Here is a 72089-nt window from a genome sequence, read left to right on the forward strand (position 1 = left end):
TCAGGGGCACACTCAAGTGGAGAGATGCTTGGTGAGAGGCGGGTGTCACAAACCACGCCCTAACGCATTTCGTCAGAGACTTCCTCAGCGGGCGTGGCTTTGTGATCACCCGGGTTGTTTAAAAAGGAGCCTCAACCAATAGGCTGTGGTTTCCAACGGAGCAACTCCGTTAATGAGAAAAAGCAAAGCCCAACATATAGTATTCAATATAGCCAGTTGCTTACACACTTTGGTGCAAAAAAGAACAAAAATGATAATGATCATACACAAAAATAATATCCATAAAAAATCACAAAATATACAATACAAAATACTGCATCCAGCCGCCCCTTTGTCAAGGCAAATTTGTGTACAATGGAAACAATCAAGTGAGGTACAGTGTGGCTTACCCTTATATATATATATATTCCTCAAGGATTGCAGCTCCAGTCTTTAAAATAAATCTTTCATTATTTAATACAAGCAATGTTTCAATACAACAGCAGTATTTTTATCAGGCTAATTAAGTGAACAAACAGACCAAACTTATACAGATGTGGCACATACATCTTGGCTTTTTTTCTCAATTTGTCACAACATGTAAAACAGGGCTTAGCTATTTTTCCAAATTTAGCAAGTAGATGGATTCTAAAAAATTTTTTGCAGCAGTAGAATTTGTATAAAGTAATAGATTAGAGAAACAAATTTTTTGAAAAATAACAAAGCGTGACTTTTGCAGAGTCCAAGGTGTGCCAAATTGTGCCATACATAGCGCAATAAAACCAAGATGTATGTGGACACATCTGAGCAACCAGCGTTCAACTCCTGCCGCGTGCACGCTCAGTTCATTGATGCTTACAAGTGATGTCATTACAAGGTGCCATTGGCTGGCACATTGCAAGACAAAATCACTGTGTTAATATAAAAACTAAACACACATGTGAACAATTAGACATAAATTATAATTTAGAATTAATTTTAGAATTAAAATAATTTAACAGCACTTCCACTCCTGATGCGTCATTCAATCCCCGTGGAGCTATTTTGTCTAAACGCAGCATCTATCTGGCTTCAGAAGAACAGAAATGCACAAGCCAGTCACACTGTGGAGTTGAAGGTTAAGTACAGGTATGTTGCTGCGACACCCTCTTATAGAGTCTACTGAATGTTTATACATCTCGAGGGGTGTGCTACCATGGGACATTGATTAGATACACAAGAAGAGGATACAGATTTCTGTATCCTCTTCTTATCTACCTGGCTTCACAATGCAATAAACATAAACTTCTACCTCCCTCACGTATTGAGGGTGCAACATAATCTATCATTCGATATTTAATACTTAGCAAACTACTATATGACCAGCAACTGCAAAAGTGGTGATCCACTGGTTGTGGACTAGTACCCGCCACTAGCGCTGCCTTAATGGCCAAGCAGTGAGCTGTTAAAACATGATTATATAATAAAATAAAAACAAAGTGACACCCTTAGGTTCCCAGAGCGTCCAGTCTGGTAGAATTCTCCTGAAGAGATAAGGATGGATTCACAAGGTTTTGTATTTGTAATCCGTTAAGGGGCTGGGTTTGGGTAGTTCCACGGATGGTACTGAATTTCCTGGGGGGTCTCCAGGGGGGGTGTCAGGACAAAAAGTGAGAGGCCAATTCACTTGGTCTGAGGGGAGATTTTGTTCTCCGTAAGAAGTTGGATGTGCCACCTTGGTGATGCAAATAGGGATCCACAAGTGGGGAGCACATTGAGTTACCTTCACTGATGTTACCGGGCTTTTAGGAGGTGGAGTGCCTCCAGATGACTCTTGTGCCTCGGATTGGAGTGGAAGGACCAGAATGCTTCTCCTAGAGGTGGAGTTGGCTTCCCTGAAGAATAGAGTGCCCCGCTGGATAAAAGATGTTTTTCTTGTGTGGTCTTTAGTGGAGTCCACAAAGGAACTGGGTACCATTGTTGGATATCTGTAGGGTGGTCTAAGGTCACTTGGAAATGTACCTACGCGTTTCGCTGCCCCCTCAGCAGCTTTTTCAAGGTTTTCATTGAGCATATACCTGTATGTGTTATGTATATCTGTACTGGCACTGTTTTAACTGTTACCTTAATGGCTGTTGCACAGCAATCCAAATCAAATTCCTAGTATATGTAAGTATACCTGGCCAATAAAGCTGATTCTGATGTACTCACCCAAGGTAAAAATGACTGATGACAGGAGCGCTTCTCTGTCTAATAGAGCTACTTGTTCTTTGGTTTGTATTAAATGATTTCTATTATACCCTTGTTTTTTAAATGTATCAATTATTGTCATCATTTGTTTATCTGCTTCATGATTATAAGAATTAATTTGTTTTACCCGCATTAATTGTGAATGGGGCAGACCATAGATGGTACCTTTATGATGGCAACTAGAAGCATGCAATAGATTAGTTCTATCTGGTTCAAGTAACAGCCAATAGCCCCCCAGCCTTGAAAATAACAATAGCTTGTTGAGTAAGGATGTTGTATCCAACAAATATTTTGGGTGATTGCAAATACAAGGCTGTAGTACACTATCCACATACAGTATACTGATGTACTTTGGAATAAAGAAATCCTAGCAGACACTATGAGTCTGCCAGGTGGGTCAACAAGTGACTTATGTATATTTGGGATACAATAAAATGCTGGAGCTAATGGATATTGTGGTATTAATTTCTCAATCAGTTCTTTTGGAATGATTTTTCTATCCACAGCTTGCTGTAATGTATCATGTAGTTCCTTTGAAAATTATCTGTAGGATCCATTGGTAGACGACTGTAGGTGACTTTATCCTCAAGATGTTTCATCACTTGTATATGGTACTTATCAGTGTCCTGAAAAAACAGGGCACCCCCTTTGTCCGCATTTCTAAAATTAAGCAATTTATTATTGACCAGTGACTTCAGCACTTGTCTGTCAGCTGTGTCAAAATTACTGCGGCCAGGATTCTGTTCGGTCAACACTTTTGTCGCCTCTTGATGGATCAAAAAACATAAATGTTTTTACTGATGCATTAAATGACTGGGGTTCAAACGTCGATTTAGGGAGTATCTTTGATAGCTGAGTTGGTATTCACAGGAAACTTTCTTTTGTATTAACTCTTTGGTCTACCTTTCTTTCCGATTTGAATCCACGTCTTTGTTGAGGAAAAAATAAAGGAAAAATTATGAATCTTATTTTTCAGGAGTGTTAATGGGGGAAGATTACTCCTCTGTATACCTTTCTGTGCCGGACTTTGTATTCCGGCATAGTCCATCCCTATTTACTGGGAGAGCCTCAACCAAACACTTATTAATTTAGTGTGGTCCATGACAACATGTGGAGAAAATAAGAATTAAATATAATTAATATAAAGTAACATTTAAAACATGATTAAAACATTATAAAAACATTTTTAAATAACATTATTCACATTCTAACAAATAGATTACGTTTCTTGAATTACATGTTATAAATTGGTTAATTTTGTGCTTAACTCCCTTTACCACAATTTAGGTTACTTTCTTTTCAGATGTCTTTTTGCTGGTTGTTTTGCACACTAGGCATGACCCCCATCTATGGAAACCCTTGTTTCGGTCACTGCCTCCTGATCTATTCTGATCTATCCTTATCTATCCGTTAAAGCACTATTTACTAAAAGATTCTTTAGAGACTGGGCTCTCCTATATATAACTCTGGGTTTTGTTGGCATGGTTTTCCCCAATATGGAGTGATCTAGTAGTATAGTATTCTACAATTCTTTTTAACTATTGCCTCAACCTTTTTGTAATGTGACCCATATTGGGAGAAAAAGAGCCCATTCCGCTATATTGGAATCCCTTTTACCGTCATCTTTCTGTTTAATTCTCAGAAAATCGGTTCTATTCATCTGATTCAATTTTTGTTTTGACCAGTAATATTGAAGAAAAATTGATATAGAAATCTATATCAATTCTAAAGGTGCTTTATATGAGTGTGCTTGGCTTACAGCAGCAATCTATACAGAGGAGGAGTCACCCCCAATACAATATACAAGAGAAAAAAAAGGTGGGCGATTGCGCTAATTAATAATAAACAGATAGATTAAATTAAATACTTAAATTAAGTGGAAATGGTCAGGTGTGGATAAGTAAAAATATATTTGATTGTAACATATAAATATTATAAAAAATTTATCATTAGACATACATAAAAAGGAAAATCTTTTAGCAAGGAATAAAAAATTGTAAAAATGGACACTGAATCAATAGTCACCCTTGTATGGAGAGGAGTATGCCAGTCCTTTTAGGGAATTATCCCAGATGTTTTGTGGAGGGTCCTGGAAAAATTTGTAATCCAGACAGTTGGGAAACACTCCAGTGCTGTTACCACTTGATATCCACAGGTTGTAACCCGGCTTCTTTTAGGAGGTGGCGTGCCTCCAAGATGGTACTTTGCCACGGATGGTGGTGAAAAAGGCCCATTCCACTTATCTTTGTATACGAGTGTCCCAAATGAGGGCAATAGGTATGGATCTCCAACTCCAAATGTATGTGCCTGGGGTGCTGGTGATCAGAGTCCCTTTAGAATTGCACAATTTTCTTGCTCCTCTGGGGATCCCAGGTGTGTGAACTTGTCACAGAGAGGATGAACTGGCTGAGATTAGAGGAAGCTAGGACAATGTAGCATGATCAGTTGTTCTTACAAAACGTCCTGTTTTGTACAGTTCCTTTTGAGGTGCATATACTGTAATACAGGAATACTGCTCAGCCATATTTTATGATGTTCACTATTTATTTGAATGTAAGAGTTGGAGTCATTGGCTTTACTGTGGGTTTTTGTGTGTATCTTTCCCATATCTATTTAAATGCTTAAAATCATTCAAATTTAGCATGTCACAAAAATCCTTTAAAATGCACCCCGCTCCCCTCCATATAAAAAGAATCTCATCTATAAAACACCAACCTGTCATCCACAGCACCAATTTCCCAAAATGCCATAAACAAGATGGCATAACTGGGGGCGAACCTGGTGCCCATGGTGGTCTCCTTTATCTGCAGATAATAACTTCCATTGAAATAAAAATAATTGTCTGTTAAAATTAATGAGATTGATTCTATTAAAAAGTCCTGAAGCTCTTTAGAATATTTATTTTTGTTTAAAAATATTTTTATTGCTTCTTGACCTTTGTTCCAATCTATAATTGTATACAAAGTAGGAACATCAGTAGTATCTTTTTAAAAAGAGCATGTCTCCGAAACCAACGGTTAAAGATAAAAATCAACTAGGGCTGAGAGATTGGAGGTAATTGTCCCTGTGATTATTGGATGACCTGGAGGTTTCTTTAAGTTCTTATGAACTTTAGGGAGGACATAAATTGTCAGAGTGGAAGGGTAGGGGATATTGATAAAATCAAATTCCTCTTTTGATATAATTAATAATCTAGCAAGGCCGAGTAGTTCAAGCCCACTGTAGTTTATAAGGGTTCAAATGAATCAAAGTTGGATGAGTGGCTGCATGTTTGAACCCAGTTCATGAATCTTGTCAGATGTATAGACTCATTGAGCATTCATTGCAGGGTGCATACCCCTTTGAGAGCAAGAGGTCTCTTTGAAGAACATTTAAATGATCTAAAGCAGAGAGCATTGAGGAAAATCTTGAGCAAAGATTGCAGCTCACTGTTAAAGCATTAGAAGAGCCAGCGGAGTCGAGATAGAGGAGGATGTACAGGTAGGCAGTTGGTTAACAGTTAAAAGGAGTAGCAGAGGGAGAAATAGGCAGGCCATCTCTAAGTGGAGCAATCCAAGCAGATTTGTTCGATTGAATGAAGATATTGTTGGCAGTTCAGATTTGGTAGAACTGGTTGAGACAAATTTCTCTAGCAACCACAGAAACTTTTTTCCGACATAGAGGGGACCAAAGATACTCAAGCAAATAGGCAGGTTGTGGTGGTAGGGGATTCAATCATTTTTTAAGTCAAATAGGACAATCTGTTACCGGGACCACAAATGCCGTTTAGTTTGATGTCTACCAAGTGCTCAGATTCGGCATATTGTGGATTGAGGGATCTAGATCGCAAACTTCGCAAGTTCGCAAGATTGCAAAAAGGCAAGTACAACCAATGTAATATTTTCAGAAATATTGACTGTATCAAGCGCTAGTTATGGGAAGCGAGGGAGATTAACCAGGAAACATAAAAATATATGTGGATTATGTGTAGAAAAGTGAAGGGATGGAAATTGGGAACTCACCAAACGGTTCTGTACCTGCATGGATTTTGCATCAAAAAAGAGATATGATTACTAAGGACAAGTACATTAGGGGTCAATACAGAGACTGGTGAATTGTTTACCCTGACATGCACAGGACAAGTGGTCACGCACTAAGGTTAGAGGAGAGGAAGTTTCATACCAAACAAAGGAAGGGTTTCTTTACAGTAAGGAAAGTTAAGATATGGAATACACTACATTGCCAGAGAAGGTTGTGATGGCAGTAGCGGACCCAGGAAGAAATAGGACAGCCATTTTGGGTCATTGGGGATTCTGGTTTTAAAAAGATTTGTTGTACTTATAAAAAACACTGCACTAATATGACAAATTGCACCATGGACTGAACACACAAATAACAAACCAGCATAATCAATATTTTATATATTTATTAAAAAATAATTCTACTAAAATAAATATTTATGTGGACACTTATGTCACATGTAAATACAACAAATTACTTAGGGCCAGATGTATCAAGCTTCACTATGTTGCAGAGTAATTTACTGTTTTTACATGTGCTAATATGAATCATTATCCACCATTAAGTTGCAATACTATAAAACTTGAATGAGCACAGTCACTTCCCGATGCGTGTTTTAGTCTTGCCACTTGTAGAACCACTGTGATGCCGGGACACGACACCCACAGCAGGAGTTCTGCAGATGGACAAATGCTGGCCTAGAGACTTTTGGATAATGATGGTAAGGAGTCACCGGGTCACAATCGCACGCATTTCAATTCAATCACACGCAGTAACCCAGTGCCAACATCTTCAGGAATGACCAGGAATGTAAATTTTTATATCCATTTCTCCTTGATGATCGAAATAACTGGAAATAAAAATCTTACAGACTTTAGGCCAGCAAAAAAAATTGGAATCAACAACTATTATAAGATTTCTATATACTAATGCCCTTTTAATATTTCTATTTGTACAGTTTATATACAATTTTTGGGGTATATATTGATCCATATGTTCGCACACATAATGTGCCTCTCTATGGGGGTTATTCTAGTCCATTCTTTCTGACAAAATCCTTCTTAGATGGACAAAACCATGTGCACTGCAGGGGGCAGATGTAAAATGAGCAGAGAGAATTAGATTTGGGTGAGTTATTTTGTTTCTGTGAAGGGAAAACACTGGCTGCTTTATTTTTACACTGCAATATAGACCTCACTTTGAAGTAAAACCCCACCCAAATCTAATTATATCTGCACAAGTTACATCTGCCCCACCTGCAGTGCACATGGTTTTGCCCATCTAAGAAGGATTTTGTCAGAAAGAGTGAACTAAAATAAGGCCCTATATGTGTTCTAGAGACCTTTTTTATAGTTCATCTTTACACTTTTATTTATATTCAACTGTACATCATGTCCTGAAAATGGACTTATTGACGGTTGATGCAGTTTTAAAAAAAGAAAATCAGAGAGATGGGGCTAGAGTGCTTGATGCATAATCTTAAGTAATTCTCTAAGACCATTTCAGTGCTTACATACTGCAAAAATAACTATATTACCCAAATTCATTTGGATGATGTTTATCTCCTCCCTAATCTAGCAGAAACTTAACTGGTTCAATTATTTTGATGTCAATTAATTTAATCATGTTATTCTTGTAAAATACTTGCTTTTTATCAATTAAATAATTGAACTTGAGTCAATTCAATAAGAAAGTCAGAGAAGACAATTATCTCCTAGATTAAATGGGTCAGGCACACAACTTTTTCACAGTGAATGAAATGGAAGTTGGCCTGAGGTCGCCAATGGTTCATTTCACAGGACCACCTGCAATTATAATATAACTTAAAGCTAGGATTTTCCAGATTCATTTATTTCAGTCTTCCACATATCAAATATCAAATTTATTGTACATGCCACTATTGTAATAATTTCAGATAAATTATATAGTTTTTGAACTCAATCATGCATTACAATATCTCCTTGAACTAAATGTAGTGTAACCTAATATTTGTTTATTACATATTGTGATGCCAGAAATAGGAATGGGTTCCATAGAACAGGCTAGATGTGCCATTCACCTATAGCAACCCCTTGACCCATAGAGGACAATATGCATGACTATAAATTTACTGAAGACTGAATTAATGGACTAAGGGGTGGTGCAGTGTGACAGAAGGAACAGGACTCATCATCAAACTCAATACAACTATCATGGCAACTAGGATTTAGTGCTACCAGTAGTGGGCAGTGGAAGTTACAGCCGGGCAAGGCAAAAACAGCAGATAGATAAAAAGGTAGAATCTAGGCAAGGTCAAACCAAATGGTTGTCAGTAAAGATAGCAGGCTTTATAAATGGGAATGCATAATAGGGTCAAGATAAAAAGTCAATAGGACTAACCCCATATGGTCAAAATTGCATAGGTAGACTGTGACTAAAGGTCAACAGGGTCATTATGTTGACATATAAAAATTTTACAAGTACAAAAGATCAACACATGAAAAAGGTTGATGTGGAAATAGTCAACACAACTTGTTAAGGTGCTACTGTTCTGGCACTGTTGCTTTTGACACGGGTTACTATTCCCAATGATACAAATAAAAAAGAGCAGTGTTCCACTATATGGCGCTAATGTATGCAAACCTCCCAATAAGCACTACTCTTCTCAAGGCTATACCTCAAAGAAAAAGCCTAGATTTCTAGTTTGGTGCGCAAAGGCTTAGAGTGATGGGAATAAATATCAATACTGTACTCATAAGAGAATAATTACCCATAAATTATGGTATTATAGCATCAAGGATAAAGGATCCAGACGGGATCCGAAACATGTTGCAGGTGCAGGAAGGATTCTAACTAGTGTTGCTTGAAGACCAAACCTCGGTGGTGTTTATATTGAGGCCCGGGCACTCACATCAAACCCGGAAATACGAACCTGCTAAATTACCATCTGTCGAGCCTTTTGTACTCATTGTTCTGGTAAAAGTCTCCATGTTATTTTTATTGGAATCACCTTCTTTTTATTGATGGTATAATCCCATAATTTTTTGGGTCATTATTCTCTTATGAGAATGTGTGTTTTTATAATAAACTTTTGGCTAAACTCTTGTATCGTGGTATTGACTGTCAAACTAATTAGGGTTGACCTATCATTCAGATTCCTTTATAAGCACACTAAATTATTATTATTATTATTATTATTATTATTATTATTATAATTTTATTTATAAGCCGCCACAAGTGTTTCGCAGCGCCGTACAAAGGAACAATACAGGGAGACAAAACTTGGCATAACATTGAATAAATAACAAAAATACAGTACAAATAAAGAGCACCACAGTTCAATACACATTACAGCTTAAATGTAAGTAGTGAGGACTCAATCAGCATACAACTAGAGGCTTGATGCCAATGATGGAGATGAGTATGAAGATGGTCACTGAGTGTTGGAGTAAAGGAGAGCTGTGAGTGAAATGTGAAGAGAAGTGGGCTTTGACAACAGGAGGGAAGAGGGCCCTACTCGGAGGAGCTTACAATCTAGTAGGAAGGGGAGACAGACAGATTACAAGAGGTGCAAGCGAGGGAGTGGTGGTTAGATAGCAGGATGTAAACAGGCAAGGGGTCGGAGAACCAGCTGGTTTATGCAGTGGAAGGGTACGAGGGAGTGCGTTCCACTGAAGGGGTGAAAATTCTAGTGTAACTGACACATGAGACAGGGGTCCTGACCTATAGTTAGCAGGAACCCAATGAGAAGGCTCCTATAGAAGCCAGCATTCCTTCAGTGATTACCTGCAGTGCAATAATATGAGTGCTCACCTGCTTATGGGTTGCTTAAGTAATCCAGCAGCAGAAGGACTAGCTGGAGAATGGGTTGAAGCACCATCAACCATGACATGTATGTATGTATGTATGTATGTGTATATATATATATATATATATATATATATATATATATATATATATATATATATGAGTGTGGTATGACTGGCCATCAGTCATGATCATGACAGTCAATAAATTGATATCGGAATCCTGGATGCCATCAGGGGGGAAAGCACAAAAAAAGCCCTTTGCGGGCTCACACCCTGCACCCACTTTTTTTAATACAGGAGTCCTGCATCTGGGAAAATGGGGTTTGTGCAGTACAGTCTGGTACAGCGCTTGGGTTCTCTAGTGCCCAGAGTCAAAGGAACTTCCAGCTAGAGAGGAGGAAGCCCTGAAGAAGACTGCACATGGGCCTTCTCTCTTAAGATGTCCCTGTCATGTGATTTGTGCTTTTCTTAATAATACAATGCATGAATTAACATATGCTAGAGTAATTTATTGACAAAAGTAGTGTTGCTGCTATTTATTTTTTTTTTTTTTATAGAGACTGTGTCTTATATTTCCTAGAGACATTAAATGATTGTTATCATTAAATGTAGTCATTTATTTATATACAGTAAGTGTTGAAAATAGTGCTGTATAGAATTAATTATTTATGATAAAAGGTTAATGTGTTTTCCTAGCATTGGAGGTAAAACCCTTAGAACCATCTACTGCTTGTTCATAAAGTATAATTATTTTAAGACTGAAAAACTAAAACTGCAATAAGTAAACAAAACCAAAATGGATAGCGGAAAATCAACTGCTAGATTATTATAAAAGACAGAAGTTAAAATTGTCTTAATAATAATGAAAACAACAAAACCCAGAAATAAAAAATTATGGAATTTAACTTTCTATTGCTCAGTTTTTAATAATGTTTGTTTCTTTTTTAGCAATTTGTTTCCATGTCTGTCATTGTGTACCTAAGCACAAATATGCTCCACTGCCTATATTTTTAGCCCAAAGAAAGTATACTTTTGAATTAGGGCAAATGTTGAGAGATGTTCACTTGTTCTCCCACAGTCTGTCAAAATGTCACATTGATTTGCCACAGCATACGATTCTAATAAATGTTTTTAGGGCAGCTAAATACAAATTATACCTGCACATACTGTATATATATATATATATATATATATATATATATATATATATATATATATATATATATATAAACAGAAAAAGACCTTCGTTTGCGCTATGGTAAGCAGCTACTCTATAAGACCTCCCTGTTAGTGGAGGACAGTATCAATGGATATGTGCACGAGAAAGATATAGAGAGCGCTATTAAAGAAACCTCCACCTTAGTGTATTAGTGCAACAGTAAGGTACAGATTTTTACAGTTTGTAAAATGGTTTTATTAAAACATAAATGGTGTGGTCAATGTCAGACACAATTTACAGCATTGATTGTACATTTTTAGTACATGAATATCAGGTGAGTCGAGACCCACCAGATATTCATGTACTAAAAATGTACAATCAATGCTGTAAATTGTGTCTGACATCGACCACACCATTTATGTTTTAATAAAACCATTTTACAAACTGTAAAAATCTGTACCTTACTGTTGCACTAATACACTAAGGTGGAGGTTTCTTTAATAGCGCTCTCTATATCTTTCTCGTGCATATATATATATATATATATATATATATATATATATATATTTACACTATTGCCAAGGTGCAGAAAAATACAAAAGGCAATTAGCAAATTCTTAGCACAGAGCAAAATTGAATAGGTTTATTTTTACATTTGCATGTAATGCTAATCAAGAAATGTAAACAGATATCTTCATAAATTGTATCAATATGCCCAGGGTTGTAGGAGGACTGTAACCTTCCCCTTTTATACAATGTGGTGGAAATATGACTCTGAATTATGAAATAAAGTGATTACAATACCAGAAAAGTGCATTACAAATTCTGTTATGGAGCTATGAGCATAGCTTATAATAAAATACCTTTCAACTGTACCACCTTTTGCGCAACCATCTCCTTTTTAGGGCGGTCTCATGCCCAGCCAAGTGTCTGCAGTGTCCTCCAATGGAGGAGGGGAGTAGTTGAGAGCCTGGAGCAACAATAGACCCTGTGCACATGCGCACAGCATCTCTTCCCATAGACCGAGGTCTTGGGGGCATGACCAGCAGCTCAAAGAGTGCTGGCCATGCTTCAAGAGCAGGGAAAACAGGGACGTGACCTAGTGGGAGTGGTGGAATTTGTAGGCCACACACCCATACTGCTTGGCTATGGCCCTACATTTTAGGCACACAGCTGCGGCATGCAGCGTTGACAGGAGTCCAGGCCTACAGCAATCCAAAGTTGGGAGGTATGTAATACTTGTTTGACATTACTGCTTACATATTATTACAAATAGGTGCATTTATCGCTGAATAAATGTAGTATTTTATCTTATTAACGACAATATATACAAATATAATAAATTACAAGTTCATAAGCATTTTGAAATTAATGACCATCACAGTGGACCAATGGACCAGTGGACCAGTATATTTACTGACTGTGTTAAAGGTTGTTTTAACCTACTCAAGTTAACCTGTCTATGTTAGAATCTGTGGGCTGATAGTAGTAATGACACTGGGGCTCATTGAATTTCATCAGGATTCAACAAGTCATGCAGTTCCTCCATGCAGTGTATCTTAATACCATGGTAACTTGGAATAATGAGTGATCAACTGATTATGTGACCCATGGGAGTGAGCCACATTGGAAATATAAGCCCTTTAAAGCAAAAATATGGGTAAGAGCCATCTCCACAGCTAGTTACCCATGTTTTACCCGCTAAAAACCTTGCTAGAGTCCTGGGTAAAAATGATGGGATTTCAGTGGCAAACGCAGGATTTTCAGAAGGGGGTTTCCAGAGGGGTGGAGCAAAGCACGGAGATGGACACTTAGGTGACCCAGTATATGCCGGGTCAGTTAAAGTATTATAGATAGACCAAATGTACTGTATATAAATAATAATAAAATATATATATATATATATACACATACACACACACACACATACAGGGGCGTCAACAGCAGTGTAGACCCCTGGGCATAGCAATGTATTGGGGCCCCTACTGATCCTCCAGTGGTAGGTGTGGGGGAAGCTTTGATGTCCCGCGGGTGGTAGGGGGTATTATATCAGCCGCTCAGCATGTAGGGCCTGGATCAGTAATTTCCACTAATTACCCCTTTACTGCACAGATGGTGGGAGATGGGGTGGGAGAAGGGGGCATTGGGCTGAATCAAGGGGCCCTGATACATAACTTCCAGGGTGGTAGAGGATGTTTAATATGCAGAGGAGGGGTGTATAGTGGAGCGGGCTTATTATTCATAATTTTCTGGTAGGAGGACAGCTTGCTTGACTGCAGATATTTCCAGTTTCCGGAAATAGATTTCTTAGATTTTAATGGAATTAAAAACTAGAGAATCCCACCTACCAAATGGTATTGGGAATCAGAGTTCAGGAGGCAGAGCAATCTGCCAACGAGTATATAAAACTACATACCAGGCGTGTGGAGCTGGAGCAGTAACCAGCTGCATGAAGGCTGATATCTCTGGTTTGGGGAACAGTAGAGACAAGCTACTAGTGTCCATCAAAGGGGGAGAGACCCAGCTTTTGGAAAAACTCTAAGCCAGACAGAACCTGAAATATCTGACTGGGAAGAGCAATTAACAGGCTTGGATGGGGACCACCGCTTTGAAGTCAGATATCTCCGGTTCCCATGGGCGGATTTTTACAATTCTTGCACCCATAGAAAGAGGGGACACTCAGCTTTCAGCTGAGGGCCCTTAGACTCCTGGGGGGTTTCTGGGTACTCAGAAACCCCCCCTGCGTGCGCTACTGGATTTTTTCCTTGTCGCCATATCTACTGACAATCCCGGGTTGGTGAGCAATGATGTTAAAAAACCCAGGATTTTTAGGTCGGTGGAAAGGGGATATAAGAAACAGTAATCCAATCCCTTTTACTGTGTATAAAATGATATATCTATTCTTCTAGAAGGCAAATAAAAAGCAAGAATTTGGCTAAAATATTTCTTCATATTTATTATAAAACATATAATTTAAACACATAAAGAAAACTATATACAATGAAAACATGAATATTAGCAAATAATGAGCCACTGACTTTGGAAGCACTGAAATATGAATAAATCTTATAACAAATAACTCAAGAGAATGTAAATGCGATTTCAATGCCTGCCTATCATGTTCCCAATTAGGAGCCAAGAGTCCCCACAATGGAATACAGCCTGAAATCCACTAGTTCTAAGGGAGGTGTGTTCAATTAGAGTTTTACAGCACAATATTTCATTGGTTCAATTAGTGGTGAATGTGCATTACAGCTAAAAAAGTGCAAATTAGCCTCTAAACGGCAAACTTACTGATCTGAGAAAATAATATATACAGTACCAATGTTTAACAATGCTTTACCAGCAGCTTAAATCTGATTTTCTCTTGCTGCCGCAACCTGTATTGTATCAGAGATTCATGTGCAGATGAAATGCATCAGAACAAAACCTTCAGTGGGCCGCTCTCTGGAGGAAGATAGCGCAGGTCACAGCAGTTAGGGAAGAAAAGGAAAATTATCTAGAACACTTTCTCACTAAATATAATCTGATCATTAATATCCCTGACAACTGTCTGTGTTGAATACTATATTTGAAACCACATTTGCGGGCTTTTTTCCCCTCCTCTCCAGGAGATGCCTGGAGAAGAGACTTTCAGCGTACTTCTGGGGGTGGGGCCGGAGCCTGATGTCATAAAGCCATTTTTTTATTACTTTTTTTTTTAAATCTTTTAGGAGATTGCTTATAACTGTTCCACCAATGGCTCCTCCCCACTACTTTACATCCAGACATAGCAAAGATTACACATACAATACTTTGCATGCTTAGTTGTGGTTGGACATTGAATGTCTTTTTAGTGGTCTGAAACCATAATCTGGAAGAGCAAACCTTTTTAGTGCCATATGTTTGTGACATTATTGGTCATTGGGCTTTTAGAAGTGGGATGACTGTAGAGAAGGAGGTTGAGGTTACTGGCTAGGAGGCAGGAAGTTTTATATTGATGAAATCAAGCTGACTTCCACAAATCTTACCCTGTATATTTCCCATGTGTCCAAAATCATACTTACTGTACTCATCACCTCTGTCAACTTCTGCCAAGGAACTGACTCTTCTGCTTATTTTACTTGTACTGTACAGGTATATACTTTATTTAGTTTTATTATATACAGGTTGTGTGTGTACAGTAAATGTCACTTATCTAATCAACTTCAGCAGGGTCAACTAATGACACACAGGATTTAATAAAACCCTAGATTGAGACTATTGATAACGAAGGCTGATACACTTATTAATAATAACTGAAAAATGAATGTTAGTGTTGAAAAAACATTTTCCCCAAAAAATATTTTAGTCAATCTTTATAAAATTTAAAGAGTGTATTAACGTATACCATTAAAATATACATTTTAAATAATCAATTTTGATAAAAGTAGTGCCCCAACAAAAAGAGTTAGCTTTTTTCTTCCATAGTTCCGATCTTCTGCTTATGGTAACACCTTGATCTTGTGTTCTCTAGATTATGCTAAAGTTTTGAATTCTTTAATATTCCATTCCCACTCTCAGATCATAACTATATCAACAGAAAATTATCTTCCATTACTTTAATTTCACTCTTATTGAATCCTACTAAGCCTTCTCATAGCTACAGAAACTTCTCAACTACTTGTATCCTTTATGCAACAACTTCTTTACCTAATATCTGTGTACTGAACAACATTTTAACCAGTCCCTAAAGGGGATCAGAATACCAAGGTTCAGGTAGTGAGGGTAGCCATGACCGCATTCAACAGCGGGAGTGGTTTCGAATTAGTAGGGCCCACCGGGGATTTCCCCGGCTCCCCACCGGGCCAGTCCGACCCTGTTTATTTTTACACTGCAATATAGATATCACTTTGAAGTAAAACCCCACCCAAATCTAATTCTCTCTGCACAAGTTACATCTACCCTAATAAGGGCCCTAATGTGATCTGTGAGACTGAAGAAAGCATGTGATATAAATTGTGTGAAGCCTCCTGTCACTCACTTTGTGATTAATCTCTCATTGCAAGCTGCATTGCAATTCACTCTTCGCGCATGGGCACTGGGTTAGATCAATGCGCAGTAAGAACCCATCAACCAGTGCATCATTTTGACCGCATCTGAATCAGGCCCAGAGTGCTTGCCAAATTCGGACAATATATTGTTATAAGGAGTAAAGATTTAGCTACTTTAGAGGGGAGGGGAGAAGAGCGCTCAGCACAGGGCGCATATCTCCTAGTCCTTCCCCTCCACTCTGTCTATGATTTTGTCCCTGTCCGTGCGGTCAGCCAATCGGAGCTTGCAGGCCAGCTCCTGATTGGCTGCGGGACCGTGAGCCAATCAGAGATCACGGGCCGGCAGCCAAACAAGAGCCAGCCTGTGAGATATGATTGGCTGACAGGGAAAGACTCATAGAAACAGTAAGGGGGAAGGAGATATGCGCTGAGTGCTCCCCTCCCCTCTGAAGTGGTGCCGTGGCACTGGCGGCAGTAGACATAGGACAGTAGGCCAGGGGGACACCGGACTGGGGTGTGGGCAGGAGGGGCATGTACTGCGCTCCCCCCCCCCTAGCAGCAGCAGCAGATGGAGACAGCAACAATGGTGAGTTGCTGGTGGAAAATTCTGGCACTTTGGGACATATGTGTTTCTGGAACTGTGAGGGCATATCGGGCACTGTAGGGGCATATGTGTTTCTGGAACTGTGGGGGCATATCTGGCACTGTAGGGGCATATGTGTATCTGGCACTGTGGGGGAATATCTGGCACTGTGGGGCATATGTGTTTCTGGAACTGTGGGGGCATATCTGGCACTGTAGGGGCATATGTGTATCTGGCACTGTGGGGGAATATCTTGCACTGTGGGGGCATATGTGTCTCTGGCACTGTGGGGGCATATGTGTCTCTGGCACTGTGGAGGCATATCTGGCACTGTGGGGGCTTATCTGGCACTGTGGGGGCATATCTGGCACTGTGGGGGCATATGTGTATTTGGCACTGTGGGGGAATATCTGGCACTGTGGGGGCATATGTGTATTTGGCACTGTGGGGGAATATCTGGCGCTGTGGGGACATATGTGTATCTGGCACTGTGGGGACATATCTGGCACTGTTGGGCATATGTGTATTTGGCAATGTGGGGGAATATATGGCACTGTGGGGGCATACAGCATATCTGGCACTGTGGGGGCATATGTGTATTTGACACTGTGGGGGAATATCTGGCACTGTGGGGGCATATGTGTATCTGTCATGGGGGGGATATCTGGCACTTTGGGGGCATATGTGTCTCTGGCACTGTGGGGGCATATGTTTAATGGACATCACATTGTGCGGTGTAATGGGCATCATAGTATGGGGCGTAATGGGAATTACGGTGTGGGGAGCATTGGGTAATTACCATCACAGTGTGGGGTGTAATGGGCATCACAGTGTGTGGCATAATGTGTAATTAGCATCACAGTGTGCGGTGTATTGAGTAATTAGCATTGCAGTGTGGTGCGTAATGTGTAACTGGCATCAAGGTGTGCGGCATAATGTGTAATTGGCATTACGGCATGTGGCTTTATGTGTAATGGGTATTACAAAGTTCGCTAAAATGTGCAATCTGCAGGTACACAATACATTCATGGTACAGGCCACACACCCTTATGATAGGCCACACCCCTAATTTTTCACAAGCATTCCATCTTCCAGGAAGTTAGGGGGGGGGGTGTGACACCATGAATTCCTACATCGGGTGACACCAACCCTAGTGACGCCACTGCTCACATTGATGACAACACCTACCAGTGGTTGACCACATCCCTTCAGTGGGCCCCTGCAGCTACATTTTCCTGGTGGGCCCTTAATGCCCCAGTCCCTGCACAGAAACTCACCCAAATCTAATTCTCTCTGCACATGTTACATCTGCCCTCCCCCCCTGCAGTGCACATGGTTTTGTCTTTTTGCTTACCTCCCAACATGACCCTCTCCAGGAGGGACACATTGCTCTGCTCCTGGACTTTCCTCATAATTCATGATTACCATCATGTTTGTTGAAAGAACTTTCTTAGCAAATAACCTGTACAACACAGGTGATGGCAATCATACATTAAGAGGGAAGTCTAGAAACAGAGCATTGTGTCCCTCCTGGAGAGGTAGGCAACCCTGAGATCAGGGGCGGATTGGCCATAAAACTCACCGGGAAGTTTCCCGGGAGGCCGACCACAGTGAGGCCGAAAGATGTGGGGCTGGTGTGTAGCACGCCTGCGCTGCCCACACAATTCGGCCGGGTGCCATTACATATTGTTGTAATTGTACAGCTGAGCCGCAGCCTCAGCGGCAGGTTGCAGCCCATGTCCCAGCCCAGTTCGGCCTCCTCTCCTCCCCCCATGTGGCCACGCCTCCTCGCACCCGCTGCTGAGGACTTTCCTCCTCCCGAGTGTGGCCCACCTCCTCCTCTCCTTAATTACATACCTTGTCCCCCGTCTATCAGCGCCGCACTGTGCCCCATGGCATCTGTCATCATCATCACGCGCTCTCTAGCGCTGGAGAGAGGCTCCACCCGCTGACAGATGCCGGGGCTGAGTACATACAGATACCACCCCAGCAGCAGAGCCGGGTGCTATGTATGCATGCTCGAGGAACAAGTCTGCGGGACCAGGCATTCCAGGAAGAAACACCTGCACGCACCAACAACTCCAGGTCAGTGCTCCTTCCCTTCACACTGTCTGCCCATTCGCCAGCCCAGTTACCCCTACTGTTACTGACTCCCCCCATCCCAGTGCCCCCCTCCTGCCAGCTCAGTTTCTACCCGCCTCTTCCCTCTACAACCAGCAGCCCACTGCACCTAGAAATCTTCCCCCCCCCCCCCCTCCCCCCCCCCCTCCCCCCTGGGTGCGTGGGGCTTCGCGGGACCCGATGGGGGCGGAGCTAAACGTGACCCGGTTGGGGGGGGCGGAGCTACATGGTTTGATGGCTGCTGCTGCCTGGGCCAGAGGGAGAGGGAAAGGACAGGAGATGCTGCTGTGCAACCACAGTTCCAGGCTTTCCCAGAACCAGCCAGACTGCCCTCTGTGCATGTTCCAAAGGTAAGGGTGTGGGTATTTGGTATGTGTTTATATTTGGGGGGTGGGTTAGGCTGAGGGGGGGGGGGGGTTATGCTCAAGGAAGGGGGGTAAGTGTTAGGCTGAGGGGGGGGGGGGGGGGTAAGAGTTAGGCCTCAGGGTATGAAGGTTAACCCCTTGAGTGGTGGGTTTTGCTGGGGAAGGACAAACCTACCAGGGCAGCTTTGTCCTGTCCCAGCAAAACCCACCACAGGAATTTGGAAGCCCCCCTCCCTCACCGCTGCTCCGGCGTTAGTTAGCCAGAGCTTCCCTGCCACCGCTGTCCCCGCTGCCTTAGCCGCCTGTCACATTCAGCAGTGACGTCGGTGGCAGGCTGGGGGATGTTCGCGGCGGCGCAAGAGGACTCGGGTGCCTGAGCGCTCCCGAGTCCTCCCGAGCTGTGCCGACCATACCTGAACCTGCTGCCGATGTCACTGTAAAATGAGTGACGGCTGGCGGGCGGGTCAGGGGAGCTCCGGCGTACTGATCGCCGGAGCAAAGGTGATGGGGGGACTGGAGGTTTGTGATGGGGGATGGGCTCTAGAAGTGATGCGCTAGTGGTGTTCCCCTGGACACCACTAGCGTGCACCTATTGTATATTAGTGGCATGCCCGGAGATTTTCCGGGACAGCCCACTGCGGCAGTGCAGCTGAGTCCGTAAAATCTCTGGGCATACCACTCAAGGGTTTAAGCATTATCCTGTGGGGGGTCAGGATGGAGGGTTAGGGAGCTCGTCGGTGAATTAGAACACATGCCACAAGGTTTGTCAGCATTATAGAGCGCACATGCGGGATGATTTAGTGTGTAGTCGGATATCGTGCAGGGTAAGGGAGTGTGTCAGTGTGATATTGCGCAGGCTGCAGGGTGAGTGAGTGCATCAGCGTGATATAGCACAGGATAAGGGAGTGTGGTGTCAGTGTGAAAGAACGCAGGCTGCGGGGTGAGGGAGTGCATCAGTGTGTTAGAATGCAGGGTGAGGGAGTGCGTCAGTTTGATATAACACAGGGTGAGTGAGTGCATCACTGTGATAAAACACAGGAAGCATGGTGAGTGAGGGCTTCAGTGTGATAGAGGGCAGGGTGAGGGAGTGCGTCAGTGTGATAGAACGCAGGCAGCATGGTGAGGGTGTGTGTCAGTGTGATATTGCGCAGGGTGAGTGAGTGCGTCAGTTTGATATTGCACAAGGTGAGGGGGTGCATCAGTGTGATAGAGCGCAGGCCGTAGGGTGAGTGAGTGCGTCAGTGTGATATAGCGCAGGGTGAGGGAGTGTGTCAGTGTGATATGGTGAGGGAGGGCTTCAGTGTGATAGAGTAGGGTGAGGGTGTGTGTCAGTGTGATATAGCACTGGCTGCAGTGTAAGGGAGTGTGTTGGTGTTACAGAGCCCTAGCCGAGGGGTGAGGGAGCACGTCAGTGTGATAGAACAAAAGGCCACGGGTTGAGGGAGTGCGTCAGTGTGATAGAACGCAGGCCGCTGTGTGAGGTAACGCGTCAATGTGGTAGAGATCAGGCCACAGGGTGAGGGAGCGCTTCGGCATGATAGAATGCAGGGTGAAGGTCAGTGTGATAGAGCACAGGCCAAAGGGGCAGAGAGCCAGTTTATGTTGCAGCATGGGAAGGAATTGATGACGTTCGATGGGGAAGGGGGGGCAGAGATAACAGTGTATGGGGCCCCATTACAGTGTGTGGTATATTCTGTAATTTGTATAACTAGTGGTGGACTCAGGGGGGGGGGGGGGGGGGGGCACGTGCCCCCTGTCATTTAGGTGATTCTTTTTTTTTATCTAGTTTTTTAATCTGACACCAGAAGCAAGAGCCGAGAGCTGGAGTCTGAACCTCGCGGGAGCCTAACCCTCAAAGCTGCCTGGAGCTGACACCAGAAGCAAGAGCCAGGAGCTGGGGTAAGAACTTTGCGCTAGCCGGAAGCTGACATCTAGAAGCAGGAGCCGGGAGATGGGGTCTGACCCTCGCAGCTTTTCGGGAGCTGGCAACCAGAAGCGGGAGTCGTGCAGCAGCCGGGAGCTGACAGGTAAGTCGGCAGGTCTAGCGCAGCTTAGGGTGTGGCAGTATGGCCCTCTACCTCACAAGCTACTTCACACCACACTTGCACCAATGTTACATCACTCCATCTTTCTTTCTCTGACCTCTCCGTCCCTCTCTCTCTCTATACACCCCCCTGATTTCTCCATTTCACTCTCCTCCCCTTCTCTCCCTCTCTCTTCATCTCTCCCTTTTCTTCGTCTCTCTCTCTCTTCCTCTCTCTCCCATTTCTCCTCCCCATTCTCTCTCTCTCCCCCTCCTTAGCCTCTATCTCTCCCTCCTTCTCATCCTTTGTCTCTCCATTTCCCTCTACCCCACTCTCTCTATCCCCCTCCTTTCTCTCCCTCCCCGCCTTCCCCTCTATCCCCGCTCCCCCCCCCCCCCCATCTATTTCTGTCACCTCTCTCTGCTGTCATCCAATGCCTCTACCTGCCATCCTCTGTCACACATTGCCTTCCCCTGGCATCACCACTTACTACCTCTTTTACTCTCTCCCTGAGGTCAAACACTGCTTCTCACTGTCACCCTTTGTCTCTCCCTGTTAATCACTGCCCCTCTATATCCCACTATCCTTCCCCTTTATCCACTACATCCCCATCTACCTCTCCCCGTGTGACTGTCACTATCTCCCCATTTACCTTTCTCTCTCCTGTCGGTCTCTGCCTTTATCAGACATCACTCTTTGCCTCCCCTTGTTACCTTTTCACTGTCCACTGCCTCTCTACATCATTCCCTTTGAGACCATTGCCACTGTTCCAGGAGCTCGCACAAATAATCTCTCCCACTGTTGTGGTGCCCTGTCACTTTGTTCTGGATCTGCCCCTGGGTATTACGGTGTGTGGCATAATGTGTAATTGGCATTACATTGTTGAGTAATATGTATTTGGCATAACAGAATTTTTTTTTGGCTGGGGGAGCACAATTTCTAGTTACGCCACTGGTAATCCTGTGTCATTTCTATGTCACTGTAGCGGTTCAGTTTTTCTTTTACATAAAACCAATTGATTTGTGCTCAACAGCGCTTGTTGCATCTAAAAACACCAGCTAAACCGGTCTAAAGTCCTGGTTATGGCCCCCAAATTACTGTTTGGTCCCCCAAACCACAGACTTTTTTTTTAACATTTCCTCTCCCTGTCACCTTCCTGGTATCACCCACTGTTTCTCACCCTCTCCTCCGCTGCCTGAAACCCTCTGCCTTGCATCAACCACTGCCTTTCCCTTTACTCATTGCCTCTCCTATCATCCTCCCTCTGTCCCCTACTGCTGGTCTCCCTCTCACTGGCCATCTACTGCCTCTCCCTGGTATCAGCCACTGCCTCTCCCCTTTCCCCTCTTCTTGTCACACAATGCCTCTCACCAACTTTATGTCATCCTCTCCCTGACATCACCCATTTACACTCCCTGTCACCCTCTCCAGTCACAGTTTGCTTATCTTTGTCACCTATTGCCTCTCTGCCTCTCCCCATCATGATGGTCTCTTCCTGTCACTATCTGCATCTCCATCACCATATTTTTGTCATCCTCTTGCCCACAGCTTCTCTTTTTCTTTTTTACTTTTTCTGTTCTCACATCTGTGGATGGTGTTATTGGAACAGGGACACCAGAAAAATAGGTGCTCTCAATGGGGTTTTAACTATGGGCTGTTACCCATGGGCCAGTAATTTTTACATGCCACACAGGCTAAAATTTGCCAGTCAGCCCCAGTGCATGTGTAATATGCGAAGGGGCGTCATGATGTCACCGCGCACATTACTACATGCACAAACTGTGCTGGGCCAGGACGGGTGGATGCCCGCCAGACCACGTGAAAATGTCTGAGCACCCGCCGCAGCTAAATATAAAGAGTTGTGCACACTGTCTGCAGTGTGCTGGTGCAGAAGACTGCCAGAGGTATCCAGTAAGTAATAAGCACTGATTAAGCAGAATTATTTTAGTTTAGTTTGTGTCCTCTCCTGCCTCCACTGCCTGCTTTTTCCAATCCCTTCCAGTCTCAATCCAGAGGTAGTAGGTGATGAGGGTGCTGCCATGTGTCATGCTTGCCTTCCCTCCTGAAAATTGGGTCCCCCTCCTGGCCCCCAATCATCTTGGAGCCCCTGCACCCCCCTTCCCTGCACCTACAAATGCTGGAATTCATGCTGCCCCCGGGGGGGGGTTAAAAGGTAGGCAATTATGCCATCCGTTTAATTCCAGGAGTGCCTCATGTGTGCCATATGATTCCAGGAGTGTCCCATGTGTGCCGTATCAGTCCGTGAGTGCTGCCATGTGTGCTGCATAGTTCCAGGAGTACCGATGTGTGTGCAGTATAATTATAGAGGTGATGCCGTGTGTGCCGTCTCAGTCCATAGGTGCCGCCATGTGTGCTGTATCACTGTATCAGTAGAGGGCAGCTATGTTGTTTTTTTTTTTATAATTAAAACATAAATATTTTTTTTTCTTACTGCCAGGTTGCTGTTAAGTGTGCCATATCAGTCAAGGGGTACGGCCGTGTGTGCTGTATAATTTCAGGGGTGCGGCCATGTGTGCAGTATAATTTCAGGCGTGCTGCCATATGTGCTGTATAATTTCAGGGGTGCCGCCATGTGTGCTGTATAATTTCAGGGGTGCCGCTATGTGTGCAATATAATTCTTGGGGAGCTGGCTTTTTTTTTTTTTTAATAAAAAGAAAAAAAAGATGTTGTATTTTTTTCTTACTGCCAAGTTACTGTTTAGTGTGCCATATCAGTCAAGGGGTGCGGCCATGTGTGCTGTATAATTCCAGAAACTATTGATGCTTTAGTCTTGCCTGTCACCGATGTCTCTTAATATAGTGATGTAGCAATACTTCCTACTGTTATGCTGGCTCCTCCCATTTTTGACCCGTTGAGGCCTACATGAGGCCACTTTCCTCAAAATTTCCAGGGCCACTTTTAGACCCCAATCCGCCCCTGCCTGAGATACCAACATTTAAATATTAAATCCAACATATAAATAGGGTATATGCACACTTACACTTGTAATATGTATGCACTATAACTGCTCCCCAAACATGTCATAATAACACTATTATTACCTCTTTAATAAATACACCTGTAGTGAATACCTCCCAACATGACCCTCTCCAGGAGGGACACATTGCTCTGCTTCTGGACTTTCCTCTTAATATATGATTGCCATCACCTGTGGTGAAACACCTTTCTTATTAGTAACTCTGTTGAAAACAGGTGATGGCAATCATACATTAAGAGGAAAGTCCAGATGCAGATCATTGGGTCCCTCCTGGAGACGGTCATGTTGGGAGGTATGGTAGTGCCATAATTTGAACTAAAAGCACAAATACCTAAATAACAAATGCCTACTGTAGGTACTAAATGGACTCCTTCTGATGAGCATATGATGCAAATGTATTATGTATTGTATGGCCTTTCAACAGCAGAGTGACAATTAGTAGTAGATAATGCACAATTCAGCAAAGCACAGATCAGCCATTTTCTCTATTTGTTTCCAATGCCCCAATTAATTTCTATAGCCTAAAAGCAATTGCATTTCTAGAGGTGACGTCAGAAAATCATGGTGATGTTTAAATGGTCTGGTTTTCTTCTTTTCCTACAATCAAACCTTCCAAGCTTTGGAGTTTAGAGGAAAATTACTTTAAATGATGTATTTAACTTTAATCTGCACTTTCAGAAACCAGCATACAGGCAACCATATTTAGGATTTTTTATCCTACTGTACCAAGACCAATTTATTTTACGTGAAAGAAATGTTTCCAAATGAAAGTGCTAAGATCATGTTGTAGTAAGTGTTAGATTGTCCAAAGTTCTTAAATTTTGAACTTCTGTTTAAAAAGTTTGTTTGTATATATATATATATATATATATATATATATATATATATATATATATATATTCACCCTCCCATGCGGTGTAATGGCCCCGGTGCCCCTCAGATGTATGGACACTTGTATTGAAGAAAGATGGCACTCCAGAGGGACTTGGTAAAACTATTTTTATAACTTGTGCATGAAAAAATGCGCTGAGGTTTTGGGGCTACATATGCCCCTTTGTCAAGGCTATGCAAGGTGCATAGCCTTGACAAAGGGGTATATGTAGCTCCGAAAATCAATTCTTGCTAAACCCCTAATGGGGACATCTGTAACAGCACTACTGGGGACACGATATGTAACTGGCACTACATATGTGCAGGAAAATGATTGCTCGGCATTCAAATTCAACACCTGATATTGTACACAAACTTTGTTTAATGTGTTGCAACCTTGTTTTATGCACAGCTAAAATATATTTTTGTGTGTGATGTGTTTGTACAACATAAATGCAAGGTACCTTGATACATCATTGAAATATAAAAATATTCTGAAATACGGAATAATCTATTATCCAAAATTCGTCTGGTCCCGAGCATTTTATATAATGGATACTCAAACAGTGTGTATATATACAGTATATATTATATAACCATATAAAAGTGATGTCCATGTACAGTAGCACACTCTTCTTGCTTTTTCTCTGGTTAAAATACTGACAGTGCTTACACCCTAAACTCCCCAGACCATGGGGTAATGAAGAATGGGACATCCATCCACCAAAGATCCATTCAGGAAACCTATTTTCAACACTGCTAACTTTTTGAAGGTAATTAGTATACATCACACAAGGGTTGTTTCCAAAACCACAAGTGAATACTCATTTATTTCAAAAATAGGATGATCAGTGGTAACATTAAAACTATAAAACAAATTACTTTCTTCCACTCCTGCCATCAAGATTTTTCCTGTGCTGCTCCCTACCTCTGGAATGCTGTGGTTCACCCTATCAGACTCTTCAACCCTCTACAAAACTTCAAATGGTTCTCTAGATCACTGCTTTATCAAAGCCTTACAGGTCAAATTCTAACCCACTGCTGTATCTCCCCCCATCTGCCTGTCCCTCCCCTTTAGAATCTAAAGGCCCCCATTCAGTAGTGCAATTTGGGCCCTTTTCATCTGATTTCAAAACATCTGGCCAAGGAATCAGATGAAAAGGGCCCAAATCACATGTGTTTAGAGCCAGAGATCTGCTGCACAAAGGATCCATCAGATCTCATAGACAGGAAAAGGATTGCATACAATACATTGTATACAAAAGGACAGCATGCAATGTATTATATGCGATCCTGCTTCCGGGAGCTGCTGGATGAGATGGCGGGGTATCACATGCAAGGCACGGCGTGCTTAGTCTTGCATAAGCGTATGGGTTGTGATAACACAGCTGGTGCCTTGTGTCGCACAGTGGTAAAAGACATGCAGTAACTTTCCTAGTCTGTATTTATTTATTTATTTATTAACAGTTTCTTATATAGCGCAGCATATTCTATTGCGCTTTACAAAAGGAGACAGTGATACGAAAAACAGGGTATTTACAGACAGTCAAAAGGTAGGAGGGCCCTGTTTGCAAGCTTACAATCTATAGGGAAATAGGCATTGATACATAAGGATAGATACTGTATTATTTATTGCATCAATTCCACCAGAATGCAAGGTTCTGTGACTGGTTCTGGAATTTGATAAGCTTGCCTAAAGAGATAAGTTTTCAGGGAACGCTTATAGGTTTGGAGACTCGAGGAGAGTATTATTGTGCTTGGGAGGACATTCCACGGAGTGGGTGCAGCCCGAAGAAAGTCCTGCAGTCAGGAATGGGAGCGAGTAATGAGTATGGATGAGAGACGCAGATCTTGGGAGGAGCGTAGAGGTCGGGTTGGAAGATATTTTGAGATAAGAGATGATATGTATGTTGGTATAGTTTGGTTTATGGCTTTGTGTGTAAGTAAAATAATTTAGTATTGAATACGGTAGAATACAAGTAACCAATGAAGTGACTGACAGAGTAGCTTTGCAGAGGATGAACTTCTGGCTAGGAAAATTAGCCTCACAGCTGCATTCATGATGGACTGTAGTGGTGATAGACTATTGCAATAATTAATGCATGAGATGATGAGAGCATGGATATGAGTTTTTGCAGCGTCTTGTGTAAGGTAATTGCTAATTTTTAATATGTGTTTTTTTTAGGTGCATGTGGCATGATTTTGAGACAAATTGAATGTGGGGTGCAAAGGAAAGTTCAGAGTTAAGGATAACGCCTAGGCAGCGAGCTTGAGAGGTAGGAGTGATTGTCATATTCTCAACAGCAATAGAGATATCAGGTTGGTACTGTAACTACTATTTATTGGCGGAAATATAATTAATTCTATTTTTTGAAATATTACGTTTGAGGTGGCGAGATGACATCAAGGATGAAACAGCAGAAAGGCATTCAGAGACACTGCTCAATACAGATGGGGACAGGTCCAGGGAGGATAGGTAGAGCTGAGTATCATCCGCATACAGATGATACTAAAATCAAAAAAAGCTGATTAGTTTGCCAAGAGATGAGGTATAGATTGAGAAAAGCAGAGGACCTTAAACTGAACCCTGAGGTACTCCAACTGAAAGAGGTAGCGAAGAGGAGGTAGAATCAGAGAAATGAACACTAAAGGAGCGGTTATATATGTAGGATGAGTACCAAGAGAGGGCTGTGTCTTTAAGACCCAGGGATTGCAGTGTTTGTATGAGATATGTGTGGTCAACAGTGTCAAAAGCAGCAGAGAGATCTAGAAGAATTTGTAGTGAATAGTGGCCTTTAGACTTAGCAGTGACCAGATCATTCACAACTTTAGTCAGTGCTGTCTCTGTGGAGTGTTGGGCATGAAATCCTGTCTGAAGTGGGTCCAGTCAGTTGTGAGAGTTAAGAAAGTGTGTGAGGCGAGTGTAGGCAAGTCTTTCAAGTAGTTTGGAGGTGCATGGAAGTTGAGAGATGGGACGGCCCTCCTGATGAGTAGAGGAGTCAGTCCATTGGGAGAGGTCGAGAGAGGAGGTAAGAGAGAGAAGTTTGCAGACATGAGCAACAGATTTTGGGCTATCAATCGCAATGTTGAAGTCACCCATGATGATGGTTGAGATGTCAGAGGAAAGGAAGCGAGGGAGCAAGGCAGAAAAATCTTCCAGAAATCATGTTGGTTGCCCAGGTGGCCGATAGATAGCTGCAACACGCAGCGAGAAAGGAGTGTAAGTTCTAATGGAATGTACTTTAAATGATGTGAATGTGAGTGATGGAACCTGTGGAAGAACTGTGTATGTGAAGGATTGGGATAGTAATATTTCAAGCCCACCTCCTCTGCTGTCACCAGGCCTGGGCGTGTGTTTGAAGTGGAGACCACCATGTGACAGGACTGCAGGGGAGGCTGTGTCTGATTGTGAGAGCCATGTTTCTGTTATAGCAAGGAGGTTGAAGTAGTTTGAAATGAAGAGGTCGTGGATGGATGTTAACTTGTTATATACAGTTGTGTTTATCTGTTATATTTGGAATATGTAGTTATTTAGTTATACTGTGTTCTTTGTAACTGTTAACAGGATAAGTGGATGCCAGAGTTGTTTAATATAGTTAAATCAGTTTATTGTCATTTATGTCCTTTTAAGAGGAGGAATGTAAACAGTGAACAGGTTATTTATGGGCCTGCAGATAATCTGATCTTGTACACCCCATTGTGTGCAGGAACCCAGACACCTCGTCTCCACTCCTCTATGACCTCCTCATTGACCAGCTTGTGTGATGCCTAGATAGGGGAGGGTGTAACAAGTAACAAGGGGAATGACCTCAACTGAGGGGACAGAGAGAGGGGAAGTTTTTGTAAGGGGACAGAGTGTGATAGGAGACTGGCTAAGAAGTAATGTTCTGTCAGGAGTCCCAGGAAGGACTTGTCATGTAGAATTGGATTACAGAAGAGTGCTGAACTGTGTTCTAACCGATTCTGTCAATAAACTAGATTGTATGCTCTTCAGAACAGGGCCCTCTTCCTGTAAAAGAGAAGAGGGCTTTGAAAACAAGATGGAAGAGGGCCCTGCGCTGAGACTTGTTCTGACTTTGGACTGACCTAGGTTAAGGTAAATATTTTATTGCATACGTTCATTAATTTGTCATTATCTCTTCAACTGTACTGTAGCTCTATGAGAAGCCTGTGGCTCAAAACATTTGTAATCAGCTTTTTAACCACTTAAATGCCTTATTTTTTTCTAGAAATGTTCACAAATTGTTGGTGTTTTTTATGATTTCATTAGGTTAAGAACATTTATATCTCCAACACAATTAAAAAAAATGAAAAGGGGCTGACTTAAGTGTAACCACCTCAACCATCTAGTGACGCCATTGGTCAGGCTGCCAAATGAGCTGACACTGCAGGCACTCTGATATGACCATACCAGGCAAGTATGCTACTGGAGCAAATAAAATTGTCTTTCAGACAAATTAGTTAAATCATATGGATTTAAACTAATTTATCTTAATGACCCTTTTAGTCCATCTTCCAGTGTTTGGGAGCAAACAGATAATTTATATTGCTAGACTTTATTTTCCAAGCCTTCCAGGTCCGTGTCACCCATCTGTCTTCCCCTCCCCTTTAGAACCTAAAAGTAGGAAATAAAAAGTTTAGATGTCTGGCCTACTATAGTATCCAACATATCTAACCTGGCCAATCTAGCTCCCATGCATTGAGGTTAATCCTCTGAATGTATTCTTCAATTACTGTACGTGTGGCATTAATAAAGGCATCCAAAACCATTCGTGCTTCTGCCTCTGAACCCCACTTTTATTGCACATTATTCATAATGCCTGCTTTATACAGTGGATATGCGATGTATTGCTTTGGCAGCCTTAAGAGTTGTTATTTAGTTTCTTTTCGTGCACTAAATTCCTTTTCATGTGCATAGTTATCAATTCATTTGCTTTTGACAAACAGCAAAATGAGTCTTGGTTTTGATTCAATGGCATTCATTAAAGTTCAATGTGATTCAGAAAGACTTCACAGTAGTAATACTGCCACATGAATATCTTTAATGTATTTTCCATTTTCTCTTAACTGTCATGAAGATTTTAGAGTTTCAAATACACACTCTGGCAATTCTTGTTGCTTTTTAGCCTGATGATGTATAATTCACATAGCAGATACAGTTTATTCTTTAATTGGTTGTTATTTGCTGCCCCTATAGTATTCACTGTGGTTTAATTTCTACTAATATGATTTCTGCCTATTACTTTATTAGTCTCTCTATACTAATGCAAAATATGTTTACATAGTCAAATTTGTCTTTGAATATCAATAGCTGGTTATTAGTATTGGATAGCTTTGCTATTCCAAAAGTAAACTACTGTGTGGAAGCTCTTTTATTAGACAGCATCAAACGTCTTTATAAATATTTACGTGAACTTTGCACATAACCTGTTAGACCAGGAGTTCTCAAACTATTTTGTCCTGTGACCTTGACAAACAATAACAATTATTACAGGACCCCAGCAAGTTACCGCAGAATAGCCACCAGGCGTGTGGTCAGCAGACAGCACATGTGACCGCTATTGCAATCAGCTAAATTCTTGCCATACATGTGTTTTTTTAATATAGTCATGCAATTATTAAATTGTACCTGCTGTAAAGGCTGTGGATATGGCAGGGAGCCATTGGATGAAAGGGGGAGAAAAAGGATGGAAGGATCACTGTGTAATGACTCCTCTGATCTGTAAGCAAATTATGTGAGTCTAAAGTAACAAACAATACAACTGATGTTGCATACTTCTAGGTTGACTGACAGAGAAGTCATCAGCCTGGCGGGTAGTAACATGGAGTCCCCACCCCATGTTATGATGGACCCACAGTTTAACAAGTGCTGTGTTAGGATAAAAACTTCATCGTTTTGCAATAGAAGTGGCAATACAGTACATAACAAAGCAAACGGTTGAATGTTAAGTCGATATTCAAAATAAAGGGATAAGATATATTTTCTATGTTCACTTTATCCAGTCATCTGTGTGACTTAGGGATGCCGGATGACAGCCTGACAGTCCAGATTCCAACAGTTAGTATACCGACATTGGAATCCTGACTGTTCAAATGCCAGACAGTCGGGATCCCGACTGAAAGGGGCTATTCTCCCTTGTGGGGGTCCACTACACCATAGAGGGAGAATTGAACCTGTGATGAGCGCAGCGAGCCACCAAGCCTGCAGCGTAGCAAGTGCAGTGAGCCCACTAGGGGATTCCGATGTCGGTATACTGACCTTTGGAATCTTGACTATAAGGCCATCATACCACACACGTGTTAGTACTCCAGAAGGGAATTTGCAAGGGTGATCAGAGCTGCAGTATGTGTTCTTCTTCACGAACCAATGTAGTATGTTTACTTCTTTGTTTATGGTTTTTAGAAACTGTCTTAAGGGGAATATTTTGTAATCATAATCAAATTCAAATGTGAAAAAAACCATGCCAACCTTTTGACAGTTGGCTTTTCCAATGTCAACCTAATGCTCATGACCTTTTGACCCGGTCGACCTTAGGCATGTCAACCTTTTGCTTGTGTTGACCTAAGTCCTGTCGATCTTCAGTGGTCAACCTAATGTATGTTGCCCTTAATAGTGTCAACCTAACAACCGTTTCCCAATGTCCCCAGGACCCCCACACAGTGGCCATGAGAGGGGGAGAAACTGAAACTGCCCCAGATTCGAGGATTGGATTCCATAGTCTTACTTTATTGGAATAGATGTGGAGGAGATGTTGCCTTCTAACTGTGCACCTTGGTGCTGGATGATTACACCCCTTCTTGATAACTTTAGGCTGCTGTGGTTGCACAAACTCTGAGTACTTCTGAGATCCAACAATTATTTTGCCTGTGTTTGACATTTTTACAAATGCATTAATTGATATTATAATTATCAATGCAGTAAAAAAAAAAGGATTTTTATACCGGTCTATTGCCCATCTCCAGACCCTCCCACGGAATGGTTCCAGAGAATAGAGTTCTATAGAACCATGGAAGATACATATAGTATGTATATATATATATATATTACTCAGCATTAGAAAAGCACTCAGATTACGCAGCCACCTGGTTCTCATGGCTTGGCTTTAAAACTACTACCACCTATAAAGGCCAAATACCAATAAATTCCCCATAACTCTGACTGCCAATATAAACTATTAAACAGACCAGAGAAAGTTTTACCTACCACACACAACTGGTTTGACTACCTTTCTCCCATGCCCATAACTCCCTCTCCCCTCCTTTCCAAACTCTATCCTCCCCTTTCTATTTCCTTTCTCTGGTCAATTTTGCTGTTAATACGACTATAGTTTCAAAGCATTATGTTCTCAGCGCTCCGTCAGACTAGACATATCGGGAATGTTACTCTCTCATATACAAGGACATCATCTATTGTATCTTTGGATGATTTAAAAGGATTGTTCTCTGTACTGCTGCACTTAGAGTGCTGTATGTTGCCATGATAAAATCTTGGTCTGTACGGTATATCTTTACATGTTTTCTTTGAAAAACCCAAATAAAGAATATATATAAAAGTATTTTGTGACAGTGAATGAATACACTAGTTAATAGTATCACAATAATAGTTTGCATCTGCTGCTAATGACAAGCATCATACAAAATAAATTGTGCATTGGTATCACAATGTGTTGTCTGTATATCTTTTGAACTAGATAGATAAGGAAACTAATATAGCACATCCAGAATGACTCGTTTATTTTGTACATAATATGGACTCATTTTTGACAAACATACAAATATTTAATATTACACGCCAGTCGTGCCACACAGCTCAGAGTGACTTGGTCACACCAAGCATCTTCTCGTTCAAAATTTGCATCTGACTCATATTTGGATAAATAAAACATCGCAAAGTGACAAAATGATTTTGCTAGACACAGATCAATTTGATATGCAACTTGTGTGCACTTATCTGTGTGTGAATGAGTCTGGACCTGGGTAAGAAGTGCTGCAATCCAGCAGCCATGTGTTTTTCACACGCCATGTTCTGTTGTGCTTCATCTGGGACTTTGTTTAAAACAAATTCTAATTAAAATCACAGGCCAGCATCGCTAGTACACTTTGAGTGGCGTGTCACTGTATCTGTGTTTGATTTAATCAATACTGGACTCAATAATGTATAGCCTTAAACATGGTCTGTAATGATGAGATTTGGTAAACTTTGGGTTAGCAGATGGAAGCATTACTTGCTAATTAGCAAGTAGACGCAATAGTGCACCATGTTGTTCTGCGCTGTGTAAAATAGATTATATTGTGGGATACAATGAGATACATTAAGGGGGAGAATTACATCAGGGTTGCCTCCCTGACCCTCTCCTTCAAGAAGAAAATGCTCCTGGACTTCCCTGGTAATGTATGATTGCCATCACCTGTGGGGAGCTAGTTACTTGGTAAGGATGTTGTATCACCACAGGTGATGGCAATCATACATTACCAGGGAAGTCCAGAAACCCAGCATTTTCTCCCTGACGGAGAGGGTCAGGTAGGTAACCCTGAATTACAGTTGTAAGCCATTTCCAATCCACAAAAACACCCTCATTTGCAACAGCTCTGAGCTGGGGAGATCATCTCTCGACCTATACTTTTAATTAGATATATTTTTCTAGTCTTCATCAGTAGAGAAGCACATTTCTAGGTGCACTTTGGGGCCAATTAGAGTAGCCATAGGAACCTCCAGGACAATGACAAATGGTGGATTTGTGGGGTTTGTTTGTAGCTTATTTCTACTTGCGGTCTATGGAAATGTGAACAATAGTCAGCCACTAAAACTGGCTGATATGTGCACACAGCAGTTATTGAATCTACCCCATTTAGTTATATAAAACAGAGCCTAAAACTCACAAAGGAGCATGTTTGTAATATACAGTACTGTCTATCATCTAGCATGGCAGTACTTGGAGAAGTTAAATTTAGTGGAAATGGTGATTCTAAAGGTGGATGGACATTGTTCGGTATTGTATCACTGCTGCTGCACAGATCACAGGGTATTGTAGCACTGCTGCTGCAGCAGTGCTACGATACCCTCTAGCTATGGCCCTGGCACTCAGGGCCATCTTAACAGCAGTGTGGGCCCCTGGGCAAAGCAATGCACTGGGGCCCTTACCCATTCTCCCCTCCTAGGGGTGGGGGGTGCTATCAGCAGCAGCTTTGATGTCCCATGGGTGGCAGGGGGTGCTCTATCTTCCACTCAACATGTAGGACCTGGAGCAGTAACTTCTGCTAATTACTCCTTTACTGCACAGGTGGTGGGAGGGAGAACACTAACGTGTGGAAGGGGGCACTGAGCTGAATGAAGGGTCCCTTGTAAATGACTTCCAGGGAGGCAGGGGGTGTTTTATATGCAGGGGAGGGTTGGATAATGGAGTGGGCTTAATATTCGTCATTTTCCTGTAGAAGTTCAGCTTGTTTGACTGCAGATATCGCCATTATCTGGAAATAGATTTCTTAGCCTTCAATAGTATAAAAACCTAGAGTCACAACTTTCAGGAGGTACTGGGAACTTGGGGATCAGAGATCAGGAGCCAGAGCAATCCGTTGACAAAAATATAAAACTGTACACCAGACGTTTGGAGCCGTGCCTTTTTTTATCAATCTTCAGCTATCTATACAAAACTCCTATTATCATTTTTTAGGTTAACTTTACACAAATATATTTGGTTTTCACACCCTTTTGCTCATTACACTTCACACCACATTTTCTTTCCCCCTCTTTTCTCACATACAGATGGAGCAGCTCTCAATGGAGCTGCAGCCCCACACCAGCCGACAGAAGGGAGCACGCGTGCACGAGATGCATGCGTGCCCTGTCCCGTCACAACGTTCCGCCACCCTCCGCTGGTCTCCGGCAGCTCCCCCTGTCTGCAGCCACTCTCTGCCTCTCTCCCTTTAGCTGAGATGGGTAGAGGAGCCACTCCCCACCGCCTTGCTGATGGGGACACGTGAGTGTGTAAAACGCTCGCTCGTTCACGACAGATGGAGCTGAAAGGCGTTCCATCTGTATAGCACATTTGTGTAAATTATCACACCCAGACACCTATAATAGTTAATATCCAATAAAAATTATAATTTTTTTTTTTTTTTTTATTATTTATTCATTACTTTTTATTTTATTTATTTAAATTCATTCTAACCATCGCAGTTTTATTCTATTTCTTCTATTATGATTATTCCTTCTCATTACATCATTAATTATCCCCTGAGGTCATCTTACAAATTTTATTTTAATATTAATAATAACGATAGACGTGAAATTCACAGGGGTGGATCTCCACAGCGCCATTCTCAGGATAGACTACTCTTTTCCAGGTGTCCACCAACACACGGGAAAAAAAGATAATTTTTTTTCTGGGTTAACACGCAGACTGAAACTTCCAAATTCAGTATGGTGAAACAGCAACCACAACTCACCTAGATTAACGAGGAGATGTTCACATCTAGGTATCTTTACTCATCTTCACACAAACACAAGGAATGACACTCACCTAGGGAGCAGTCCCTATGTTCATCCAAAGGTTTCTTTATTCAAGAAGTTCCACAAGACCACAGTTGGCAAATCCACAGGTAAAACACGATTTTATTATAAAAAGTAGGCCCCACTCTTCTACCAGACCCAGAATAATTATGTCTTATAACTCAACAAATATATATATATATATATATATATATATATATATATATATATATATATATATATATATATACGATAGCTGGTGAGGCACTCCAGGAATTCGTTGGTCTTGATAAAGGAGTTATATCCGAAACGTCGGCTATTTGACACTAGCACCACTGTGTGGCGTGTTATTTCTGAAACCCGTGTGAGTGCTGCCGTGTACCCCCGCCTATATATATATATATATATATATATATATACAGGTACATATATATACTAGTCCCAGGGGGGCGGCACTCCAAGCGATACTGACATGCAATAACACACAATGAGCCGGTGCCCTCCACTGACAGTGCGTGACTGTCAATATGTAATCATCTCTGTGGTGTCGGCGGCACTCGGAAATGAAACGCATACACCAGGCTTGTGATGCCAACGTTTCGAGGCTCGGCGGCCTCTTTATCAAGGTGAACACCTTGATAAAGAGGCCACCGAGCCTCGAAACTTTGGCATCACAAGCCTGGTGTATGTGTTTCATTTCCGAGTGCCGCCGACACCACAGAGACGATTATATATATATATATTCACAAAAGATGGGGGGTTGTGACCTTCTCCTGCGCTTCTTGGATAGCAGCACTACTCTAGGGCCCCGCTGTTAATAGAGGTCCGATATGAGGTATAGGAAGAGACCGCCATGCTTTACATCCACTAGCTACATAAACCCTTTGATTACATTAAACCCATTTACTTGTAACAGGAAGTAAGGTCACCTACTGTGGGTATAAGTATTCCAGCATGTTTACCAGTGATTATCTATCCACCCTGACAGCGGACACCCACCTCTCTCAGACACAGGTAAGGTTGCACCAGATTGGTCTTATATAAGTGTAAGAGTGTCTTATATTAAGAAACACTCCCTTGTGATTATAAATTTAAATTGCAACTTTGGTTTGTGAAAACCTTTGCATAGCAACAATGTATTTCAGATGAATGATGTTTTTTGAGGATTGATGAAAAACAGTGTGGTACTCTGTGAACCATTATACTTACATGAAGTAACACCTAACTCAAATCATTCGATAATATGACTATGTAAAATGTTATACTGATACTATGTCTAAATAGATTGGTATTTATTGCCATTATTTTTAGAAATACTGCTGAAACTGGGAGGATACCAGATGGAGAGTTATTTGATTAGGTTTGCCAATTCTGGTATGTACACTTATTTGCTCCATCAGAGGAATATTTTCTAGTGAATATTGTGAACTTCTACCAGCGAATATAAATATATTCTCTTTGTTTTCTCCATTCTGTATTAGATATAAATATTTAGAGTTAGAACCCTATATTATGCAGTCGTGTATATTTGTTGCAATGTAACATCATGTGATACTCCTCTATGTACTCGATGGAGTTTGTACACTATGAAGTTGGGGAATACAATAACATACCCCATGTACTGCTGTTATTTGACTGCAAATTACTGGTTAAATTATAACTGTCTTTAGTGTTGCTGACAACAGTAATCATTAAAAATTCATCATGGTCAGTATTTGGACCAGCCAGAGAGATATTGCTAGTATGTTTATAGACACTTTGTTAATTTTCACAGCCGTTTAAAAAAAATTAAGCTTTAATAGCAACTTCAGGCCATACCTTCATTCATATACTTGAGAGTGTTTTACACATATTCGCCCATCTGAATGCAGTAAAAATTGGGATGTCACCTTTTATATCTTTTGACATAACACCAGGGTGATATGGACCACAGGTCTTACTTCTCCACTTACCCTTTCTTTCCACGTCCAAGCACAGGAATCCTCTTTTCTTTCATATGCTCCTTCCTCTCGTCCTATACATCACTCAGTGTGCCATTAGTTTATTGGTCACATAATATAATTCATTTATGGCATTATTTTCACCATACAGATCCTGGTGTGTTACCCCTAAGGAAGTCCCTAAAGGGACGAAACGCGTAGGATTTCTTCTAGACCCATTTACATCTATGGTCTAATCAGGGATCAATACCTCAATATGAAAATCATCCATTGAAGAACCTCTGTATATTGTTTTAATCAATTGTATTCTATGTATATATTTTATATTATTGTTTTAAATAAACATATTACATATATTTTTCAATAAGTTCATGTATTCTGGTGAAATACAATATAGCGCACCTCTACATCTCTTTATATATATATATATATATAGAAATCTTTGTGAGGAGGCACTCCCGAGTTTTAGGCAAATGGTAATACCGTCAGCTATCCTATGGATGCAGCTGCGGTGCCCTCCGATATGCAGTACAAAGACTGCTGTATGTACAGTTCCAGGGGGATGGCGGCACTCGCTTGAAAGAAAACACCACTCAGGGGTTTTAGCCCAACGTTTCTGGGTCTCAGCGACCCCTTTATCAAGGTGCAGGAAGAACGATAAACATACAAAAAATAAACACATAAATACCTTACCCTCCGTTCGCGCCGCCCGCCGTCTTCCGCATCAGCGCTTCACGATGACGTCATTTGCTCATAGACGCTACGGAGAGCGCAAAGGGACCCGTGCTACATGGTTGCCCAGCAACCGCAATATACAATATGGCCGCCGGCTCACCAACGACCAAATACCTGAAGAAAATTACAAAAACACAATACATCAGAAAAACATTAAAAACTCAAGTGTAAACCACATAACAAAATTAGAACACAGAGCATGATTATCCCATAATACAACCAATATACTATGACCATAGTCCTATGATGTATTGTGTTTTTGTAATTTTCTTCAGGTATTTGGTCGTTGGTGAGCCGGCGGCCATATTGTATATTGCGGTTGCTGGGCAACCATGTAGCACGGGTCCCTTCGCGCTTTCCGTAGCGTCTATGAGCAAATGACGTCATCGTGAAGCGCTGATGCGGAAGACGGCGGGCGGCGCGAACGGAGGGTAAGGTATTTATGGGTGTATTTTTTGTATGTTTATCGTTCTTCCTGCACCTTGATAAAGGGGTCGCTGAGACCCAGAAACGTTGGGCTAAAACCCGTGAGTGGTGTTTTCTTTCAAGCGAGTGCCGCCATCCCCCTGGAACTGTATATATATATATATATATATATACAGATCCAACAACTGCCGGCACTCCTTGGATAATACAGTCAACTTGCTCCCGGTGCCAGAGATAATGATAGATAACTTCCAATTTCCCAGAGGAAAATAACGGCACTCAAGAGACTGGTAAACAAAAAATGAGGATTGTATTCCAGGTTAACAGGGAATGTTTTGGGGAGTGACCCCCGTCTTCAGCCCCAACCTACAGCACTGGAGAACACAATGCAAATACAATTTATACTTACCTGACCGCGGGACGTTCCAGGACGCGCTGTCAGCGTGGATCCAGCTGGCGGAAGTGAACCGCTCGCAGCTTCCTGTGCATGATGCGCACCCAAGGTTGCTAAGCAACCCTTTGTTTGCGGTTCAACAGCACGGAATCGCAGCGTTCCATACTCAACACATGGCGGACTTCGCCGCAGAAGTATCCCTTAGAACGCCCGGGGCCAGGTGTAAAGATGTAATAAACAGGCTATTTACCACGTACAGATCCAGCTCCAGTATGTCAACCCCATGGGGCCAGTCCCATGCAACTGAAACCCAGACACACAGATAAATAAGTGCATCTTACCGTGGACCTCCCACTCAGTAGACTCACGCCGGTCACAGGGTTCAGTTTGCATAAGCTGTCGCCGACACGGTGTCGACCACTGGGCATCTTGATCCGTTTTGTCGGTAAGCCTGCAAGAAAAAACAAGAACATACATTACAATGTGGTAAAACAGGTGGAACAGGAGAAACATAACAGGAAAAACATAACATATACACAACATTGCAGACTAGAGAATAAACAAACAGTCGAGTGAGAAACCAGGGTTGATCTAAAGACGTAATGGAGAGTGTTCCAATTGATCTTCTCATTGAGACCATCAGGATGAATGGTCCCCAACCTAAAGATCCATTCCTTAATTAACAATTTTTTAGATTGATCACCACCACGTAGGGTTTCCACTACGTGGTCTATCATGAAGTACTTCAGAGTCCACCCGTCCACAAGATGAAGATGTCATCAATGTAATGGGTGTATAGGAGTAAGCTGTCTCTCACAGCAGGGTCGGTAAAGAATTTAGATTCTTTCTCAAAGAACATAAAGATGTTTGCATAAGAGGGGGCCACAGGAGACCCCATGGCACACCCTCTTAGCTGCAGGTAGTACCCACCATCAAACAAAAAATAGTTGCGCTGTAGTGTTAGCGTCAACAGCTGGATAAATAACTCATGATCAAAAATACCAGGATCTAAGAACTGTGCAATGAACTTACGTACAGCCTCCATCCCCCCATTATGTGGGATGGAGGTGTAGAGGCTGCACACATCTAAGCAAACCATAATCGTGCCTTCTGGTAGCACGTCAAATTGTTTCAGCAGATGTATAAAGCTGGTGGTGTCCTTTAAAAAGGATGGTTTCAATAGCAATAATGGCTGCAACAGATGGTCCAACAGTTGGGCAATAGTTTGGTACAGTGAGTCACGGGCAGAAATTATTGGCCTGCTTGGGGGTAACAGAGGGTCTTTGTGAACTTTGGGTAATGAATACAACACAGGAACAACAGGATGATCTTTATATAATACTTTAGACAATTTAGATGAAATTTTGCCTTCATTGACGGCCTTATTGAGAATGGTAAGCAGTTCCTGTTGGTACTTGGTTGTAGGATTGGCAGGGAGTTTTCTGTACACTTGGACATCAGCAAGATGAGTTCGAAGTTCATGGCGATACTTGGTTATATACTGGACGACAATTGCCCCGCCTTTGTTGGCGGGACGGATTACAATGTCCTAGTATTTACTTAGGGCACTCAGGGCTTGAGTTTCCAGTATGGTTAAATTATTTTTTAAACTTCCTTGGTGCCGCTGAGAACTTGGATACTGATTCGTCCAGAAGTCTACCAAATGTCCGGATGGATGAGTTCGTCGACACCGGATCAAAATGTGATCTGGCAGTTTTACTCAAGAATTGATGCAACGGGTTATCTGATGTTGTGGTTGGCATGGCTTGAAAGTGCTCTTTGAGATGTAGTTTACGTTGTAATTGGTGGTGATCACTTTTCCACGTGAAAGGATCGTGGAGATTCGTAGAGACGAATGTTAGGCCTTTATTTAAAACCTGGATTTCGATCTCAGATAGCTCACGGGAAGATAAATTAATAACTACTGTTTCATGTTGATGCGACGGGGTGGATTTCGTCGAATTTCTTTTGGCCTGGCCCCCCCTGCGGGGGGGTGTTTTGCGCTTTGTTTGGCACTCGCGGGCGCCGCGGTCCCATCTAAAGGGATCCCTCCAGCGTTAATGGCATCGTCGGAGTCGGAAATGATGAAATCACTGTCGTTGTTCGTCTCCCGTGCCTCCCGCTGATGACGACCACCCAGTGCTTGCCATGGATGGCGTCTTCTATCAGTAGTGTCTTGGCTACTGTTGATTTACACCAGACAACCAACTATAGACGCGATTGTCATCATAATCATTGTCAACAGTAGATCTTTTATTCCGCTTGAACTTGATGAGTTCATTTTTGTATGTCAAGCACTGAGCCTCTAGTTTCTCAATCCAGGTCGTATTGGAGACATCATTAAGCAACACTGTATGTTCTTTGGTAAGATCAGCGAGCTTGGTCCTGGTCACTTGCAGCTCCCGTCCTGCTTCTTCGATGACCAGGATCATTAGATCCAAGGAACAGTGGTTGAGAATCCCAATCTAACGTCGCACAAAATCGGGATTGTGGGTGTATTGCGCATCTGGAACCCCCGGGGATGCGCTTGGCTCTATAATACTCGGAAAGGGATGTCCCATGAAATAAATAATCTGTCTCGCGTTTGCATAGATGATATAATTGATGGTAGATGTCTTCAATTGTAGACTCAGGACCCTGGGGAATCTCATCTGGGCTGAAAAGGATATTTTCAATTTCTGCTGCCGTGAATCTGTAGGTTTCACATGGAGGGACTGCAAACACCATGCATCCTGCTATATCATCAGCAGGTGCGGTGCCAGGAGACTCCATGTCCACAACAATAATCGACACAGCCAAAAACAGCCAAACGTGTGAAAGTCTTAATAAAGTAATAGAAGTTTAAACTGATATGCAGCTCCTCCAGTGTAAAATAAAATAAACAGTCACTGTTGGTTTTGAGGATGCAGCGGGGCCTTACAAACCGGTGGCGGGGATTGTAAACAAAGCCCGACACAATATGTACAGATCCAACAACTGCCGGCACTCCTTGGATAATACAGTCAACTTGCTCCCGGTGCCAGAGATAATGATAGATAACTTCCAATTTCCCAGAGGAAAATAACGGCACTCAAGAGACTGGTAAAAAAAAAATTAGGATTGTATTCCAGGTTAACAGAGAACGTTTCGGGGAGTGGCCCCCGTCTTCAGCCCCAACCTACAGCACTGGAGAACACAATGCAAATACAATTTATACTTACCTGACCGCGGGACGTTCCAGGACGCGCTGTCAGAGTGGATTCAGCCGGCGGAAGTGAACCGCTTGCAGCTTCCTGTGCATGAAGCACACCCAAGGTTGCTAAGCAACCCTTTGTTTGCGGTTCAACAGCACGGAATCGCAGCGTTCCATACTCAACACACGGCGGACTTCGCCGCAGAAGTATCCCTTAGAACGCCTATATAATCTTTTCTCTATCTTTTTCTCTTTTTAGTTCATAGTGTTTTTTAATTATCTTAAAAATACCTTAAAAGGATCCACATTTTTCACATTTAATAAATTATGTACTTCATTTTAAATATTCAGAATCAATATTTAATTATTCAAACACTAGAGTATTCCTATATACCAGCAATCAATTAATAATGTTGAAAGCGCAAACTAACTATAATAATTATCATGTCTCATAACCCCATCTGAACCTCCTTTCTCATGGACATTAATGAGGTGAAGGTTCATTAACGGCTTCTGCCGGGTTGGCCCAAACGAAATGAAGTGCGAGCGCTTCCAGAGTCCCACACTTTAAATTTTATTTTGAATGTATAAGAAATGATGAGTGCATCATGGTCTCTGCCAACAACAGAGATCACTCAGTCAGACTGCCAGTGATAGTCACTGCTCACACTGGGTTATCTGATGGCTAGGGACAGAGGCATACCGGCGGTGATTGCTACAGCACACCCTGGGTGGTTGGGCAGCCAGGGATGGAGAACGCTTCCCCACGCAGCTGCAAGCGCTGTCACCACTGTGCTAAGCGGTACATGAGGGATAGGAAGTCTGTCCACCCTCAGTGTCCGCTATCTGCACCGGAGAGGACCTGGATGCTGCTCCCAACCAGTATCCGCCGCTTTGCCCTCAGCAGAATTAATGCTCCAGAATTAATGCTCCAATAAAATCTATTTGCAGTATTTACATTTAACCACCAGTGGTATAATCCAGTAATTTACACTGAGGCTCAGTGATTATATGGGTGACACGGACACTCAAATGAATTGACCGTACTTCATTATCATTCACAACCATGAAATAATTTTATTGGGCTGATTAATGTTACACTCAGCCCACTTTAATGAAGGCTCAGTTAATGTGATACCAGAGAAGTGAACATTTATTTAGTAACATTTGTAATACTTTACTATTGCATTTATGATTGAGTGAAACTATCATTGATACATACATTGTTATTACTTTTCCACTTGCCAGTCCCCATTGGAAGTAGATGCACTAAAATCTTATTCATGCAGTAGACATCCATGAGATATAATGACACTGGAGCCTCGCCACGTCACGATTTTATATCCTTTTTAACACACTTTTCCTACATTTCTCACTCATCCTGTTTGTTTTATATTTTGCAGAAATTGGTACTTATGTACTATCTGGGCTCCCATTTTTCTTATGAGACCGCGTCCCCTCACCACGCTTCGGGCACGGTGGCTCACTGCGCTCGCCACACTATATAAAATCAACTCCATGCGTAGTTGGATAGTAGGGGAATGAAAAAATGGGGTGCATTTAACATGGGAACCCAGATAATACATAAGTACCCAGAATTTTAAGTATATAAATAATAAACGTTACTTTTTACTATTAGTTTCATTATTGTCTTGACCTATTCAGTGCACCACCCATAGAATTTATTTTCCTTTGATTAGGTACAGTATGCATATTGCATTGTGCTGGTCATTCAAAGTAACTGGGATTAGACTTGTGCGCAGTTTATACCCGGAGGAGTAGGACCACTAATAGAGGGTACACATGGTGATATGCACTATTTTTCTATTCGATTTTGCTTATAGAAGCAAAATCGAATAGAAAATCGAATAGACATTGAATGGTTTTCATCGAGTAGTGTACCTACTATTACAATAGAATACATTACAAAAAACAGACTTCACACCACTAGGGACCAAATTGCTTAGACTGTCCTTTATGAACACTCATTGAACAGACTACTAGTCATACTGTATAAGGCATTGTTGGATTGGGATATTTACTGCACGCAATCAGAATCAGAATCAGCTTTATTGGCCAGGTATACGTGTGTATACTAGGAATTTGTTTTCAGTTTGCTGTGCAGCAGCCAGGTGGGTAACACGTAAGCAGCATACAGTATAAACAATAGACAATATAAACAGTTGGGGGAACATTTACATACATACATCATACATGCAGTTAATCATTGCCTTTTTCCATGAATTGTTTTTTTGACATGACAGATATACACGTATAGATTCTATGCTTATCTTTGAACATGACTTCTATACAGTATGTTACCTTTGTCAATACCCTAAAGGGCACCATTATATGTTTATTCTAGAAAATCGAAAGCAGCCTGCAGGGCACAACCTGTCCAAGTTAAAACAGGGTCGGCCTGATATTTGGTTAAAAAAGAAACTGGGTGAGAGGAAAGTATAAAACCTGATATTCACTTCTCGTTTGCGGAGGCACTTACTGTACATAACTCTTGAAAGCATCTACTGAAAGTTATGGCTTAAGTCTGAAAGTTGTTTTTAAGATTTAAAACCCCTGCCATGAGGTCTTAAATGTGCATACTGTATTGTTTAAAATTACTTTGAAACACAGTTCACATAATCTTAAAGGCTAAAAAATGACAGACTTTAAACATGTATTCAAAAGCAAAATAACAATAAGAATAATTAATCCATGCACTGAATATTTCAGTCGATACTGTTTTTAATTGAATAACATGCTTAGCAATGGGAAAGTTCCTGCTAATCCCACATAAAAGACATTTTCCTCTAGAGCCTGGATTTGCAACCTACTAATGTAATCAGTACAAACAGTAAAACTGCAGCGTCTGTCTGTGTAGATAAATGCTTTTATGACTAAAGGGATTTTCCTTTCTCTATCTGGTTAGTATTCATTATATTTTTAACATTTTTATAAAACATTTTCTATTATATGCTAGCATTCACATAATACTGATTTAACAATCTTCATGCAATAGCATCCTGGGCCTTACTGCTTTTCTTAATTATTGAACTAGTGGCCTAGTTTCAAAAATCATAATGCAAAATATAAGTATTCAGCTACTGTACACTGGACTGCAATGACGTTTGGATTAAAAGTCATTTCTTATAATTACTTATTAAGTTTGGATTTCAAATGCAGGATTTTTGGGGTTGTTATCCTACCATATAACATACCTCCCGATTGTCCCACATACCGCGGGAACGTCCCGGTTTTTGGGGACGTTCCTACGACCCTCCTGTGGCCAGTACTGTCCCGCTGCTGGGGGGGGGGGGGGCATTTGGGATCCATTTGGGATCCCCCCAGCAAGTCTTCAAGGAAAAGATATCAACCAGCTGGTGGCTTAGCACTTCAAAAACAGCGGGCATACCCTATCCAACCTAAAATGCAAAATCATTGACCATATCCCGCCTTTGAGTGGAGGAGGTGACAGACAGAAACTCCTAACACAACGGGAGTGTTACGATCCGCCTCCAGCGGATCGGTGTTAATGTGCTATTCACATTTTCCGTGTGGTTTGTCTGTTTTCCATGGATTCTGCTCCCTGGGTTTATTCCAGCCTGTGTGTGTGTTTACTCGCTGGTGGCCTCCAGTGGTCAGCCTGGGCCATTGCAGCTCACTCTCAGTGGTGTGTTATTAGGACTCAGGTGTGTCTTAATTAGGCTGCTAGCTTGCAGAGCTCACCTGCAGGCAATGTGTGATTATCACCTCCTTGTGCTCACTATATAAACCCTCTGGTCACTCACTCCCTGGCCAGTTATACTGTTTAGTTCCACACTGTTCAGCTCCATACTGTCTTGTTAGCCTCATGTTTCAGTCTGGACTCCAGGCTTGCTGTGTTCCTGCCGGTCTGTCATAGCTTCTTGAACTCCAGTCTTGCTGTGTTCCTGCCGGTCTGTCATAGCCTCTTGTATCCAGAGTGTTCCCGGTGGTTAACCCTCGCCTGTCCAGCCTGTTTGGCGTGCCGTGTATCCAGAGTGTCATCCCTGCGATCCAGTGTACCCGTTCTGGGTTGTCCTGCCAGTCTATGCTGTGGTGTCCCTACTTCCCTGCTGTGTACATCTTACAGATAAGTTGGGGATTACCCACCAGATCTTTGTTTGGCATTGTTTCAGTTGCTTATTATACCTCAGTGTATTGTTACACCTACACCCTGTATTGGCACTAAAGGTACCGGTGCATTCATTTTTATACTGTGTCATCTCCTGAGCATTGTTGCTCCCCTGGGGTTTCTGGGAGTTCCCCGTTTCTTGTGGGAATTAGTTAGCTTGTCCCCTTGCTCTCTCCTGGCCTCGGCGGACGTGTTGTCTGTACATAAGACCTGCCTGTAACGGAGTCTGGGCGGAACTAATTCGCCCTTACAGCCGGGACGGGTACAGGCGAAGCCTAGCCCTGCACACGTCCATCGACTCCAGTGAGAGGCAACGGAGTTAGGTTTGGCGGGGACACTCCCAGAACCCTTACAGGGAGTCACAATGGATCTTTAGGCTGAACACGATGGCACCTATAGGATTGAATTAAATGATCGCTTGGAACGCATTTGTTTAATCTACAACTACCTGAGAATACCAAGTCCTCTTCTTGTTTAAAAGACATTTGTATTTTCATATGAACATGACCCTGAATTGGCGATATATGATTAGCAGCGAGGTCACCAAGTAAAAAGTATCTTAGTTATTAATGTATATTAATAGAGGACAGCTGCTAATATATACAAGTAACAGTTTTAAATGTATATGATTATAAGGAGAGCTATGAAGTCCACATAATGTAAGGCGCAAGCAATTCCACATTAAGGGGGAAATTTACTAAAGGAAATTTGTAAAAAAATAGGTGTATTTGTATCCAGAAATACACTTATTTTTGACATTTACTATCCCGAAAATATTTAAATTCGTATTCGTATTGATAGCACATCAATACGAATATGAATTGCCGTATTTTCGGGATAGTAAATGTCAAAAATGAATGTATTTCTGGATACAAATACACCTATTTTTTTACAAATTTCCTTTAGTAAATTTCCCCCTAAGTATTTACTATTATTGAGTCCTTCTGAACATTTTAAATAGTACATACTATAGCACTTTACCCAGTAGCTAGCACGTTTTTATTGTTTATGGTTGTTGCATACATATGTATCACGCATCCAACAATCTTTGTTGTCGGTCTTATTTTAGATCACACATCACGGCGCACCCGGCAGACCCGGCATCAGGCGTCTAGGGTTACCAGGCAACAGCCGGACGTCACAGTGGGCTGAGCCGTGGGTCTCGGAAGCAGGATCCCACAGACACAAGCTACTTAAGGTAAGAGAGCAGACTGCTCTGTTTATTTCACCACACTGGCACTATTTGCACTTTACAGCGCATCCTGACGAAAAGGCAAACCAGCCTTGAAACGTTGAAAATGCTGTATCTATTCTCACCTTGAAAATATAAACCTTCTTTCTACAAATCCGCGAGTGCCGTTTATTCCCTTGCACCTTGTTACAAGCCAGGGGAGATGTCTGGATGTATCTAAATTTTTAAGGGCACCGCGTTATCTACTCTGTTCGTCCGGAGTGCCAAACAAACAAAGACACTATGGGGGACATTTACCAAAGTGGATTCGTAGAAAAAAGGTGTATTCGTAGGGAGAAATACACCTTTTTTTTACGAATTTGTATTTTCGGGATTTACAATCCCAAAAATACAACAATTCGTAGTCCTAAAGATGGAACATTCGTATTTGTAGTTACAAATACGAATGCCCTACACCATCGATAGGATACGACAGAAATCACCATTCAAAAGAATGGTGGTTTCTGATTTACTAAGCAGCCGTACTGATAATACGGCTGCTTAGTGGTGTAAAACACCCACGCAAATACGACAGGAAAATAGAACACCATTTTCCTGTTCTATTTGCGTTTTAGCCTGCACGGATCAGTCAGATCCGTGCAGGCTGCAGTGTAAAAAAATAGAAAAATAAATAAATTGAAGGAGCCTGGAGCCGGTAATTAAAAATCAGGGAACCCGACAAATAGGGGTTCCCCGATTTCAGCCCGGACACGGAGACGCACGGTACTGTGTGTACATCGTGCGGCTCCGCCTCCCGAATGCCGCTATTGGCCGCCTTGCGGCCTAGTGGCTCCTGATTGGCCGCTAGGCCGCAAGGCGGCCAATAGCGGCATTCGGGAGGCGGAGCCGCACGATGTAAACAAACACCGTGCGTCTCCGTGTCCGCTTGGTTTTGGGGTGTCGGTTTGTTTTTTTGCCAAGACCCTTACCTGGACTACGTCGCGCTGGGACAGGTGAGTATGGTTTCCTTCCACAGCTTCCCAAATGGATTTCGTCGGATCCGGACGGCGACAGCGACGGTCGACATGGAGGAAGAAGACGGCACAGGACCAGAAGACGCCGACACAGGACATCAGGGCTACCTACGGAAAGAAGATAGGTAAGTATTAGTATGTGTGGGCTTTGTATGTAATAAAGTTTTATTTTAAAAGTGTATCAGTGTGTTTTGTGCACTATTTTTTTAACTGTAGAACTACAAGTGCCAGCGGGCCCTTTAATGCCCAGCAGGCTGGGACTTGTGGTTCTCCAAGTCCCAGCTTGCTGGGGAGGCTTGCTGGCACTTGTAGTGCCACAGTAAAAAACAATAGTTTAACCTTATTTTTACACCATTTATCAGCTCGATGCCCACCGCCCAGGGGCATCGAGGACAGTACCAGGCTTCAGCGTGGTCAGGTAAGTCCTGGAGGGGGGGGACCCCTTCATTGGGGGGGTCCCCACTCCCCCAGGGCCCCTAGCCAGGCTGACTGGTCGGTAGGGTTAATGCTTTGGCCGGGGGGACTTGCATAAAAAGTCTCCCCCCGGCTGTGGCATTACCCTGCCGGCTGGTTGTGCCTGGGACTGGTTCTTGAAATACGGGGGACCCCTAGTCATTTTGTCCCCCGTATTTTGGGAACCAGCCCCGGACCTGGAGCCTGGGGCTGGTTGTTAAAAATCGGGGAGCCCCTATTTGTCGGGTTCCCTGATTTTTAATTACCGGCCCCGGCTCCTTCAGCCTGGTGCTGGTTTCGGCTGTGGGGGGGACCCCACGCCGTTTTTTTTTTAAATTATTTATTTTTCTATTTTTTTTTACACCTTGCAGCCTGCACGGATCTGACTGATCCGTGCAGACTGCTAGAAATAATTCGTATTAGCAGCCGTATATACGGCTGCTAATACGGATGGCTACACCATCGGAGGGTTACAAAGCAGTCGTATCTGACTGCTTTGTAAATCCCCCTCCGGAACACGAGTTTGCATACTACTTAAACAGTCGTATGCAACCGTAGGGAAAAAACCAATACGAAAAACTAGGTTTTTCATATTGATATATATATATATATATATATATATATATATATATATATATATATATATATATATATATATATATATATATATATATATATATATATATTCGTCACAGGCCACTGCACCCCAACCTGGGAATGGCGAGTGCTACTCTGTATGTGTGTATATATATATATATAAACACTTGCTTCCCCGCAGCAGAGGAAAGAAACGAGCCAGCATACACAGCAGTTAGTATAAGCAAAAGTGTATTGAGATATAAGTTACATATCACAGCATGTGGTATCATGCTGTGATATGTAACGTATATCTCAATACACTTTTGCTTATTCTAACTGCTGTGTGTGCTGGCTCCTTTCTTTCCTCTGCTGCGGGGAAGCAAGTGTTTCTATTTATTTTTTATGGGCCCCTGCACCACTCATCAAAACCAAACAAGTTGTGTGCCACCTTGTGACTCTCTCTGTATATATATATATATATATATATACACATACAGAGTACCACAACACTCGCCATCCCTGCGAATGGGGTGCAAGCAGCACTCGCCATTCCCAGGTTGGGGTGCAGTGGCCTGTGACGACATGCTCTAATAAATACAAATACAGGAAATCAACACTCTCCATAATGAACTAACTCACCTTAGTATACAATTAATCAAATAAAAAATGGGGTTTTAGTTCATGAATTGATCAATGCATTTAAGCTTGCAGCCCATCGCCAAGGGACCCCATTTCACTGCAAGTCCTACACTAACAATAGTCTCTCAAAGTGATGGGCAGTTGTGGTGGTGTGGTAGGGATGGATGCATGGGTACTGTGGGAGGGGGATGGGCGGATGTGGGAGTACTGTGGGTTTAGGAGGACCGGGTGTGGGGGTGCCATTATTATGGTGGGTGTGGGAGTGGCGAATGCGGGGTGGCCGCAGGCAGGAGAGGGTGTCCAGTGGTGCTGTGGGAGTGGGAGGTTCGGTGTGGGTGTATTGCAGGTGGTGCTTACTTACACTGCTTTATCACTTGCAAGACTCTGAGTGATGCTTTTTTATTGCTGAGAGATTGCGGAGGGAAATTTCAGCAAGTGCTGCGCTGATAGGCTATTAGCCCCGATCTGTCACTCTATTTGTGTCCCTTTGTGAAATGGGGGACAGATTTCTTGAACGCAGATATCCTAAGCATGAAATAGATGATGTGATCAAACGTTGTATGGATCTCACCCAAGAGGAACTATTGTCATCTCATAAAGTGAAAACTAGCAATGACCCGTTAACATTTGTTTCCGCATTTTCAATTGCATCCCAAAAGAGAAAATACATTTTTTTGAGCCATTGGCACAGCTTGCAATTAGATGATACTACAGTATGGGACAATTCTGTAAGGAGAGACCATTGTTCTGTTATAAGAGTTGGAATATTAAAGAAATTGTTGCTAAATCAGTTATACAATCTGCTAAAAAAAACAACATGGCTTACTTCCAGAAAAGGCAGCTTCAAATGCTCAAAGTGTGTGAATTGTCAATATATGCTCACTGGTCCTAAGTTTGTTGATCCAGAAACCTCAAAGAACTACATAATTAATCATAATTTGGACTGTGATAGTCATTATGTAGTTTATGCTATTATTTGTTGCTGTCCTCTGGTTTACATTGGGAAAACAATACACACTCTAAAAGAAAGAATAACCTACAATCACGCAGCTTTATTTAGACATCTACGAGATTGGCTACACTCTAGCTCCATGTATACCAACACTCTCCTGGAACAGGGCTTCCTAAATGACATGAACCTTGTCAGTTTTCTACATCTACATGATGAAGAGCTACCTGACCAAGTCAGAACCAACCCTCTGCTATGGTCAACTAAAAAGATCTGGCACATATTAAGACACAAAACAGGACTAAATCAACACCACTCCCTGTTCCCAACCCTCCTTAAAAACCCAGCATTTTTGGACGGCATGGCTGCTCTTCCCTACACCGCATGGGCGGAGATGGGGATAAAATCGGTTGATTCCCTGGTGGTAAAAGACGAGAAGCGAGTTATATGTTTCTCAGAACTGTCCGCTAAATATCCTATGGTTAGCCCATAACCTTTGGCCTTTTTGCAAACCAATTTCTATGTATTGCATGTGATAGGTAATTTCTCCAATAAGGACTGGAATAACACCCTGGATACTATGCTCACCTATACGGTCCCGACCTCAAGAGCAATATCCATCCACTATACTTTTTTGAGACAGATCTTGGATTACACCAAGATCAAAGGTGGTATGGCCACTTGGCTAGATCACTTCTCTGCGCTCTCGATCCCACAATTGCAGAAGGGCCTCCTATATTCCAGACAAACCCTCAAAGCCAATATGTACATTGAGCTTTTTCTAAACATTTATCACAATTCTTATTTATCCCCTGTCAGACGTTTTCATATGGGAACCTCAGACACCCACACTTGCCCAAAATGCCGCTCAGACAACGCAGATACCTATCACTGTTTGTGGGCATGTCCTATCATTCGCTACTTCTGGTTACTAGTGAAACGCTATGCAGAGGCAAAACTCGTTACCCTCGTCCCCTTTACTCCAGAGTGGGCAATTCTGGGAATATTTGACCCAAACACCAGTATGACAAAAGAAAGCAAAAAATTACTATTCGCTTTGAGTGCAGCGGGTAGAAAAACTATCCTCCAAAGCTGGATTGACCCCGCACACCCACAATTTCCCCTATTTCTGTCTAAACTACATTTCCTGTTCAGGATGGACTAGGTGGAGGCCATGGTAGACAGGGGTAAAAAAGTTGGAAAATGTTTTATGTTATGGGACTCTTATATACCAACCCTCCCATTGAATACCAGGAAAATGATACATGACAGCCTGCAATCTACTACATGGTACCTTAGTCGAATGGCTGCACAGGACCCCCCAGTCCCTATCCAGTGATCACTTGCGACCTAACACAATATTTTATTTGACTCTCTGAAAAATGTATTAAGACTTAAATGACTGTACACAAACGTATGCCATTATTGATGGAAATGTATTTCTACACATCTGAATGTTAAGAATGTGACAACTACTAGGGTATGTATACTATGTAATGTGCACGGAATGTCTCAATAAAAAAGTTTTGTAAAAAAAAAAAGAAAGAATAGCCTTACATTACATTGCTCCTCTATTAAGAAAGCTGTTGCTAGACATTTTGCATTAAATAATCATACATTTAAAGATTTTCATTTTCTACCTATAGACTATATTGCACCATTACGGAGAGGAGGAGGTCGTGGTGAATTGCTGCTTCAAAAAGAATGCTACTGGATTTATCAACTGGATTGTACTTCGCCAAGAGAATTAAATGAAGAACTTTCTGTACATTGCTTCTTATAATTTTTTGCGCACCTTTCATGATTTTTGTCTCCCCCTGTATGTGATATCACTTTAGTAACAGTATTGATTTGTCTATGCTATTTGCGTAAGGTATGTGGTGCCCTACATGCCTGCTCGGAATATATAGTGTTCCCTAGAATATAAATTTTTTGCCCGTCACTACCTTTAAAATACTTCTCACTAGCTTGATAGGTGCTGGTGGTCGGGAACCCAGTGGCTCTGGGAACATGCTAACATGTGCCGTGAAACCTTTTGACAGTTGCTCTGACGCGATCGGCCTTGTGATTTGGCATTAGTTTACTTTGCTGTTTTGCGCAGAGCTAGACTGTCAACTGTCACCTAGGTAACGGACAGGGCTGCCATCAGACATTGTGGGGCCCAGGACTGACAAAATAGGAAGACCCCCCCCCCCCCACTGCCCACCAATGTATATATTTTTCTATGCCCACTGTCCAGTAATGTATATATTTATCTATGCCCACTGCCCCCCCAATATTTATATATTTATATGCCCACTGCTACCAATGTATATTTATTTAAACACCACTGCCCACGAATGTTTATTAATAATAGGCAGTAACATATACATTGCTGGCCTGCACCAGTAATCTATACGTTACCACCTATCCCCCGCCAGCCGCCATCTGTATCTGCAAAAGGGGACGCGCGCGCATCCCCTTCCAACGGCGCTTCCCCCGGATCCCCGCTGGCTTGTCGGCAGTCACCCGGGGTCCCCACCGCCTCCCCGCACCCCCCCCCCCCTAACCCTGTCCGTCTCCCTAAAGCAAGGACGGACAGGGTTCCCGTCGCCCTGCTGTCGGAAACTGAGACGTGCGTGAGCCGCACTCGCGTCTCAGTCAGATGGAGCGACGGGCTGCTGGTGGATCGCCAGCGGAGACAGTCTGGTGATTCACCAGCAAGAGGGAGCACTGCTCCATCTGTATATCCAAGAAAGGCCCAGCACTTCCGTGCCAACAGGAGATGGCAGTAATACTGCGCCCAGGTGCCCGCCCAGGGGGTATGCTGGAACCCAATGTATACAAAAGCAAGAAGAGGGCATCACTCCGTAAAGACAAAACTTTACCTGTGTATGTCAATGGCGTTTTAGGAATACTCCCGTCCAACACCTGATGACGGGAGTATTCCCGAAACACCGTTGACATGCACCAGTAAAGTTTTTCCTTTTCACAGTCCCAGAGTGACGCTCTCTACTTGCTTTTGTGTGTGTATATATATATATATATATATATATATATATATATAGGTGACAATTGTAAGATGGCGCCCTTTTTTATGACCTCAATAATTGGGTCAATAGTGCCTTGTGTTCAAACGTTAAAACAAGTAAAGTAAAGTCCAAAGTTTATAAACATTTATTTAAAAAGTCTCTTGTTCCACAACAGTGTAAGTGGCGTTTCCAGACTTATTAAAAAGGTTCACAATATTTCTTTTATTTCAGGATAGCAAACAGAATGTTCCCAACGCGTTTCGTCCCTACGTGGGACTTCATCAGGGGTTCGCTATGAACATATAAAAATACATTTCAGATAAACATTTACGGTAATTGCTACATACATTAAAAATTCTTTAAAAAATGATGTTCTTCAGACTTAACTTTACATTTTGTTGAATGATAATTATTAGTCAGGCTTGTTCTCTCAGTACATTAGTACATACTGAGAGAACAAGCCTGACTAATAATTATCATTCAACAAAATGTAAAGTTAAGTCTGAAGAACATCATTTTTTAAAGAATTTTTAATGTATGTAGCAATTACCGTAAATGTTTATCTGAAATGTATTTTTATATGTTCATAGCGAACCCCTGATGAAGTCCCACGTAGGGACGAAACGCGTTGGGACCATTCTGTTTGCACTATTGACCCAATTATTGAGGTCATAAAAAAGGGCGCCATCTTACAATTGTCACCTATACTCTCCCTACTTATCCCTATCCAACAGGGGATCTTGTAAGTCAGGCAGCCCTAACATAGTAACCCAAAAAAAAAAAAACCCCGTGGCGCGAAACAAGAGTCTGTTCTCTCTCTCTCTATGTCACCCTGATGAAAAATGTTGTAATAACATTTGAAACGTTGGATCACCTGACCGTTTGATTATTGTCATTTTTTCTGGAGTGCCACCCGTCTGTGTGTTGTTATATATTGGAGTGGGTCTCATCCCCCTCTCCTGGGAGGGCACCCGACCCGTTTGTCTGCTGCTGCATGGAGTGCCGGCCACCCTCTGGACCCACTATATATATATATATATATATATATATATATATATATATGTGTGTGTCCAAGAGACCGGCACAGTCCACAGCAGCTATGCAGAGGAAATTGGCTGGGTGCCTGCACAGAGGGATAGCATACTTGGTGGGGATGGAGCGGCACTCTCAGCAGGAAGAAAAACAGGTACACATTGTTAGATAGAGCGACGTTTCAACGTCCTTTATTTGGACATTTTCTTCAGGCTGTTAATCATTTGAAAGAAACATGGCTTTATACCCCACTGGGCAAATTAGCAACACCTGCCACCACGCAGGGCGGCGCAATGCGCATGACATCATAAAAAAGTGCTACCCTCACCATGGATACATACAATAACAAACCCCCATTGAAAGACTAAAAATCAGTAAATGGGACATTGAACATGGATTATAGAAAAAGCATAAATATCATTAGCAGGCAATATAAGTAAGTTACAGGCAGTGTTGTACAAGCCGCAAACAAATGTAAGCATAGTGACATATAGTTAATACGCTATTTATACACTCAGCATATTTTATGAGTGTATAAATAGCGTATTAACTATATGTCACTATGCTTACATTTGTTTGCGGCTTGTACAACACTGCCTGTGACTTACTTATATTGCCTGCTAATGATATTTATGCTTTTTCTATAATCCATGTTCAATGTCCCATTTACTGATTTTTAGTCTTTCAATGGGGGTTTGTTATTGTATGTATCCATGGTGATGGTAGCACTTTTTATGATGTCATGCGCATTGCGCCGCCCTGCGTGGTGGCAGGTGTTGCTAATTTGCACAGTGGGGTATAAAGCCATGTTTCTTTCAAATGATTAACAGCCTGAAGAAAATGTCCAAATAAAGGACGTTGAAACGTCGCTCTATCTAACAATGTGTACCTGTTTTTCTTCCTGCTGAGAGTGCCGCTCCATCCCCACCAAGTATATATATATATATATATATATATATATATATATATATATATATATATATATATATATATATATATATATATATATATATATATATATATATATATATATATATATATATAGAGAGAGAGAGAGAGAGAGAGAGAAAAAGAAATAACCCTTTCACTGCGCTGAAATGGTAGGTCGCACCTCTACAAGTCCCCCCTGTTAGTGGGGGAAGGAGAACAGAAAATGCAACAAAGATATAGAGTGCGAGTTTGTGTGTGTCACCACCACCACCATAAAGCAGGTGTATATTTGACACTTTCTCGTAATTTATACAATTTATTAAAAATGGATAAAACAATTTTTCAGCAATATTTCATTCTTATGTAGTCATATTTTCATCATTCCAATGGGGTCATTGGAATGATGAAAATATGACTACATAAGAATGAAATATTGCTGAAAATTTTTTTTATCCATTTTTAATAAATTGTATAAATTACGAGAAAGTGTCAAATATACACCTGCTTTATGGTGGTGGTGGTGACACACACAAACTCGCACTCTATATCTTTGTTGCATATATATATATATATATATATATATATATTTATTAGCAGTATGTGGCTGTGTTCAATAGTGTTGAAAGGTGGCAGGACTCTTATCAGCTGGCACATAAAAGGTCAGCCCTGTAGACCTATGATAAGGGGTAGTTCCCTCAGGCATTGGTGTCCATCCTGCTCTCTGCCCCTGGGCCAGTCATCTCACATTGCTTAAAATGGTCAGCAGGGACACTTCTATTCTGGGAAGTAGCAGGCCCCTTATTCCTCTGGGTCCCTGTTGAAATGCACTTGTGCATAAATGGTAGTTCCACTTTGGCCAACCAGGACTGCGTGCAGCTCTAAATCAGGCCCAGTGTCTTGTCAGGAGTTAGTATGCATATATGAGTTTTATTTGCTATAAAAGCCACCTCTTTTTCCATCAATGATCCACCCTTCATCTCTCCAAAAAAAACCTGCATCTCTCCAATACCAACCCCACTGCACCTCTCCAGTTGCATCCACTTGCATCTCTCCAGCTAACCCAATATGTCTAGCACCCTGCATCTCCCAAACACAACCCCCCAGTCTCTCTTCAGCCTCAACTGCCATATATCCCCTGCATCATCACCCTGTCTCTCCAGTTCATCACCCTCTGTTTCTCCAGCCTCATCCCTGTGTCTATATCCAGTCTCCTCCCCTTTCTCTCTAGGCTCATCTTCCCGTGTCTACCCAGCCTCACCCCCCCCCCCCCCCATGTCTTCCCAGCCTCATAGCTATGCATCTTTCCATCACCATTTCCAATCCCTGTGACTGATCAACCCTTTATGTCTGTATTGATTTTATGCCCCAGTGACTGCTCTGCCACCCGTTTTGTATCTATTTAATTTTGAGCAGCCCCAGTGATCCCTGACCTACCCAAATCCAACCTGACCTTATCTCACCCCAACATAACATTATGTGGTTTTTCTTATTTACTAACTTGGGAGCCGATTCAGCATTGCTCATAACAGTCCTAATGGCTGTGGTTTGCGCATGTGCACACTCGCCGGGCCGTGTGTTGAATGGATGGAGCTTTGGAGACAGACATGGTGCTGGAGCAGGGGAACACCCAGCATTTAATGGGCATCCCCATGAAGATGCTGTGCGTTCCCCTGGGAATGCAGGCAGGCCAGCCGGTGCCTGCTGGAACATCCCCTTGCATGGTACCGAGGGGATTTGGCGTGGGGGGGTGGACTTTCGGCGGGGTGGTGTTTCACTCAGTAAGCAGCGAATTTCACTGTTTAACAACCCAACCAGAATTAGTACAGTAATTAGGTTGACAGTCAATAGGTTGAACACTATTGGTAAGCCGTAAAAATGGCAACACAGGAGAAAGGTTGACATGGAAAAAAGGTCGACACAACATACAGGTCGACATGGAAATGGACAAAACGTGAAAATGTTGATGAGATTTTCACATATGTTTGTAACTACGCCGACATCTATTGACATGAACCCCCAATTAGTGTAAAAAAAAAAAACATGAAAAACGCATGTAGACCTTTTCCTGTGTAGACCATTGCCATGTCGACCTACTGCTTGTGTCAACCTTTTGTCAATGTAGACCTTTTGCTGGTTGATTGCAGATTGCTGAGGAATTATGGGTCTGTTTTTTTCCGACTAGTTTATTTTGGAAACCATCCAATCACTGTTCGGAGAGGGAATGGATAAGACCTATAGCTGTTGGGAATGCTGATTCTGGTATTGCCATACTGGAGCATCTTGGCTGCCCTCAATTTAGGAACAAATGAATACTGTATATGATTTGAAGTGGGGCTATTATTATGCAGTGTAGGACCACTTAAGCAGAGACTCCTTGATGTGGTTGGTAGTGTAGCTTATTATATGTTTGCAAATGTGTGTAACTGAGTATATTTTACAATATAATATAGGATCCAAATTTTTTGGCAGCCCTTTTCAGAGTGCTGGATAAATGTGTGTATAGATCGGTGTACACTTGGGGAGTGATTCAGGTTGGTTTGCAAAAGCAAACTTCTAATGGATAAAACCATGTTGCACTGCAGGTGGTGCTGATGTAACATGTGCATTTGGGTGAATTATTTTTTCTGTGAGGAGTAAATACTGTCTGCTTTATTTTTACACTGCAATTTAGATTTCAGTTTGAACACACCTCACCCAAATGTAACTCTCTCTGCCCCACCTGCAGTGCACATGGTTTTTGCTTTTGCGAGCCAACTTGAATTAGGCCCTTTATTTATACAGTATCTGCCACATACTGTTTGCAACTGGGGCAGAGATGGATGCATCTTAAGAAGAAATTGGCAACATGATTTTAACTTCATATATGAATGCTATTTTATAATTTATAATTGTTTATACTGTAAGTAAACAATTTTTAAAATCCTAACCCTTACACTCCCGCTGGTACATAACACCCTAGTGCCCAACCCTAGCTGTTCCTTTCTGCAGCTTACCCTTAATCCTCCATCAAGTGCCTATCCCCAAACATCCCATCCAGCACCCTAACCTTTAACTCTTCCCCAAGTACCTAAACCCTAAATCTAACCACTAACCCTAAAAATCAATAATGAGAAACCATCTGTCAACCTTTTCTTCTTCAGGGTTCCTGGGTCCCACAGGCTAACATCAGGGTTGTAGGGGGATCTAGAGGACTGGGCACCAGTTCTCCAAAGATTTGAGGCTTCCCATCATGCCTGGCTCCTCTCCTCTATAACCCCGCCTCCAACGCTGGCTGCACTCTCCCCTGCAAAAACGTCACCGGCTGACAAGTTTTTACAGCACTTGCTGTCCTACCCTGCCTCTGGCTCATGGTGTAGTGGACATAGTTCCATTTACAGTGTTTTTTGGGCCATGTACTGATATTCTACTGTATGATTGTGTGACTAAATGTGCTGAATTTCGACTGTATTTCTTGTGTTATAACTGTATAACTATATACTACCTATTTATATATTGTGTTCACCTTGGACAGGTGTACTGGGGAAGCAGTAGTACTTAGTCATATGTTTAGCGGGTCACTGTCAGGTCATAGGGCCTCACATGTGGCTGGGGTTCCTAATTTATCACTAGCATGTCTAGTGATCAGGAACACCAGCAGACAGATTCCCCACTACTGCGTTCATGCACAGCAGAACTATCTGACCAGGATGGTGGGCAGGATGGCCTGTGTGCTAAATGCCAACAGTCTCCATGGGCGGCCTTACTTTGCTGCTGGGAACATTAGTGGACCAGCTGACACCCGGCACGGATCCTGCACCCCCTTATGCCACTGTGTGGGAATTCATTGTCTACGACAATGTTGTCACTAACACAGCCTCACGTGGAGCAAAAGGCACCACTAGCCTCTGTGCAGGGTTCAAAATGGCCTAAAAAGTTGGCATCCTCTCAATCAACCTTGTTTATGGACACCACTGAGTCATCTGGGGGAGAGGCTGAAGATGATGAGGCAGACACCTCAGAGGGGGAAACTGACACAGGGGAGGTGACAGCTACTGCGGTAAATGTTACTGAACTTATTGCTCCTCACTGAAGAGGACAAGCCGGCACTGGTAGCACAGAAGGTTGACGTGTTTAAATCTTGGAAAGTAGTTAGAGCTGAGTTCCCACACTCTGATTATTTGATGGAGATCAGGACAGAGGTTTGGAAACAGACCCACCATTGCAACATCTTTGGGGGAAAGAGCAGTACAGGACTGGGTAAAAGTCACTAAAGCTGAACTCCCGGAGGAGCTTTCAGAGGAATGTGCTGTGTGTCTCTCACGTTAAACAGGCCGCTGCATACATCACTGAGGCAATGATGGATGCAGGTCAATTGACAGCTAAGGCCTTGGCAGTCTCAGTGCTAGCTAGGTGTATACTTCGGTTACGCTCATGGAAGGTGTACACAGAGTCCAAGCGGGACTTAGAGGTTTTCCCCTTTTCAGGAGATCTCCTCTTTATAAAGGAGCTGAACAAGATTGTAGCTTCCCTGGCAACATCCAAGTCAGCATGCCTTCCATCTGCTATAAAGGAGCTGAACAAGATTGTAGCTTCCCTGGCAACATCCAAGTCAGCATGCCTTCCATCTGCTTCTAGCACTAACAGGGCAAAACTTAGCACTTTTCACCCCTTTCTTCCCTCCGGAAAAAGTAAGGAACAGGTGTTTGGCAGACAAGCGGGAGAAGCCAAATCAGGTCAAACCTAAGCCAAGACAGCCATGGGCAGCTAGACAGGCAAGCCCACCACCTGACAGTGCAGGCCTCACTCTGGGGGACCCCAGGGTGGGGGGGTCGACTTCTCTTCTACGCAGAGGAATGGCTCAGGGTGACATCCAATCCCTGGGTGAGAGAAGTGGTTACCAACGGGTACACTGTGTCCTTTGAAGGACGCCCTCCTCAACAGTTCTTTCTGACAAACCTGCCAAATGTTCCAAAAAAGGCCTGCAACAGGAAGTGGAATCCTTACCACAATCCAGAGTGATTGTGCCAGTGACTCAACATCAGCAAGGCTATGGATATTACTCGACCCTGTACTTGATACCTAAACCAAACAGATATTTTAGACCCATACTGAACAAGTTTGTAAAGGTGGCAATATTTTTCATGGAAATTTTGAGGATCATTTTGCTGGAAATGGAACCGGGGGATTATATGGTATCCTTGGATATTCAGGATGCATACCTTCATGTCCCCATTGCTCAGTCTCATCAATGGTTCCTTTGATTCACCCTATCACCACAACATTTATCGGTTCCACGCCCTCCCATTCGGGTTGACCTCGGCATCACAAATTTTTATAAAGATTATGGCATGATGTCCTCCCTGAGACGTTAGGGGATCAGGGTGCTCCCGTACATGGCCGATCTCTTTATTCTCACAGTTCAGGGGAGATCCTAATAGATCACCTACAGCTGACCAAGAACTTTCTATAGAGTCATGGGTGCCTGATAAATTGGAAGAAATCTGCTCTGCTGCCATCCAAGCAGATGTTACACTTGGGAACTCTGTTAGACTCCAAAGCCCAGAGGTTAATACTCCCTCTAGAAAAGTGCCAGGATTCAAAACTTCCTTCGCCTCCACAGAGTCACTTTACATCAGGCCATGCAAATTATGCATGTTGGTGTTTACATTCAACATGGTCGAGTGGGCGCAATTGAATTCCTGCTCGCTGCAGAGGCTGATTCTGAACAGGTGGGATGGGTGCCCTTAGTCCATACGCTCCCGAACAATGTGCTTGGTCATCACTGATGTGGCAAGACTCATCTACAGTTGGGAAGACTCTTTTGGATTCTGCAGTGGGTACTCCTCACCATGGATGCAAGTCTGCAGGGTTGAGGAGCCCTAGTAGAATCCTGGTTTTTACAAGGCAAGTGGTCCCTGGCAGAATCCAGGTTGGCAATAAACATTCTGGAACTAACGCACTCCAGTTCAACGCACTCCAGTTGACACAGGATCTTCTGCAGAGCAGACCAGTTCAGATATAGTCAGACAAAGCCACCACTGTGGAATACATAAACCACCAGTGAGTGACAAAAACTTTAAAGGCCATGCAGGAAGTATCCACCAGTGGGCCTAATGCCATGTAATAGCCATCTCTGTGGTTTTACTCCCAGGAATTCTGAATTGGGAGGCCGACTTCTTAAATCACAAGGAAATACACTCGTTACAGTGGTGGCTTCATCCCAAGGTGTTCCTTCTAATACCCAAGAAATGGGGCACTACGAATGTGGATCTGATAGTGTCTCGATACAACAACAAGGTGCCACTGTTAGGATCCAGAGCCAGGGACCTGCAGGTGGCATTCATGGACACTCTGTCCAGTCCTTGGAATTTTCATCTTCCATGCATCTATCCACCAGTGTCATTTTTTCCTCAAGTACTTTGGAAGTTAAAACAAGAAGGGGGAGCCTAATCCTGGCGGCTCCTGTGTGGCCTAGGAGACATTGGTTTGCAAATCTACTTCATCTGTCAGCTGCTCCTCCTTTTCTGATACTGCTGCATCAGTGTCTGCTCAGTCAAGGTCCTTGTCTGCACCTGAACCAGAAGAAGTTAGCTTTGATGGCGTGGCTCTTGAGACTGCAGTCTTAAAAATAAAGTATTTTGCAGGAAAAGTGTCTAAGTATATGATTCAGGCCCGTAATCCAGCTTCAGCAATAATTTACTATAATGTGTGGCACACCTATTTTTCTTGGTGCAAAGTGAGAGCTTATGACATCAAACAGTGTAAAGTGGCAAGACTGCTGGCTTTACTTCAGAGTGGTCTTGATAAGGGCCTGCATTTGGCAACCCTTATAGTTCAGGTCCCTAGTATGGATGCGGGGTTATATGGGAGAGGAGCCAGACATGATGGGAAGCCTCAAAGCATTGGAGAATTGGTGCCCAGTCCTCTGGATCCACCTACATCCCAGATGTTAACCCTGTGGGCCCAGGAACCCTGAAGAAGAAATGGAGTTAACCGAAGGTAGATTTTGCCATAACTCCTGTTTTTTGTGCTGACCATTTGCCCATCAAGCATTTTACCCAAGTCCATGTCAACCATTTAATGGTTGACCCATTGACTGTCGACCAGCTGGTGTTGACCAATTAACTGTCTATCTATATACTGTCTATCTAACATCCAAATACCAAAATATATATGCTTATATATTAAAAAAAATTATAATCAGTCTTTGTATACTATAAATGTTATCATCAAAGCAAAGCAGTGAGGTTCAGAGACATAAGTTTTAACATTGCTTTGGGTTTTTCTAAAATATTTTTTAAACATTCCATTGAAATTGTAGCGGAGTGGAGGGTGTGATATGAAGGTTTATTTATTTATTTATTTATTAATTTATTTATTAATTTATTAATTAAGAGTTTCTTATATAGTGCACCCATATCCCGCAGCGCTTTACAGAGAATATTTGAACATTCACATCAGTCCCTGCCCCAGTGAAGCTTACAATCTATATTCCCTATCACATATACATGCACACACATTCACTCTTGGGTTAATTTTGTTGGGAGCCAATTAACCTCCCAGTACATTCTTCGAAACCGGAGTACTCAGAGGAAGAACACGCAAGAACGGGGAGAATATACAGACTCCATTAAGGGCCATGATGGGAATTGAAAAAATTGACCTCAGCACTGTGAGGCAGTAATGCTAACCATTACACCGTCGGTACTGCGCAGGTTGAGTACTAGTGGGACAAAGGTTGAGTCCAAGTGGGACCAAGGGCAATGCAAGAAGCTCAATATACAACCATTTCTGAATTAATATATAGGATACTGTTGCTGGTAAAAAGTTTCAGTTGCCGGAATGTATTGTAATTTTAAAATTTCTAATTAGTATAGGTATTGATTAAAATGTAAAGTATGCAGTATTAATTAAAAAAAAGTCTAAATTAAACCAAATAAACAATTTTTTTATTGCAGGATGAAAAAATAGCAATCTAGCAAAAACAATGTAAACTACATTTTGGAAGCACTTTGCATATATTTCTTAAATTACTTTCAGAGACCTAATTAATCAAAGACTATTGTTTAACCATAAACAATTATTTTGTTTTTCTTTCTCAGTTTAAACCATTTGCCCCAATTGTTAAAAGTGATGCATAAATTTCTGTTTATTAATTTCAAACAAAGAGATTGAATTGAGTAAGAAAACAATACACAAAATCAGTAACGTGGCATTCAGCTAACCTTTAAACTTCATGCCTGGGAGACAAATCTAACCTTTTGTTTATGCAATAAAAGTAACTCCTATGTGATTCATCAGTGTAAACGGTATTTTTGTCTTTAGGAAATATTAAGTGTTAAATTAAAAGCCATTTTAAGGTATGATTATGCAAACTGTACTTGCTTCAAGATAAATATTGCTAGATGGATTTTATCTACCACTACAAAGTCACCATAAATCAGATAGATTGCTGTATTAAACAATGCGTTTCATTCAAACTAGGTGATTCATTGTGCCCTACGGGCGGTCTTAACACAGTCATAAGGTGCTCTGCCCCCATAACCTGTGAACACTTTTATTGGGTGAATTATGGGTAGTATTATATGGAGGATTCCCTGAAGGTGGAGGATGGGCGGATGCGGTGGTGCCGTTGGTGGGTGCATTAGTACCATGGGTGGGAGAGTGGCAGGTGTGGGGTTGCTGCAGGTGGAGGGGGGTGTCCAGTGGTGCTGTCGGTGTGGGTGTTGGGTGTGGGCAGGGGCTGGCTGACAACATTCAGCCTGGGGGGCAACACAAGCAAGTTGCCCACAACCACCGCCATTGTTTCACCCCTCTACCCTCTCCCCTCCAGTAAGCAGCAAGGACTAAACAATTATTCCCCCACACACATACATCAGCAATGGGGACAGTGCGCAACCAAGGCGCGTTGCAAAAATTTACACTGTAATGCCCATTACACATAATGCCACACACCGTAATGCCCATTACACATAATGCCAACACTGCAATGCCAACTAAACATACTGCCACGCACCGTAATGCCCATTACACATAATGCCACACACCGTAATGCCCATTACACATAATGCCACACACCGTAATGTGCGCATGTGCAGTTGGTCCAAAAGTGGCCATATTTCCTTGACTGATATGCGCAGAAGCTCTCGATTAACACTACCGATGACAGCAACGGCCTGACAATTGAGTGATGGGAGGCCTCTGAGGTGGCAATAGTACCAGCTGACCATAATTTGGCATGGTGTCCTAGCAAGCCAATCCACCCCTGGGTGGCATGGAGAAAGGCAGAGGGGTCATGGAGACAGGCAGAGGGGACAGAGAGAGCATGGAGACAGAGGCAGGGTGGTCATGGGGACAGGCATGGGGGGCATGGAGACAGGTTGATGAGGGCATGGTAATAGGTGGAGGTGGCATAGAGACAGGCATAAGGATCTGGAAGACCATAAAAGAGAAGAGGGACCCACTGCACACTTTGTCTGCACTTTGACGAGGAGACAATATTGAGGAGAGGAATGGGCCATGCACTGTGTGCTGGGGTTATATAGACTCTGCCCCTGCTGCTGCCCTGCTCAAACATCCCCAGCCTCTTCCCATCGATGTCTCCTCCCCAACCCTGTGGCCGGTGGCACTAAGTGCGGTGTACTCACCACGGCTGCCGCTGCAGAACATATCTTTGAGTAGGACTGGAGGTCCTCTGAGTCATCCAGGCATCAGAGAACCACTGCACCCAACAGTCACATTGTTGCGGGGCTACACCCCGCCATATTGCTTTGCCTTTTATTGAGGTACATGCTCTATGCCTGAATTGATCCATTTAGCACGCCAGCGCTACCCGAATCCGCACTTCCGGGTAGCGCTGGCCATGCTGTTATCCTCTGACGGACACTAGAGGCAGTACCTCTAGTGTCTGTCTCCTCCAAGGCGGCGGCCATTTTTGAAGAGGCCGTCGCTTTACATTGGAGCCGCTAGGAAGCCTGCTTTTTTGCGGCTGGACCCGGAGGCGGTGTCTGCGGTGGTGGGGGTCAGCCAAGCCCAGTACATACCGGCCCGGGGGGCATATGGCACCCGGCCCAGCCCGCCCCTGGGTGTGGGTGTGCTGCAGGTGATGGAGTTGCAGGTGCAGGAATGCCGCATGTGGGGGGTGTGGGGGTGCTGCAGTTTTGTGGGGGATGGTCGGGCGGTTGGAGTGTTACCACAAGTGGATGTGGGGGGTGCTGCAGGTGGTGGAGGCGCAGGTGCAGTGGCATTGTGGGTGGGTGTGGAGGAGACATGGGTGAGTGAGGGTCAGCTGCGAGCAGAGCCGGCCCTAGGCATAGGCAAACTAGGCAAATGCCTAGGGCATTTGGAATACCTAGGGGCACCAGCAGCTTCTGCTGATTAAAATGATATGCAGCATGCCTATATTTTGTGTGTGAGTGAGGCTGTAACTACATATGAAATAGTGTATTCATGGAAATCACTGTAACATAGCATTCCATATGCAGGTACAGCCACAGTCGCACACAGAATATAGGCATGCCGCATTTCATTTTAATCATCGGAAGCTCCTTGTGTGTCCTGGTCACATAACAATGCAAATAAGACGAATTTTCAGCAAAAAAGGCACCCAACGTTAGCAGAACTGTCCAGGAGCTGCATGGCCTATTGAGGCAAGATGTATGAAGAAACATCTGATCATCTGATCATCTATCCAAGCCGAGGCAGAGGTCGTAGTGTTAGCGGATGTGCAAGTGCTGTCTGTGGGTGGGTTCATTGTGCAATAGTGTTCGGCATATGTGTAAGGGGCATTATGTGTGTCATGTATAAATGCATGAATAATGTGTGACATATGTTTAACAGGCATTATGTGTGTCATGTGTATGAGGGCATTAATAATGAGCAACATATGTGTAATGGGCATTATGTGTGTCGTGTATAAGGGCATTAATAATGTGCAACATATGTGTAAGGGGCATTATATGTGTCATTACATTATGTGTATGAAGGGCATTAATAAAGGTTGGCATAATGTGTAAGGGGTATTATGTTTATAAGTACATTAATAATGTGTGTCATGTGTAAGGGGCATTACTGTGTGGTATTATCAGGGGTGCAGAGAGAAAGGGGTAGGGGTACAAATTACCCAGGCCAAAGTCTGATGGAAGGGCCCAGTGGGGGCCCCAGGCCCCCACCCCTTAAGTGACAGCATCAGCTGCAGCTCTTCTCCAATACCCAGCACACACTGCTTTGTGCTGGGTTGCAGTGTGGCCATGGAGGTGCTTAAAATGCAATATTTTCTCAGGATTTTTTTTCTAAGGGTATAATGTGAATAATGTGAGGAGTAATGTATATAAGGTAAAGTGGTACTACTGTGTGATGTAATGTGAATAAGGGACACCATCGCATGATATAATGTGAATAAAGTTGCATAATGGGAATTGGGGGTACTATTGTGTGGCCATGCCCCTTCCCAGCAAGAACACACCCCTGTTTGGGCTGCGCACCAAATGTGTGCTCTGTTTCTATTTCAAATATTGCGGGGACCGCAATTGTGTCACCATGCCCAGTAGTAGCGATTCTGGAAATCCAGGATTTATGCATCTCTAATCGCTGGATTACAGTATATCTGCGGTCCACTGTTAACCGATATGATGGTGATGATTCCGTAAGTCCGGGCTTTCATCATTTCCAGTCTTTGGGTCACAAATCTGTGCTCCACAGCCGGCGTGTGTTGTTCACTTCCTATTTACTATTTAGCAACCCTAACTGCCATTCAAAAATTATTTCGACACACCACATCCAGTCTGTGTACCGCATATAGCGGTCCAAGGCTTCACAACAGAACAATACATGATACATTTCTGGACCAAGTAAATTCAATATATATATATAGCATATGTGGTTTCAAATTGAAACATTGAGCAGATCCTTAATGCCTCTGTTGTTATTTATGTGAGTGCCACCACACCCCCTCACCAACTATATATATATATATATATATATATATATATATATATATATATATATATATATAGAGAGAGAGAGAGAGATACATATGTACCACCGCACTCACCATTCCTAAGAATGGGGTGCAGTGGCCTGTGACCTCACTCTAGTAAATACAAATACAGGGTGCCCAGCACTCACCACTAACCAGGGCTATTTTTCAGCAGGCTCCAGCAGGAACTGAGGCCCTTATTCTAGTTCACTCTTCTGACAAAATATTTCTTAGATGGACAAAACCATGTGCACTGCAGGTGAGGCAGGTGTTACTTGTGCAGAGATAATTAGATTTGGGTGGGGTTTTACACCTGCCTCACCTGCAGTGCACATGGTTTTGTCCATCTAAGAAATATTTTGTCAGAAAGAGTGAACTAGAAGAAGGGCCTCAGTTCCTGCTGGAGCGTGCTGAAAAATAGCCCTGCCACTAACTCAGAAGAAACAAAAAGATAGAAACAGCGCTTGTTCAAAATAGTTATAACAATTTAATGTACATAATTCATAAATATAAAAAGATATACTCATTAAAAAAGACAAAACAAAAATTAATAAAATTAACACATATAATAAACTTCAGACAGTAATAAGCCGGTTTAGTAAGCATAAAAGCTGATGGTATCTCTTTAAATGGCCATGATGGTTGTTAGCTTGCATGCAATTAGTTTTAAGCAATAGCTTACTGGGTTAGTATGTTAGCTGGGTTATTCCAAGCATTTCAGTCCAACCTATGTGCACAAGGTTTTTATACTTAAGTGATCTGTGGACATGGGTTCCGGCCTCCAGACCCCGATGGTAAGCTCCGACCGCTGGTTCAGTCCTAAATATTATACGGTCATATCCGAGATATCTCCACCGGTTCCGGGTATAAACTGCCAGAAGGTTTCCCCTTTACTCCTCTACGCGTTTCTCCGCCTCTTTCCAGTAGTCAGCGGCTACCTCCTGAGGAAGCCGCTGACTACTGGAAAGAGGCGGAGAAACGCGTAGAGGAGTAAAGGGGAAACCTTCTGGCAGTTTATACCCGGAACCGGTGGAGATATCTCGGATATGACCGTATAATATTTAGGACTGAACCAGCGGTCGGAGCTTACCATCGGGGTCTGGAGGCCGGAACCCATGTCCACAGATCACTTAAGTATAAAAACCTTGTGCACATAGGTTGGACTGAAATGCTTGGAATAACCCAGCTAACATACTAACCCAGTAAGCTATTGCTTAAAACTAATTGCATGCAAGCTAACAACCATCATGGCCATTTAAAGAGATACCATCAGCTTTTATGCTTACTAAACCGGCTTATTACTGTCTGAAGTTTATTATATGTGTTAATTTTATTAATTTTTGTTTTGTCTTTTTTAATGAGTATATCTTTTTATATTTATGAATTATGTACATTAAATTGTTATAACTATTTTGAACAAGCGCTGTTTCTATCTTTTTGTTTCTTCTGTGTTGAATTTTAGGGGTTTGGTAATTCCCCTTGAAACAGCTGCAGTTCAAAATATTACTATCTGCGCTGGGATACTGTTTTGCTGCCACTAACTCACCTTAACATACAAATAATCAATTAAATAAATAATGGGGTTTAATGGGGATCAACAAAACTTTGTGCAGACTATGAATCCCCATTCCAAATTATAAAAAGATCATCAATATAATGGCCATAGAGGACCAGGTTCACACCAAAGTCTCTATCCCAAATAAGTTCTTGCTCTACCTCTCCCATATAGAGGTTGGCATAATTTGGCACAAACCTGGTCCCCATGGCTGCCCAAATTGTCTGAAGGTAAAAGGTGTGTTGAAAAAGAAAATAAGTGTGTTGTAATATATAAAGAATAGAATCTATAATACATTTTTGATGTCTAGCTCATCCAGGTCATCATCCATCTCTAATGTCCTTTGGGCAGCTCGTACTCCTAAATCATGCGGAACATTGGAGTACAGGCTTGTCACATCTAAAGTCTGGAATGAGTACGAGCCTTTCCATTTGACATCTTTAATGAGCTGAAATAAATTGTATAGTATCCTTAACATGTGACCTGAGAGTAGACACCCGTTACTGTAATTGTGTGTGCAGTTCAGACTGTGTCTGGCTATTTTGGGGGTAATTAGATTACTCATTCAGAGCCTAGTACTTTTTGTCTCTGTACAGGTTGTGCATTGTTGCATTCCTGATCAGTGTGGTTATTATTATATATCATCATTGGGCATTGTTGCATTCCCAATCAGTGTGTTTATTATTATACTGTATATCATCATTGTGTATTGTTGCATTCTAGATCAGTTAGGCTATTATTATATATCATCATTGTGCATTGCTGAAGCCCTGATCAGTGTCGTTATTATCATATATCATCCCTGTGCATTGCTACACCTGTGGCCCTCACTTATCCACGTATAGGGGGTGGTGTCTGGTAAGTCCCTCCAGATCCTCCTGTTGTGATGCTAAGCCTCCTGCAGCAGCCTTGTCCCTTGTAAGACCTGGTGGCACCAAAGTGGGGGTGGACCTAATTTCCCCCCCACAAATGTGTCTGTTATTGGTGAAGCCTTACTTTGCAGGAGGCAGAAAGTACTGCTGGGCATCCGCAACTGGGTATCCACACCACCTCTCCTAACAGAGTCAGAGAGAGAAGAGGGTGGAGCAGGAGATAGGGAAGGGAATGAGAGAGATTTCCAGGAGAGAGTGAGTATGTCAGCAGGAGCAAGAGACAGTGTCAGGAAAAAAAAGGGAAAGAGACAGTATCAGGGAGGGAGAGATAGTGTCAGAAAGAGAGGGCCGAGTAATAACTGGATATTTTGGTGCCTTGTGCCAGAAATTGGTGCATATTTAAAATGAGGACAGTGCTTGCCAGAGGCAGTTGTCAAAAATATAGGGCTTCATGGGGAAGAACAAGGTCACAAAAGAGTACCTCAAATATATGTGTTACTCCAAATAGAGCCCCTTTTACAAATTATGCCAGGTACAGTAGATCACTTCATAAACAATCCGCCAGGTAGAGCCCTTGGTACTTATTTCCTAGCACGGCGCCTGCGATCAAGATTGTATCCATCGGGTCCAAAAAAATCACGTTGATCGCATCGCATGCAACCAAATGGCATGCCATTGCGATCGACGTGATGTTTACATTGGAATCAATGAGAAATGGTCCCTGAGACCCGATTTTACATTGGCCCCAATGTTAAATGGCCCCCAGACCCCAATTTTTATTGTTTCCCAACCCTGATGGGTCAAATGCCCCCCCATTATTACTGCGACCCCACGATCATCGCCAACCCGAAGCGTGGCGAGCGCAGCGAGCCCGCGAGGGGCGACGGTACGCGTCCTCTGACCTTTTCATACCCCCACTATCCACGTCGGTGTGGAGTTGACTTTATATAGTGTGGCAAGCGCAGCGAGCCACCGAGCCCGAAGCGTGGCGAGCGGACACGTATTACTTCACAGGTATTGCGCGTCCCCTCGTGGGGCGCACTGCGCTCGCCACGCTTCAGGCTCGGTGGCTCGCTGCACTCACCACACTATATAAAATCAACTCCACACCGACGTGGATAGTGGGGTATGAAAAGGTCGGAGGACGCGTAGGCGAGGGGCGGCGGTACGCGTCCTCTGACCTTTTCATACCCCCACTATCCACGTCGGTGTGGAGTTGACTTTATATAGTGTGGCAAGCGCAGCGAGCCACCGAGCCCGAAGTGTGGCGAGCGGACACGCATTACTTCACAGGTATTGCACGTCCCCTCGTGGGGCGCGCTGCGCTCGCCACGCTTCAGGCTCGGTGGCTCGCTGCACTCACCCCACTATATAAAATCAACTCCATGCCGATGTGGATAGTGGGGGTATGAAAAGGTCGGAGGACGCGTACCGCCGCCCCTCGCGGGCTCGCTGCGCTCGCCACGCTTCGGGT

Source organism: Crinia signifera, chromosome 1 (assembly GCF_055691185.1).
Source record: "Crinia signifera chromosome 1, ASM5569118v1, whole genome shotgun sequence".
In the NCBI taxonomy this organism is placed as follows: Eukaryota; Metazoa; Chordata; class Amphibia; order Anura; family Myobatrachidae; genus Crinia; species Crinia signifera.